This window comes from Lytechinus variegatus, chromosome 17 (assembly GCF_018143015.1).
Source record: "Lytechinus variegatus isolate NC3 chromosome 17, Lvar_3.0, whole genome shotgun sequence".
NCBI lineage: Eukaryota > Metazoa > Echinodermata > Echinoidea > Temnopleuroida > Toxopneustidae > Lytechinus > Lytechinus variegatus.
In genome coordinates this window covers 4,954,315-5,026,403 of record NC_054756.1, presented here as the reverse complement: position 1 = coordinate 5,026,403, position 72,089 = coordinate 4,954,315, and the positions used below count along the sequence as shown (strand labels likewise).

General features: G+C 36.5%; 4 protein-coding genes across 7 annotated transcripts in view; 3 read left to right on the top strand and 1 right to left on the bottom strand.

Moving 5' to 3' along the window:
* Positions 1–4,857, top strand: part of LOC121431406 (CUB and zona pellucida-like domain-containing protein 1) — a 21,862-nt gene extending 17,005 nt beyond the window's left edge. The window contains exons 5-7 of the mRNA XM_041628971.1: positions 1,131–1,227; positions 1,425–1,644; positions 1,873–4,857. Coding sequence (XP_041484905.1) covers positions 1,131–1,227; positions 1,425–1,644; positions 1,873–2,027 — 472 coding nt within the window. The 3' untranslated portion in view covers positions 2,028–4,857. The remainder of the gene's footprint in view (positions 1–1,130; positions 1,228–1,424; positions 1,645–1,872) is intronic.
* A 7,373-nt stretch (positions 4,858–12,230) lies between these two features.
* Positions 12,231–23,760, bottom strand: LOC121431178 (ZP domain-containing protein-like). Its single transcript, XM_041628688.1, has 5 exons — positions 23,692–23,760; positions 19,348–19,739; positions 17,764–17,869; positions 16,803–17,010; positions 12,231–12,579 (listed from the first exon to the last, which is right to left on the bottom strand). The coding sequence occupies exons 1-5, from the start codon at positions 23,758–23,760 to the stop codon at positions 12,440–12,442; spliced, it is 915 nt and encodes a 304-aa protein (XP_041484622.1). The 3' UTR covers positions 12,231–12,439.
* Positions 23,761–33,159: 9,399 nt separating this feature from the next.
* On the top strand, positions 33,160–62,430 carry LOC121430639 (stromal membrane-associated protein 1-like). Of its 3 annotated transcripts, XM_041627958.1 has the most exons (11): positions 33,160–33,398; positions 40,897–41,030; positions 42,920–43,005; positions 44,362–44,449; positions 44,947–45,048; positions 48,091–48,259; positions 49,509–49,751; positions 51,715–51,953; positions 53,772–53,819; positions 54,495–54,581; positions 60,681–62,430. In XM_041627958.1, the coding sequence occupies exons 1-11, from the start codon at positions 33,284–33,286 to the stop codon at positions 60,921–60,923; spliced, it is 1,554 nt and encodes a 517-aa protein (XP_041483892.1). In that variant the 5' UTR covers positions 33,160–33,283; the 3' UTR covers positions 60,924–62,430. The 3 variants fall into 3 exon arrangements, with proteins under 3 accessions (XP_041483892.1, XP_041483893.1, XP_041483894.1); XM_041627959.1 differs by lacking the exon at positions 54,495–54,581 and having other exon boundaries at positions 33,161–33,398; XM_041627960.1 differs by lacking the exons at positions 53,772–53,819; positions 54,495–54,581 and having other exon boundaries at positions 33,161–33,398.
* Positions 62,431–70,149: 7,719 nt separating this feature from the next.
* The window catches only part of LOC121431062 (probable E3 ubiquitin-protein ligase RNF144A-A), a 17,616-nt gene continuing 15,676 nt past the window's right edge, over positions 70,150–72,089 (top strand). Inside the window, exon 1 of one of the 2 annotated variants that reach the window (XM_041628532.1) lies at positions 70,150–70,253. The gene's annotated coding sequence lies outside the window, so the exon portion shown is untranslated. The remainder of the gene's footprint in view (positions 70,254–72,089) is intronic. The other variant, XM_041628531.1, reaches the window with a different exon arrangement.

Genomic DNA, 72,089 nt, shown 5'->3' with positions numbered 1-72,089 from the left:
CAACATCACCCTATTTTTTGAAGGATGGTATAAATCTGGGATAGTATTTTTGAAAGATATTCCCAGGAATGGAAATTTCCTATCTACAATGGAAATTTATTCCCTTCTTAAATCGCAGAAGAGTAAGCAAGTATTGACATTTGACTACACTTTACTACATCAGGTTATCCCTAAAACTTTAATAATTCAACACCTTGTACCAATCGCAATAATAAACCTCCATTGGAAATTCCCAAATTATATGTAGGAGCCAAACAATCATATTAAATATATTCATGATATTTCAAGTGTGGCATATGTGTGGCAGTGTATTAATACTGTTTTAAAAAATACCCGACATTGTATGGAATGCGAGTAAACTTAGAAAGGGATATTTTGATAACTTTATGGAAAACAAGAAGGGAATACGTACCTGACAAATCAAGTAATGAGAGCATGCAGTGCGAGCTGAAAATATTGATACAGAGACAATAAAACGGACATTTTACAGAGCACGTTTTGAAAATCAATTTGTAAATAAACTAAAATAATGAAAGCCCGATGTCGGAGCTAAAATATGCTTTGTATCTTGACTTCAAAACTTTACATTTAAAGCTCCTTATCAGCCGATTGAGGAAGAATCTCATCAAACATGCGATGACATGAGAGATTTTTCAATTATATTTTCCAAATCTTCCCTTCACCTTATAGTATTCACTCGTCTTTCTCCATTCTTTTCTCCACCAAGGGGTCCGGGTCACTCGGGCTCCCACTCCCACTTGGATCCGCCTATGTAAATTTGATAAGGCAAAAAAGGGTTTCGCTGCAAAATGAAGGTCGTTTTCGTGACAAAAAAATTGACAAACCAAAAAAGAACAGGGCCTCAGCACAAGATGCTGGTCATTTGTTTATACGTTTTTCCTACATGATTGTGACACACCTACCAGAATTCCAGGGGGTACTTCGAATGGGAAATAATGCACGCAGCAGCCCCTGGGAAAATCTTTGGGGTGCTTATGTGATTATGACAAGATTAATAAGGGACGTAGGATCCATTATTTCGATACAAGACATGGTTATGTTCATTTTGTGTTTGCGACAATCGTTTATATTTTGATACAATCGCATTGTTCTGAATTTTTGTCATATAGATGCCCGGTTGACGAAACAGCTTTAGTTTACTTTCTTGAACCGCATCAAGAAGGCTTTAGCGTGGACTCTTTCCGTTTCGTCGGAGACCATGAAGAGGTATAATGCAACAATTTTACACATATTTGATATTTTTCAAAATAAAATAAATTGGAACAGTTTTTTCCCTGAAAATCCAGTAAAAAATTCGAAATCTAGCATTTCGAGGAAGCTTGAAAACCAGTACTATAAATTGGATCTATTTTTTTTTAAATCTCTAATTTGATTTTATCCATTGATCACATCCCATTGGACAGGTGTACTTTCACTCTGTGGTGAAGGTATGTGGTGCCAATAAGAGCGACGAGTTGCGATCGACAATCCAAGCTACCTGTGATTCTATAAATGGGTCTCATCCGTCTACCGGAGCACCTCCTCAAGATCGCAAACGACGATCTTCAGACTTCCTTTCCACTCAGACGATCAGCAGTGGACCTTTCCTTGTCCGTAATCCAACCAGCGATATGGCCACTGATGGTATGTTTGATATTAACACCCTTCTTCAATCATGTGTTTCATCTTACGTTATCTTAACAATCCAAAACAGAAGTGAAAACGGAAGAAAAATAATTGATTTTCTAAATATGATTATGTGCGTGATATGAAAGTGATTAGGAATCAATCGTTCCTTTCTCTTGTTCACTGGATATCTTTTCGTGCAATCCATATTCAAATTTATGCATTATTTTATACTCCCTTTTTTAGATGTGTCTTCCTCCAATCCGTTTGCGATGCTCACTCTTGGTATGATCGCTGCAGTGGTTGCCATGGTTATTCTGATGGGCGTGGCCAAACTGGTCGGTCGATCAACCAACTACAACTATCAGCGTGTTTCGACCGAAACCATTGAAGGGATTTAGAGAGGCGAGAGCAACCATTGCTCATACAAAGAGGCCCTAAAGTGGATAGAATCTTCCACTGTAGAATTTGAAAATCTGTTTGCGCCTCCTCAGTCTACTTTTAGTTCTAAAATCTAAAGTGTGTAGGTGAGCAATGGAAACGAATACGGATGAAATTATTACTTCTGATACTGCAAAGAGCGATTAGTAACGATTATTTCTGTGAAAATAAACACAATGTAATCCCTTCTTCAAAATTAACTGCAATGATGTTGGTTTGGATAATTTATGATTATGATAAGGTGTCGGGCATCGTGATGATTATTGCAATAATAGTAGTGATCAAGTTGATATTAATGATGAATGTAGTGAGAAACAAATAAACTACAATTCTAATCAATAATTTGATACATATATATATATATATATATGACATATATGATTGTGGTGATGGTTATGAAAATAATGAATAAGTTTAAGTATAAACATTTAGTATTAAGACCGAGTGTGAAGTACGAGCATAAGCATTAAGCACTAAATATGAATATTAAGTATGAGTAAGAAGTAGGACTGTAGGAGAATAAACATTATAGGGGAAGTTCACCTTGTCAAAGAAGTTGATTTTAAGAGTAGCAGAAAAATCTAAACAAATATTGCCGAAGGTGTGAAAAAGTCCATGAAAGAATGAAAACGTTATTGGAACTTTAATATTTTGATTTGTAGCTTGACGTAATTATGTGAGCACTGAATAATCAATAAATTGTCATTTTCTCAGAAAATTTATAAAGGTTAATACTATACCTTCAGTATATCAGTGGACTAATCATTTCCCATTCGTTCCATAAAAAACAACAAAAATAAGTTATAACAAACCATTAAAGAATTAAATTTAGGCTTTTCATATTACCATGATATCACAGCATATGGGAAAGTTGCTAGTTTATAACGTCACAAATCCAAAAATTTAAATTTTGCCAACTTTCTTAGTCTTAAATGGATTTTCCTCAGACCTTCACAAATATATTTTATTATATTTTCTGCTTTTTGTTTACAAACAATTCTTCAGAGTGAACTTCTCCTTTGAGTGTGGATTATGAAATATGGAATTAAGCTATCGGTATTATGCCTATATTATCCTTATGTCAAGGAAATAAAATTTCCACTGGTTACATTCAAATATACGAGCATATTCATAACAAGCGAATCATTTAGTGAAACAATATGAATACAATACCTGAATATTATTTAAATTACGCTACAATATGATCACATTGATAATAACAATATTAATTATTTGAAAATTTTAGTTTTTATGAATTGGTAATTTTGATTTATTGGGACATATAATAATGACGGTGATGGTTATTTTAATGATGAATAAGGTAATATTAGTGATCACATCGATGTATACAATAATTAACGTAGTGAAAATCATAAATTTCAATTATTTCGTTTATATGATAATAATGGTGATGGGATGATAAAAACAAAAATAGTAATAATAATAATCATCACTGCTGAAGAAAGAGGTGGTCTGCCGCTATGCTGATAATAAAACCATGTCTTTTCTCATATAGATATATAAGATAGAGAAATAAATTGCCATTGGGGTAAATAAATGCATTACACGATAATAAGTTTAATGATTAATGTTTAAAATTTAATCCAGATTTTGTTAAAATCTTACTAATCTCACTAAGTGGTAAAGACTATTTGGTCTTAAGTGATATCCAATTTATATGCATGAAATTTTGATTTCTTTCATTTCAGAGAAATGGTAATCACACTATTATTCATATTCATGTGTTAAAAGATTGTTGGAGCTTTAAATTTAAGAGGTCATACGTTATGGTTCTAATTGATATCATTTTATTCAGTTTGTGAGGAAGATTCATTATCGACGATTTCATCTTTTTGAGAATGATAGTTGAACTAAAGTGAATCTTACTTTTTTAAAGGAAAAAGCACAGAGTAACTTCTTGACAATACCTAATTTTGAAGATATATAAATAACAAAATTCAGGGAAAAAACATGATAGCCTACTTAGGAGAAACCATATTTGAGTTCTCTCCTCGTTTGATGTAACTCTATACAGTATATAGGCCTCTATTGACCTTTACCTGTTATACAGTGCGTTTTAATGATAAGTTGACATTACAAAAGTATTTTAAACTGAACAATAAATCAATATGGTGATACAATATACAATGATACCAGAAAATGGTTTGCACAAACATTTGTATTTTCCTTTTTTGACGACTTTGCTACCACAAGTAAATATTTCAAACTCAGGTACACATGACTTTGGTCATTTGTGTCAGCTCGACAGAGGAAATAACATGAAACAAATCATTGTAAACAAAGTTTATTTTATACTTGTTTTTTTCTTCAAATCTTTCCCCGGGCATAACAAGGAGTATGTAAAGCGCATCATCGCATATAGTTTTAAAGGACTATTTCACAGTTTAAACCTGGTTTTAAACATACTGTATGCTGAAGAAATTATTATGTAACTGATCGTTTAGCGGCAGATCTCCTCTGGATGATGTGACTGAATAAATGAGGGTACAGCGGGATATGCTCTTGTATAGTTTTGTCATTGATCTCGACAAAGGATAGAGAAAGAGAGGGTGTATGTGAGGGTGTGTGTAGGAGGATGTTTATGAGTGTGTGTGTGTGTGTGAGAGAGAAGGGGGGAGACAGAGCGTGTGTGGGAAGATGTTTATAGGTGTGTGTGTATAATAATATCGGTATATTCACCCTTGATATCAACTTCAGTTCTGAAAACTGTTCTCCCAGCGGGCCCTGCCATTATTGTATGAGAGGTAGGGAGTGAGATGCGTGTGTGGGAGGTTGTCCATTAGTGTGTGTTTGGGAGAGAGCGTGTGTGTGGGAATGTCAGGGTGCGTGTGTGTGTGAGTGCGTGTGAGAGAGGCAGTGACAAAGTGATCTTGCGGGGGTGTGTATGGATGGGTGGGTGAGAGAGGAATAAAGATGTACAGAGAGATGTTTAAAGGGATGCTCTAGGCTTAAATATATATACACTCAGCAAAAAAGTTCTTGGACACTTATAAAAGTTAAAATATTCCATGTAGATATTTGATTAAAGGCAAATTACAACATGACCAGACAATATTCCTCTTCCAGTATGACATGGCATTTTCATGTGAACAGTCATGCATGGATGGTTAAATGCTTTAAACAATAGCAATGTCAGTAAAAGAAAATTGCAAGAAATGGATCAGTCAGTGCATGGCTGGTTACAGGCATTAAACAAGAGCAACGTCAGTAAAAGAAAATTGCAGGAAAACGATCAGTCATTCTTTCAGTTGTGAAAGTTTGTGTGGCATGAATATCCATTAAACGATAAAGACAAACTTAAAGTCAAATACCACTCTAAAAGTGAAGAGAAAGTTATCCAACTTGGATGCATCACTATTCCACTGGAATTTTAAGTCAAAGTTAGTCGATGAAAAAAAATGTCAAATTTCAGTATCTTTGCATACGCAAAATATCCTTTTCTGCAGGGGTGGTGGCCCTAGGTCACCCACTCTTAGGGCGGTCTCTAACTTTATCAGTAGCCATATACATGTACCGCTTGTTCAAATTTGACATTGTTTTTGGTGAAACTTGGAAATATCGAGCTACTTGTCTAAATATGATTACCCAGACTGCAACATTCCTATTGCTCTTGCACGCTCTTGGTTGGAAAGCTTCATCTTGAAAGTAGGTGTCCAAATGATTCATCTCATTATGCATCTCATGATGCATCCCTAAGTATTCAATTCAAATGATAACCACAGTGTCTTAAAATTGTTGAATGTATGCTTACAGGATGGCCATGATCATTAGCATTTGAATGGTCCATTTCTTACAATTTTCTTTTGGTGACATTGCTATTGTTTAAAACATTCAACCACCCGTGCATGACTGTTCACATGAAACTGTCATGTCATACTGGAAGAGGAATATTGTCTGGTCGTCATTGTGACATACAATAATTTGCCTTTAATCAAATATCGATATGGAATATTTTAACTTTTATAAGTGTCCAATAACTTTTTTTGCCGAGTGTATGTTTTGAAGAGATAAAGTAAAATGAGACAAACAAAACACTAAAAAGTGACCAAAATCGGCCAAGGACTCACACACATGACATTTTATCATGTTTATAGATTTGCCTTATTCTGGTGAAACAGTCCTCGGCATGTCTTCATGAATATTCATTCGACAAACTAATGATGTCATATCTCCACCCCTCCACTTGTTAATTGTGCTTTATATCGTAAAAATAGTTGTTCTTTTAATCCCTCCAAGAGCTAAACAATTGATTTATTGCATTAGACAGTTTTTGCTACAACTGCTACTACAATTTCATTATAATAGAGACATACCATACATACCACATGAATGCAAAAAATGAAATAATTATAATGATATTACGTACTAACATAAGCAAAAGGAAAATGGGTGTGTGACATGATTAACCACCTAATGAATATTCATGATGATTAGCATATAACGTGTTTTCACAATACATTGGTAAACTTTAAATTGCTATAACTCCTCATATTTGTTTTCAGATTTTGATGAAATATTAAGTACTTTAATAATGGAGGAAAATGAAACCTCCGTGTTTTAATGCACTGTGAATTTTACTGTTTATTTAAGTATGTTTTCAGCCTTGAGAGACAGAAAGAGACAATGACCGAGTGGGATCGTGAGGGTGCATGTGTATGTGAGAGAGACATAAAGACAAACGGTCAGAGGGTGAGATGGGGTATGTCTGTGTGTGAGACAGACATAGATAAATAAATACATAGAGAGTGCGGGGGTGTTTAATTATGTGTGAGGGAGAAGGAAATAGTTAAAGGACAAGTCCAACCCAACGAAAACTTGATTCGAATAAAAAGAGAAGTATTCAACAAGAATAACACTAAAAATTTCATCAAAATCGGATGTAAAATAAGAAATTTATGGCATTTTATAGTTTCGCTTCTTTTCACAAAACATTTATATGCACATCTCGGTCGGTATGTTAATGAGGAACTAATGGCATTACTCACTATTTCTTTTGTATTTTAGTATATGAAATATTTTTATTTTTTCGTCATTGTCATGTGAAAAGAAGTTTCATTCCTCCCTGAACACGTGGAATTCCATTATTTTAACATTTTGTGCTTCAGGCAAGGAGGTCCTAATCGTCAAATTCGTAAATATTGAAATATTGTATAATTCAAACAATGAAAAAAGAAATAGTGAGTGAGATCATGGACATCATTGGATTTAACTGGCTCGTTCATGTACTAACTTTGTTAAAAATAAGCGAAACTTGGAAATGTCATAACTTTCTTATTTTACATCCGATTTTGATAAAATTTTCAGCATTGTGCTTGTCTGATTGTTCTCCGTTGATTCAAATCAATACTTTTTTCTGAGGTGGACTTTACCTTTAAAGGGAGCGCGTGCATTTGTGAGAGACGGTGGTATGTATTGAGGATCGGTGTGGAAGGGTGTGTGTGGGTGTGTGTATGTTTATACGTGTGTTTGTGAGATTGTGTGTGTAGGGGTGAATTACAGAGGGCAAGAGAGTGAGAATGGGATAGAGGAATTTGTCATTTTTTCATCACTGCTTGTGATCAATAGGACTAAGATGTCCCACTCCATCACATTCTTCTCGCCATACTAACGGACTGTGGCATATCATAATCTAAACTGTACCATTAGAGTGATAGAAATGACCAAACTTGACACTTCACATATCCCTAATTTAATGAATCCTTAAAGGGGAATGAAACCTTTGGAACAAGATAGCTTGTGTGAAAACAGAAAAATCACAAAAGAAACACATCAACGAAAGTTTGAGAAAAATCGGACAAATAATGAGAAAGTTATGAGCATTTGAAAATTGCGATCACTAATGCTATGGTAAAACTCCTACTGGCAATGCGACAAGGATGTGTGATGTCACATGTGAACAACTTTCCCTTTGATGGACTATAAAATATACCCAAAATGTCTATTTTTGTTTTTTCTGATGATAATACAAACTCTTTATACATAATGTATTCTTAAAAAATCTGTATTACGTGCCCTCCTATAGAAAGAACACATGATCAACTGATAGATGTGATAAAAGAGGCAGTTTAAGTGAAATATATACTAAGGTAGTAATGGGGAGAGTTGTTCACAAGTGACATCACACATCTTTGTCGCATTGCCAATTTGAGGATCTCCAAAGCATTAGTGATCGCAAAATTTCATTATTTCGTTATTTGTCCGATTTATATCAAACTTTCGTTCATGTGTTTCTTTGATTTTTCTGTTTTCACAAAGCTATCTTGTTCCAAAGATTTCATTCTCCTTTAAATGAGGGATATAAGTGGGGTGTTATGAACACAAAATTATTATATGGCCTGAAAGAGTATGACCTCCAAAATAATTTGATACGATATTTATGTAGTATGTGTTAACGCTTCGATGATGAGGCGGTGTCATTTGCAGTGATGTAAATTTTGATTTGCGCCAAAGTAAGGCAAGACTGCAATGAATGAAAATCCGGATGTCAATGATATCATGATCCTACAAGGTTATGAATCCATTTCAAAATACTTTTCAATTGTTTACATTATTATTGTGTAATAAAAACTTTTTTCATATCGATTCTCAAGATAATCTTAAAAAGGGATTTGCAGATAATGCGTACCGAGTCACGTAGGATTATGACATCATTGGCATCTAGATGCATTCAATGCAGTCATGTCTTAATTTCGCGCTAGTCAAAATTTACATCACTGCAAAGAATACCTACTGCTTATCCAAGTGTGAAAACATACAACATAAATATAAGATCAAGTTATGGGGGAGAAGATGCTATTTCCATCCATATATATATATATATATATATATATATATATATATATTGATTATGCATTCATAACATATTCTTTCCTTAAATTAAGGATTTGTCAGGTGTCATTCTTTTTAACTCACATGGTATAAAATGAGATTTTCAAAAAATGGAACTATGATATCTAAAAGCTATATTTAAGATAAACGATAAAATAAAGAAGTATGGAGATTAATTTTAAAAAGGAGTAAACAATATTGTAATCAATATCTTCCTATTTGTTCGCGAACTTAAATCATGGCCTTTATGCATTTTTTTGGTGTGCATTTTTTTTACCTGACACCCCTTCTCACTCTATGATTTCCTATCTCCCCATCTTTCTCTTGCCTTTTTATTCTTCTTATCATGTCTGCTCGTTTCTATATCTCCCTCTCTAGATCAATCTGTCTGTATCTTCTGTGTCTCTATCTGTATATCCTTCTATATCTTCTTCTATCGTCCATCTCTGTTTTTCGTTATCCTTCTTTCCTTTGAAACGTCTACCAACCTGAATCACTTACCACCAGTCGTGTCTAAATGTTAATCTTGGATTTTCGTGGGCACATGGGCGGAAATCCCACGGGGAGGGGACGCGTCCCCCAACCATATGGAAGGGGGGCAGAATATCAAATCCGCCCCCTACTATTCAAGTCTTTTTAGGAAAAATGCATCGTTCAAAATCGAAATATGTAATAGAGAAAAAAAAATCTTTTTTGTTTGCTCGTCAAATTTATTTTGGACGAAATGACCATACCTTTTTGGTGATAGCCTTTCTTTTTACTTGTCAAATTTTCCGGGTGAAAAATCCTTCATCAGCGCCTGGTCCCCCCCCCCCCTACCTTGGGGGAGAGATTTCCGCCCATGCGTGGGCATATCGTCGGTGGTAGTAAAAAGCCGTATCTGAAAATGAAAGAATATTGATAGAAGATCCAAAAGGGATATATTCAAGAGTAAGAATAAATGACAAGACCTATTTTGCCTGGATGTACGGAAATTAGGAGAATGGTATTATGAGGCTGCTACATTGATTGCCATATTACTGAAATCTAGCTTTTTTTTCTAAATGACAGTTCCCCCAAATTTCAAATTGTACCTATCGAGGATTTACCTCTTTATGAGACTGTTTTCAGAGGAACACGAGCTTCCTACATTGCCATGTTGCTGAAATACAGCTTTTCTGAGAGAGTTCCCCATTAGTTTCGAATGAGAAGATGCGGGGTTCTACCATCACAACGAAGCTATTCACCTGTAGCAAGGGACGTCTACTCAGGAAAGGGGATGAGTATTATTTCAAAAGGTGATCAGTACGGGTACAAAAGAAAAAAGAGACGACGAAAAAGAAAACATGAACCTAGAAGAGAAGGCCAATAAAGAAAGATTGTTGGGTGAGTCATAATATCCATATGATTCAATTTATGCATGACGACGCGTTCAGGCCATCTTACTCCCATCGGGGGGGGGGGGGGCACTTCCATTCACGAGTGGATACCATGCGCGACCATGGGGTCTCGAAAAGCACCCTAAAGACGTATTTTCCATATTCTGAAAATGCACCCCTTAACAAGTATTGACGTGTGAAACCCTATCCTAAACAAGTATTGGAAACGACACTCTTGGTAAGTATTACACATCATTTGGTTAGTACGGCCCCACCTTCCACACCTCGCGAAAATCGGACTCTAAACACGCAGTCACAAAGGACATCCTTTATAAAAAAAAAATGTTTTATCATCCCCCCAAATTTGACCTTAAATACGTACCTTTCCTAGCGAAATAGATACCCTTTTTCATTATTTTTGGGTTTTTGACACCCTTATCACGTTACGTACGTAACGTGTCCTATATTGAAAAAGACATCTTTTTACGTGTTTCGGGGGTCGTGCATGGTATCCACTCGTTAATGTAAGTGCCCCCCGGCTCCCATCGAAATACCCCTCGCAGTCAATGCCTGTATTGTACACTAAATGGCAGTTTCTGTCATTGATTCTGACGTTTATACTAATATTCCGAAAACACAACACCTTTGTTGTTGATTTGACAGTATTTCGATACGAGTCAGGCTTGCCGGAATGTTTGTCGGCATGGAAAGAATAAAATATTGAATATTCTTGGCTGTAAAGATGTTTTTTATTGAATCATAGTTGACCCCCAAAAAACTAACAAGGAAGATTACCTGTTAATCGCCCAAATAGTTCACTTGGTCTTCAAAAAAGCTTGTCTGAAAAAGGGCTTATTCTTCTTTATACTTATAAAAAATCAAAGTTGTAAAGTTAATTTTTAAAAGAAATCAATATACACTGTACAGGTCCCGGGGGGGGGGGGCACTCAGTATATAATGCATAGTGGGTATGTGCCGCGGAGGGGACCCCCATTTTTACACTCAAATTTCCGTTCCAAGGCATAGCTATTTTGTCTTATTGAGAAAAAGAACAAAGAAAGCCGCTCCAAGGCATACCATTTTCTTCTTATCGAGAAAAAAGTAAGACAGAAATCAGCTCCAAAGCTTCGCATATTTTTCGTTACGCCGTTCCGGTCGCATTGATCTGCTGCGATTTTGGTGAAAAGCGGTCGCCGAGCGCTGTCCGACAATCGTCTCTGTGCGAACGCACCCGGCGGAGGCCGCGCTAGGGGTGCATACGCACGTACTCACTTGCTGGCGATCCGTTCCAAGGACCCCCGTTTTCACAAAATTGTAGTTCCGAAGCCCGTTCCGAGGACCCTCCTTTTTACAATAAGCCCGCTCCGGGGCCCCCGTTTTTTGTCTCGCCCGCGGCACACCCCTACCAATTTTTTGGTCGAGTGCCCCCCCCGGGGTACAGGTGTTTCTTGACAACATTTTTGTGGACTGATTTGAATTCAATTTCAGCTGGAGGAACCCCGAAATTCAAACATTGTTTCCTCTTACATGTTTGAAGCTCTTGATACGCTTCTGCATTCAATCAAGTAATAATTGTATGGGTTTATTGTTGATCAATTTGAACACGATAGTTCGATATCGCGTTTTCATATTTTGAAGATAAGGGTGTGTTTTATTTTTTCAAACTTAATAGAAACCTAAAAATATACAATTTTGGGCAACTTATTGTTCGATTTGGGGCTGACAGGTCACATATGATTGATGACCAAAAAACAACCACTTAATAATAGACTATAAAGGATACTTATTATTGCAACTCCATTTTATTCCAATACTGATGGTATCTCTAAAATAAAACATTCCAATATTATGTTTTAGATAACATAATTTGATATCATTTGTCAGCTTATACGTGATATTGTAGATATAAAGTAATCACATTACTCATTGTCATGATTATGGTTTTTCTGCGGGTGAATTATTATCACTCGGAAACAAATAAAGCTCCTCTTGATAAATCTAAAAAAATTGAAGGAATTCCCCTTGTTCGTTACTACAGATATTGATCATGCAATCACTATTACAGCGTTAAACAACCTGAACTCTTAACATGCCAGACGAGTTGTAGCTCTGATGTGTATTTTTGGAGCCAATTAGCATCACCAGCATGTTAAGAGTTAAATCCCTTAAATGGTCTCGGTCGACACACGGTGATAGTTGAAGTTGGTACCAACTAGCTTGACCACACCCATCAGAATAAGCATGGCAACCACTGCGGCGCTGATACCAAGGATGAGCATCGCAAACGGGTTGTACAAAGACACATCTGTAGAAGTTTAAAAAAGAATGAATAAGAATTGAATATGAATTACACAAACTCATACCTCGAGTTGGCAACAGGACGAGTGATAATGATTTTCTGTTTAAGCACCTAACGGTATTTTTAAAGTCCACCAAAACCAAAGGCGGCGTAAGCAGAGGGACGGGGGTCCTGCCCCCCCCCCCTAAATTTGAGGTGGGGGACTGTTGCACCCACAAATGTAATAACGCCCACAAATGTAATAACGCCCACAAATGTAATAACACTTTACCCACAAATGTAATAACGCCCACAAATGTAATAACACTTTACCCACAAATGTAATAATTTTTGATCGCCCACAAATGTAATAATGACTTTACCCACAAATGTAATAAATTTGAAGGGATTTTTGGCGAATCCGTTCTAAACTAAAATCCTATAGTAATGCGTTCATATAGCACAAAAGTGCAAAGTCTTTTTCAGACCGGGTTAATAAAACATCAAAGTCCAAAGTCTTTCTTCCAGACCCGGTTGTTTCAAAAAATATAATAAAAGTCTAAAGTCTTTTTTTCCAGACCCGGTTGTTAAAAAAATTGTGATATAAGTCCAAAGTCTTTTTTTCCAGACCCGGTTGTTGCAAAAATTATAATATAAATCCAAAGTCTTTTTTCCAGACCCGGTTGTTTCAAGAATTTTAATAAGTCCAAAGTCTTTTTCCTGACCCAGTTATTTTAAAATTTATAATATAAGTCCAAACTAAGATACGATAATGATATTTTCCTGTGGAAAAAATGGGAATCGAGCTTAGTCTTTTCTCCAGACCCAGTTAATTAAAACTGGTGGAATTAATGTATTTGTTGTTGTTTCAACTTATACGGTGTATATTGTGAATATATGCACTAAGAGTAAATTGAGAATCAAGCGTAGTCTTTTCTCCAGACCCGGTTACCTGTTATCTAAACATTATGAATAACAGTTTAAAAACAGTATAAAGACCCCATAATCTTATTAATGCTGGATATATAGCGTAGTCTTTCAGCCCGACCACTTTTTTCTTTAAAAAACGCTAATAGTAAGAATTAAAAAAAATCAAAGTTTAAGACCAAACAAACCTTCAACCTAAGAACCTGTTTTAAAAGAGGTTTAGAGTGTTGTCTTTATTCCAGACCTAAAACAGTTACGAAAAAAAATCTTTTAACATAAGACCTTATATTCTTATTCTCCTGGAATAACACGAGTTTTAAAACGTACTCTTTCCTCCAGACCCGGCTATTAAAAAAAGTAACTGAAAATCTTCGAATCTAAGACCAAATTTCCAAAGTTTCACCCAGTAAAAATATGTCTTTTTTTAAATAATACTACTATCCCTACAAAACATTGTAATAACGCGTGGGTAAAGCAGACATCCTTTTTCCAGACTTGGTTACTAATTGAAAAATAAAATAGCTTTTACAAATATTCTAAAACGAATACCCAATAATCTAATTACTGTGGAAACAACATGAAGACCGATTGTCGAAGATCGACTTTCCTCCAGACACAATTATTTCAGGAATAAAAAATCAATAAAACTCAACCCCCAACAACGAATCTAAGAACCAACAATCCTCCAAATTAAGACCATGCATGTAGAAAAGCACACGTTTAAAGTGTTGTCTTCATTCCAGACCCGGTGATTTAAAAATGATTTAAACAATCCTAAAAACAAAAGACTCATATTCTTATTCTTGTGGAATAACACGAGTATTATGCTTAGTCTTTCGTCTGGACCCGGTTATTTAAAAGATAAAGAAATATTGAAAAAATGACAGCTGAGACCAATCTTCAAAATTAAACCCCTTTAAATGCTTGGGCTTAGAGTGTTGTCTTTACCCCTCACCGACGTATATTATAACTTTTGAAACGACCGGGTCTGAAAAAAAGACTTTGGACTTGCATTATAATTTTTGAATTAACCGGGTCTGGAAAAAAGACTTTGGACGTATATTACAATTTTGAAACAACCGGGTCTGGTAAAAAGACTTTGGACGTATATTATAATTTTGAAAAACCGGGTATGGAAAAGACTTGGACTTTTACTGTAATATTTCATTAACCGGGTCTGGAAAAAAGACTTTGAACTTTTGTGCTTTATGAACGCATTACTATAGGATTTTAGTTTAGAACGAATTCGCCAAAAATCACTTCAAATTTATTACATTTGTAGGTAAAGTCATTACATTTGTGGGTAAAGTGCATTATTACATTTGTGGGTAAAGTGTTATTACATTTGTGGGCGTTATTACATTTGTGGGTAAAGTGTTATTACATTTGTGGGCGATCAAAAATTATTACATTTGTGGGTAAAGTGTTATTACATTTGTGGGCGTTATTACATTTGTGGGTAAAGTGTTATTACATTTGTGGGCGTTATTACATTTGTGGGCGATTATTACATTTGTGGGTGTAACAGGGACCCCCCTAAATTTCTTGTTGGAAACCTTTTTTTCTCTTCTTTTTTTTCCTTGTCAAAAAATGTTGGTTGATAGCTTTTGTTTTTGCTTGTCAATTTTGTTTCCTACGCCCCCCCCCCCTTTAATTCAGGTGGACACCCTAAAAGTTTGGTTTATAACTTCTTTTTTGCTTGTCAAATATTTTACCTGTGTCCATGCAAAAATTTCAGGTGGACCCCCCCCCCCCCCTCTTCCCTAAATCATTTTGCTTCCACCAACAGAAAGCTAATTTGAATAGAAAGAGAAAATTAAACAAGTATAACACTGAAAATTTTATCAAAATCAGATCTAAAGTAAGAATGTTATGACATTTTTAATTTTCGCCTAATATCACAAAGCAGTTATATGCACTTCCTGGTCGGTATGCAAATAAGGGGACGGATGACATCACCCACTCACTATTTCTTGTGTATTGTATATATAAATATATATATATATATATATTCACTCTCCATATATATTATATTATTATTTTATATTATATTATTCACTCTCCATGCATATAATATTCTCATTTTTTCCTCATTGTCATGTGAAATAAAGTTGCATTCCCCTCTGAACATGTCTACTTCAATTGTTTTAACATTGTCTAGTTCAAGCAATATGGCCCTTATTGTCAAATCTGTAAAAAATGAAATGATATATAATTCAAACAATAAAAAACAAAATAAAGAGTATCATCATCGACTCTCTCATTAGCATATCACCGTCTTAAGCATAAAACTTTTTTTTCTTTAATTAGCAAAACTTTAAAATGTCATAACTTTCTTATTTTACATCGAATTTTAATGATTTTTTCAGCCTTCATTGTTCTTTTTTTTTCCATCTATCATTATTTTTTTTTCTGAGGTGGACTTCACCTCAGACTTTGTGGATAAGTTTTAATCCACACATGTTGGCATTCACAAGGCAGGCCGCGAAATCCTACACGTATGTTCATAATTTTTTCGGTAAATTTTACGTAATTTTTCATTCATGAAAAATAACCGCTACGAAATTGAGTCCTCATTTTTAGTAACTTAAAAACTCCTTCCTAGCATGGAGCTTATAGATATATTATCCCAATGTTCCAAGAAACGTAATAATTTCGCTTGATAGTGGATAATGGCCCCCATCCACTCTTTTGATGAATATGATTGCTCTATATTCAAGGGGATCAGTACTTTTTCGTACTATGAATATATCGAAAAAATCTTCGAAAGTAGAAGCATTTACCATGGATAGTCCAACAGAAATTTGCCAGGATTTTACTTCAAATGAAACTAAAAGATATCACGCAAAAAAACGCAAGAACTATACAGCAGTTCACTTCTTTTTTTAATTCATTTTCACTTCTGGCCATATCAATTATGTGCAAATAACCATGATCACATTCACGGTTTCTTCGTGAAATTTGTAACACAAAACTTGTTTCCCATTTGAGAAATTTGAAAGTGTTAAAACACGTAAATGGAGAAAAAACGAAGCCAATTCATAGAACCAAATTTTTCAATTCAGAAAATCTCAATGTTTTTTTACAAAGCATTTGCTCTATTGTAATGAACTGTTCGGCTAGATTTAATTGGATTATGAATTTAAAATTCAAATAAACATGTTTTTTTACTGGAATTAAACAAAATGGTATCGTTTGACAATTTAACATTAATTCACACAAAGCATTTTTTTTTATAAAAAACAGTAAATGTAAATAGTGTTTCGTTACAGAGATAGGAGCGATTCCATAAAAAAAGGCTTTTGAAGGATCAATTGGTATACCATTAGTTGCCATGCCACTGGTAGGGTTACGGATACGAATCGGACCACTACTGATCGTTTGAGTGGAAAGGGATGACGTAGATCGTCGTTTGCGAACCGGTGATGAGTTCCAAAATGCAGCTTCACCGTCGTTTGAGGGGCAGCCCATGTCTCGATTCAACCGAGCCTCCTCTGCACCGCATACCATCACTAAACAGTGAACGTATACCTACCAAAAAGAAAATGACATGAGCATAAGAAATTAGGGGCACAACATGACGTATGTCATGTATGTGACAAAATTCTATGAAGAATATGTCCAAATTTTTTGAAATAATATTCAGCATTTATAATAGATTTTGACCAAAGGTGTTCTAAATTACAATTCGTTCACATTTCCCCCTTTCCAATTCTTTCATTTTGAAGTTTTTCTGTTTTTCTATCACAGTTTAGGGGGATGGTCAGGTGGCAAGCCCTCAATTTAAACAAAACAGTCCACATACATTCGTAGACCTATGACCCAGAAGGATTATTTGATTATTACTTTAAAATAGAAAAAGAACTAAGAAGAGCTGAGGAGCCATTGTATTTCGGTGAGGGACATGGTGACGTTAATGTGAGGGTTTTTATAAAACTGGTAGACTAACGAACCTCTTTTTGATTATTTATATATTCATTTAATATTCATGTTTTTACTTTCAACTATTCAAATAGGGTAGTTTAGTCAGCAAGAAACTATTCTTTTTCATTGGACCATTTAGTAAATGGTAAATATTCAGACATAACAAAGAAATGATTATACGTAAAATAAGACCAATACTAGCTACAGATAAAGTGTCACGAGAGAAAATGATTATTGATTTTCCCTTTTCTTCCTCGATTTCTTCACTCCTCATTTTGTCATTATTTTCCAAATTATAATGCCATGTGGCGTTCACCACTCTCCCCTTTTTTAGCGTAGAACCAGAATGATTAACTTTACCTGGGTGTTTTGATTGTCACCAGTGAATGCAAATGCCTGAAAGGAAAAACTTTCTCGATCCAAATCAAGGTCATTATTGATGGACGTTGTTGGATCTTCTGGGCATCTGTAGAATCAAGGAAGAAGAAATATATTCCTTTAAGGAGAACTCAGAATTGAAAGGGGTCTGGGAACGATTCTTTTCAATAGGGTGCTAGTTTTGAGGGGAAAATACGAAAAGTATATGTAAAAGTGTAGTATACTGCTTAAATCACATACATTTTTGGTTGATAACTATGAATGGTAACGGACGAATTCATTTGCCAAATGAATACCAGTGAATCTTTATACAAACATGTAACATGTTTGGGGTCCATCGATTTATTTGCAAAGGTGCTTTCACATTTGCTAGTGCGATCGTTTACGATCATTTGGTCACAATATATGTTCCACACAATCACAACTGATACCCCTTTCATACTGCCCTCTTCATTTTTCACCAGTGAACTTCGCCGGCGAAGTTCTCCGCCTCGCATTCCTCACTTCACCGGCAAAGAAAAAAAATGTACCCTTTCGCACTGACATTTCTTCCCCGGCGAAAGTCAACGAAAGTCAAAGAAAATTGTAAACATTACTTCTTACCTTTTACAAAAAGGTATAAAAAAAATAATTACAACATATTTTGAAAGTATTACGAGAAAAACAAGCAATATCACCTTGTTTTTATATTTTTGCGCATTTTATACATGTAAAAAGTGCTTTTAAATAAAAATTGTCGAGGGTATTTTCTTGGCCATAGCATTCAGTTGAGCTTGCAACTTTATCGCGCGCGGAATCTCGGTACAGGGGACTTTGGGAGAGATAAAAAATTACCTCTGACGTCATTAAACGAGGAGAAGTTCACCGGTTTGCTTTCATACTGGCCTTTTCACCGGCGAAGTTCTCCACCTAGAGGTAAAGAAGTTTGCCGGCGAACTTTACCGGTGAAGTTCTCCTGTGTACCTTTCATACTGGACACTTTCCCCTTCGCTGGCGAACTTCGCCGGTGAAAAGCGCAATATGAAAGTGGTATAAAACGGTTGTAAGCAGTCGCACCACTAATTGAGAAAGGGCTTAATCGGAGAAGAGCAGGCTTTGAATGTCCTCATGTCCCTTACCCCTCTTTTCTATTGCTGACATAAAATATGCGTGTTTAAAAGTGTTAAGTGTTTTAGGTTTATCTTCATGATGGCGGCCTTTGACATGAACTATGCAAAATAGCATGAATAAACGTAAAAATGTATAGCAATGTTGTGAGACTATGTTCTTTCCCTGTTCTTTAGTTTTGGTGATCAGAATCTAGCAGACGCTTGCATTAGAAATGGCCACATTTTAATGGGGAAATCATACCTGTTTGAACCCAGGCCCATTTACACTGATCTCAATGGGGGCAAAGTAGGTATCCATTCGGACACACGTTGGGTTCCAATGGACCGCTTTTTTTTCGAAAAGATGATTTACATCATGCACGGTTGGGATATGGTACAAAGAACCATGAAAACAATGAAAGTTGATTTTTTTAAAAGCGAAATCAATGTTTTGGTACATCTAAAATCGCCTACTCACCTTGAGGAAATCAGAGAGTGGTGTGGATTTGTCGCTGGGTCCACGGTTGCTGTAGCCCAACAGCTCTCTATGAACATACCAAGGATTTCTACCGATTTAAGACTGACTTCAAAGAAGAGTTCTTGGCCTAGCGACACCGAGCTAGAGTCAACTTCCTGAATATTCTCTGTCTTGAACCTTGCCAGATTTAGATCGAAGTTACCAGTGCTCTTGTCGCTGAAGGCAACCTTACCAAGGCGTGGTTTGAAGGACCCATCAACTGTTTCTGATTTGTTTAAACAACATTCCACCCGAAGCTGCATTTGATATTCTCGAGTGATTGCTGTATCTCCTTCAGCTTCAGGTTTTTCATAAGTGATAACATTAGAAAAAGTCATTGTAGAGACATCATCCTGTATTGATAGAGAGCAGAAACGTATTTTTAAAAATATCAAATCAAGTATTAAATAGAAAGTCTCTCTAAGTTGGTATTACATGATCATGGCACTATTGTTTAAATGATCCCTGACACACAAAGTCATGTTATGTGTACGAGTCTATACTTCACTTAATTATTACCTCTTGAGTTTAGATGTGCATCATATAAATTGAATATGTTTTATTTCATTTTTTCTTGCATTTATCTTCAGCCACGCCCGATTAAAATCCACTATATCACTTTTTGCCTATTTTGATGTCACATGAGGCAGAAATAAGCATAACAATACACAATGCTATGCAACTTGCCATAAATATGCCATTGCGAACAATCACAAATCTTCAAACAGCTCTAGGGCCTGCATATCAAACATTCAAGCTGTCATTTATACTTCGGTCATATTTGCTCTGCGGCGGGCGTACGGCGGCCGTAGTATTCGAGAGATTACTGCGGCAGCCGCAGAAAATCTGCGGTGGCCGCATGGTCGACGTACGGCGGATTCCTACTTTTTACCGGCCGGAGGGGAGGCCGTAGAATTTTAACGCGGAGTTATAACATTTTTTTTCTTTTCTACGCTCGCCGTATAAATGGGACTAGCCGTATCCATGGCGTAGAACGGTATACGCGGCCGCGGCCGTACGTCGAGCTTACGATGGCCGTGCGGCTGCCCTTGTGTTATGCTCTTGTCTTTCAAACAGAGTGACGTGGATTTGAATCCAAGCCATTGCGTGTTTTCCTTCAGCAAGAAATTTACTCACATTGTGGTGCACCCGACCCAAGTCAGGTGAATAGGTAACTTGTAGGAAGTAATTCCTCGAATGCTCGATCACGGTATAGCCGTGCTAAAGCCGGGTAATAATAACATTATCGTATTAAACAGGGCCCGCCGGGAGAATAGTTTTCAGAGCTGAAGCGGCTAAAATACTCCGTTATTAGTTTTATTATTATTATTATCATGAACATTATGTTATTATTATTATCGGGAATTAAATGCTGATTTTTTTTATTTAGGAAGTAATTCTTACTTAAGACTAAGGCGTTTATTAACATCTAAACTTTATTCATACAAACAAGTTAAGGGAGATTTATTAAAATTCAGATCAGTGTCGAACGTCTATTTGGCGGCCCTTAGTCAAACATTAAATTGGCGCCCCTAATGTAGATTATCAAATTTGGCGCCCCGCACTTTTATTATTTTACCCTCTTTCTAGCTCTTCTTCTCCCCTTTTTCCTTCTTTCTTTCTTTCTTTTCTCCCTTTTCCCTTACTCTTAATTCCCCTTCCTTTTTCTATCTCCCATTTTCTTTCTCTCTCTTTTGGCGCCCTCTTTTCGCCTAACCGGAGGCCCGGGCCCCGAAAAAACCTCCCGGCCAAAATACGCACATGATGGTCATGGTGCGACACTTTCTGAAATGAAATGTCTAATGTCTAGATGTCTAAATATCATGATGAGTGTGATAAGCAAGTCCCCCTGCGGCTGCCGTGAGGGTCTGCCGTAGCATTTGTCAAAAACCTACGGCCACCGCAGGGTTACCCTAGGGCGACCGTACGTCATGATTTCAAGGACATACGTCAGCCGCAGATTTTCTGTCTCCATAAATTAAAAAATACGCCGTGCGGCGACCCAAACATAAGTGACCGCTAGAGTACATAATATAGGATATTTATATTGCGCACATATCCACCTTGTTAGGTGCTCAAGGCGCTCCTATACATGTAAGTGGCCCTGGAAATTGTACAGCGACCGTAGAGCCACTCGCCGTAGAAATTTTAGAATCTACGGCGGCCGTAGCAAATGTGACAGGGGTATTAGTGACTGCTTTTGAGGTGGTATTGTATGAAGACTTGTTATTGAAAGCAATGGCACATAATTATGTATTGTCATGCTTATTTCTACCTCCTGTGACATCACAAGAGGCAAAAAAATGATCTAGTGAAAGTAAAGGAGACGGGGCTAGCATATTACAGACTAATGCAAGAAAAATGAAAAAAAAAAGAATGAAATTATATGATGCACCCTTAAACCCAGGAGGACATGATTTGGTTAAGTAAAGACTACTACACATGAACAGAAAGTATTCTGTATTTTCACGTCAGGGTACCTTTTAAGCTATTTATACATTCTCTACGTTATCCTTATTGTTTAATCACTATATGACTGGTTGCCAATATTCACCTGTCTCTGTCATTATCATCATCATCATTATTTGTATTATTATTTGTTTGGCGTCACCCGTGCCTGGGAGGCGATAAGCGAACTGAGTCACTTTGGCACACAGGTCTCTCCTCTCGATATAACTGATTTGGGAGATTGCAGGTGGACCACTACACAAGGGTTTATCATGTATGTGATATTTTTATGTGCAATTAACGTGGCTGGTTTCGTCATGTATATCAGCTGACAAGCAATCAAATTCATACTTCACTTCTAATTTTAAACCTTAGGAGCTTATTTCTAATGTATGACACTATAGTTTATACACAGACCTTGTCATATGTCATGGTGGTCAATGCATGATATATGATGTAGTATGTACAGTAACAGTACATTGTATACTGTATAGCCCCTATGGATAATTAACATTTTTTGATTTAATAAGATATATTTCACAAATATCCGTAAAACCCATAGTAGAGGAATAAAAGCAATATAGCTCTATGAAGCTGCTTGCTATTGTTGACCTCGTACAATCTAATATCCAAGAACTCCAGGACGACACCTACATTTGGCTGAAAAAGGGCTATAAAAATTGGAAAATTTAGGTACAATTACCTTTTAACTCTACAAATAATGGTTTAAAAGTGCTAATTATAGGAAAAACAAATTGCCTGCTCCCAAAAACTTATGAATAGACACCAAAACCAGAGAAAAAGACCACCAAATAAAAAGTTGGGCCAAAACTGTGATTTTGGGGGGTTTTGGCGGCCATTTTGGATTTTGGCTAGGCACACTTTTTTCTCGGACCCGAGACAAAAAATATTGTCATTTCATGTTGAGATAGATAAAAGGAACACAAAAAAACTGTTCCCACAGTAAAACCAAACATCACCCATTTATAGCCCACTCCTATAAGAGCTACTTTAAGAATGAGTGGTGAACCTTTCTTACGCGCTAAGCCATCGCCAATGGTGTCTACCATTTACTACAAGAAAGGATCACCAGTCGTTCTTAAAGTCGCTATTAACTTACGTGCTCCTATCCTAAAGTATTTGACAAAGGCAGAGTCACCTGCATACTTATAAAATTAATTTCTTTGGTTTTCATCTTCAATTGTTTTGTCACTTCCGTTTGCTTTCCATCCAGAACGAAGCTGCTTGCGTGTTCCATGACATCAGACCGTCCACCAAGGAGCACCTTCTTATCATCCCGAAGTCACACCACGGTAACGTCAAATCACTTGAAAAATGCAAGATACCTCTTGGTAAGAGTGCAATCTTCACTCTGCAGATCTTGTTTGTAACTTTACGTCAGTGGTGGAGATATGATTGAGCACTTGGTACAAGATGACGTCATTTTTTGGTGTTCCATATGCCTCAGGGGCCGATTGCACGAAAGGGTCTTTGCAAGGACCGTCTTTCGTGTCGCCCATCCTTTATGATGCGCCATGTGAAACGCATTTTAAACCAATCATCTGCAAACATATTCTATTCGTCCGTTAAAATAAACAAAATATTTGTTTATAAAATGATGTAATATATCATGAAATTGTATAAAATTTGATTTAAGAACAAACTAACGAAACTAGCCAATCAATCGCACACGCACCACTCGCACTCAGTCATGCACTGTCGATCCAACTCACTGCTCTCTAACGTTAGATCTGTAGCTAAAGCAGACTTACCTAATTCCACATTCGACCACACTCGCATCCATCACAATCTACATTACACTTTCTTAATAAAAATACTTCCAAAAATCACACTTACCCTCAAAATTTTTGACGGCTGACGTGACTCGAACCCCCTATCGCAAAGCAATTCCTTGGCACTTTCCATTTTGGATATCAAAAGTTTGCGTAAAACTTTTATGACAGCTGATTGGCTGTCTCAAGTCACGTGGTAAATTTATGTACACAACTGTTGTGAAACGGGTGCTTGGCGGGAATTGACGTGAAATCGTAACCTCTTATTGAAGAAAACTCTTTACGCAACCAATATTTAACGTAACTCGGGTAAGATTACGCAGGGTTGTGAAAAAAAAAATACACAACCGTTCGTACACAGCACCGATTTTACACAGCGGTCTAACAGTGTACAAAATACATGTATTTTTCCAAAGAAATTATGAGCAAATTTTGTAAGCTTGTAACCAAATTATGAAAAAAAAAAATCCTGTACATCTGTACTGTTCATTGTTTGGGGGTGTTAAAAATAAATTCTTAAATGCTGACACGCATGATCTGACCAATGCTGTCATGCATTTTATATCGCACATATTAAGTGCAACTCTAATTCATACTTGAATATTTTTTAAACGACCCCCCCCCTTCCTCCTCCCCCAGATTTATCACTTGTTGAGATTGAGATTATGGCGATGTGATTGTGATACTCAACTCATAAAGAATATGCCATTTTCAAGTATAAGAATTAAGCTTTTTTAAATATTTATCTCATAAATTTTTTTACTTTCGAGAATTACCTTTTGATATGTTTCTGTACTTATGAAATAATTTTTATTCCTAGTGTTGTTATTCTATATTGAAAGTGTAACCATGTCCCTTCTGTAACGCAGGACTGCAGACATGCCAACCGTTCCACTTTTAGAGTATTTGTTCGGGGACATCCCGATAGACCGCGGGTCCGATAGACCGCGGGTCCGATAGTCCGCGGGTCCGATAGTCCACGGGTCCGATAGACCGCGGGTCCGATAGTCCGCGGGTCCGATAGACCTCGGGTCCGTTAGACCGCGGGTCCGATAGACCGCGGGTCCGATAGTCCGCAGTGTGTGTAAAATTATGATCAGATATATCATATGTCATCGAGAGGTCCAAAGGTCAAACGACACGAGACCATGGGGTTCTATCAGGTGCGGATCCATGGGGGGGAGGGGGAACTGCCTCACCCACCCCCCCCCCCGCTCAAAAAAGGGGAGAGGGGAAAAGGAGAGAATAAAGAGAGAGGAAGATGGGAAAAGAAGATAATAGAAAAGAGAGTAAGAGGGGGAAAGGAAAGACAAAGAAAAAGGGAGAGAACAGGGGGAAAGAAGAGAAAAAAAGAGAGGAGGGAAAAGGAAGAGAAAAGAAAGCTAGGAGAAAGGAAAAGGAGGAAAAAGAAGAAGAAAAAAAGAGGAAGGAAGAGAAGAATATTTAAATAGAGAGGAAGATGGGAAGAAAGATACGAAAAAGAGAGACAGAGGAAAAGGGGAAAAGAAGAAAATAAAGAGAAAGAGAGTGGAAGGGGGAGGGAGAGAAGAAAACAAATTAAAAGAGAAAAAAGGGGAAAGGAAAGAAAAAGAAAGAGGGATAAGTAATGGGGAAAGAGAAAAAAGAGGAAGAGGGAAAAGAAAAAAAAGAAAAGAAAGGAATAGAAGAAGAAAAATAGGAAGAGAATAATATTAAAAAGAGAGAAAGATGGGAAGAAAGATAAAAAAAGGAGAGATGGAAATGAATGTCGAATGTCCCATTGGGGGATTTGAAATCTCATCTTTTTAGGTTGGAGTATCAAAAATTTTCAGTTTAATCGTTGAAATATGTATCGTCTTGATGACTAACTTTTCGACCAGTCCATAATATTTAACATTTCTGCTCGCGCTTCGCGCTCATGGTAATTATCTAGTTACATACGCATCCTGTTCAGGTTCTCAAACATTGCCAAGAGTGTTAAATTTTCAGGACAATATACATGAAATTTAATTTTTAGCTTGCATATGGCTTATGAGATTATAACACATTTACGTTGCTTATAAAGTAAATCTAGGAAATGTTAGGACATGGGCGTTTGCCCCCCCCCCCCCCAACAAAAAAAGAGAGAATCAAGGCTAAGAAAAAATAGAGAGAAAAGGAAAGGGATTAGGATGAAATATACTATTATTTTCCAAATATTATGTAAAAATCTATCACAACCTTGTATTTTTGTAATAAAAGTGTCAACATATTTGCTTGCTCGCTTCGCTCACTGCCAACTTCTTATTAATTTTATGCGATACGCCATATCGAGCCCCCTCGAAATTGTTGGCTCATTACGGCTTTTGGACAAATCAACTTTGAGCGGCCGATCGGGGAAAAGATGGGTGAAAAAAATGGCCCCTCCCCTATTGGCGGAAGCTGGGTCCGTCCTTGACTTAGGCTTTCAGGATAAAATACAGGAAAATTCTATTAAAAAAATCAGATCGCGCTTCGCGTTCTCATTATTTATTTAGGCCTTGCGAGATACCGTAATGTGTTTTTCAAGAATAAAATCTCAGATTTTCTTTAACGTCTACCCCCCCCCCCATTTAATTTATTTTTTTTATTTTGGTGCCCTCCCCCCCCCCCTGCACCCATGCTGAATAAATACGCCACTGATGAGGATATTAGTCGAGCTTGCATATTTCCTAGAGGTTATCATTGATAATTTTGAAGGGTATACTAAAACAACAGTACAGAAACTACAGCTCCCGTTCACAATATTCTAGTAGGGCCTACTCTGGTGAGAAGTTAAACCAAATTGACCCCCCCCCCCCCGAAAAAAAAATCACTCGTGCTTCGCGCTCCCATTGATATTACATCATGGGCGGAAATCCCAGGGGGGACGTGTCCCACCTACTCAAAATAGTAGGGGGACACAATATCAAATGTCCCCCTACTATTTTGGTCTTTGATAATCATAGAAATACATCATTCTAAATCGAAATAAAACATGTATTTTGGGACGAGATGACCTTACTTTGGCGATAACCTTTTTTCCCCACCCCTTGTCCCCATAGGCGGATCCAGGGGGCCGAGCTCCCCCCCCCCCTCTTGGCGGAGCAAAAAAAGAAAAAAAAGAGGAAAGAAAGAAGGAAAAAATGATGAAAAAGAGAGGAGAAAAGGAAGAGAAGGACGACGAAGGCATAAAATAAGATGAGGGGAAGACTTGGAAGATAAAAAGAATCTTTCGTGCAACTATATAAAACTTTCGCTCGCGCTTCGCGCTAACATTGCCTATTAGGTGATCTACATAAGTTGTTCAATATGGAGTTCGAATATCAAGTTTGGAAGTCAATATACAACACATATTTCACCTCGGAAATCGAACTTTCATTATTTTGTGTAATTTACAATTGGTTTTTAAAAAGTGCTCTGTAAAAATGTCAATTTTATGGTTTGAATGTTAACATTTGCTGCTTGCGCTACGCGCTCGCAAATTTTGATTTATCAGGTACCTATATTTTCGTGTAATCCATAAAGTTTTCAAAATATCCCTTTTCTGGTCTGATTGTTAAGGCGCATCAGCTAGAGCGCTGCACGCTCGCATTTTGATTGGCGAGTTATATAAATGTTTCAATATTGTTTATACAACAAACTACTTAAAATCCCCTTTTCATGACAGTTTATCAAAAATTATAGCTCGCGACTTGCGCTCGCATTAATGGTTAAAAATATATAAACTGATGCATCCTATTCATAATCACAAAAGTGAAATGTCCAGTTTTATGCCATGATATCATCAGATTTCGCGCCCTCATTAGGCATTAATAAATATGATATCAATTTAATAATTGAATTGTCCCTTTGTTTCATCTCGCGCTTATCAAGATGAATAGGAAGATAGTCATCATTTTCATGGTGGCAAAACTCAAAGTAATAATAATATCAGCTCCTTTTTAAGTGCGATCCATATCCACCTTACAATTTTTCTACATAGTGCTAGAAATATAAAGCTGAAATTGACTCCTTTTTTCAGATCGGACTATCAAAGTTTCATGATTTTCATGATTAAAGTTGTATTCAGAATGCCTAGATTCTAGGTCTAAATATGAAACACGCTCGCGCATGTTAATTCAGATACCCAACTTGTTCTCTAATTTAAATCATTATCTAGTTTCAGATCACAATATCAAAAATTTTCTGCTCGCGCTTTGTGCTCGCATTATTAATGTAGGTAGACGCCATATTACTCATCCTTTTAATGATTTACAAAACATGAACAGAGTGGCCCACTTTTAGGTCTAAATCTCGATTTTTTTTCTGCTCGCGCTTCGCGCTCGTATCAATCGTTAAATTACATAGCTATCCTGTTCACGATTACAAAAACTGATTGGAATTTTCCATTCTTTCTTAAAAAAAGTTCAAAAATGTTCAGCTCGCGCTTCGCGCTCGCATTTTTTGATTGTTGAAATATGTGACGCCTTCATGGCTAAGTGCAAGCAGTCCTTAATAGGTACCAGTTTAAAACGTATAATTTTTTTTGCTCGCGCTTTGCACTTGCATTTTTAATAATCATATTTTTTTAGGATTTTCAAATCATGAATCGAGTGTCTCGTTCAGTAAATATTATAGGACTAAATCTACAAATTTTCCGCTCGCGCTTCGCGCTTGCTTTAATTGTTTACTCATATACCTATTCTGCTTGAGTTAAAAAAAGTGCTTAGAATTTCCTTTTTTTGGGTGAAAATTTCAAAAAGATACAGCTCGCGCTTCGCGCTCGCATTTTGGATTGTTAAATGCTACTTTAACAGGTATTTTTTTCATCAGTTCATTTCCCCTCGCGCTTTGCGTTTGTAGTAATTATTAAGTTGCATACATGTCTTTTTCAGGATAACAAACATTGCCCAGAATCAGTTCAAATTTTAGGAAAAAAATACATAAAATTCCCCCAAAATTAGCTCGCGCTTCGCGCTCGCATCATATAAATGAGGATTATGATATTATGTATTAATTTATAAGAATAAAGCCAAGAAGTGACTAATGAGGACTACGCCTTCAAAGAAACAAACAAAAATTATCTTCGAGCTGCCGATCGGGGAACATATGGCTGAAACAAATTTCCGCCCCAACCCCCCCCCCCATTGGCGAAGGCTGGAACCGCTCCTGTGTCCCCCCTAGCTTTTGGTTTTTATGTATTCATGGATTTTTTTTCAAGAACACATTAAAAAGTGGTCTTTATTTTTTTTAATGTGATTATAAGATAATTTAAGTTAGCCTGGCCGGGACGGAGTGGGCGCCATTTTTCGAAAAGTACACATGGGCGCCAAACATCAGGTCAAATTTGCTCCCCCTCCCTCCCCTTGAAATCCTGGATCCGCGCTTGGGTTCTATAACAATAACCCAATTAGGGCAATCATCCCCTGACAACTACTTCAAGGAAAATATTATCCCCATATTTTTTACCGCCGGGGACTGTTACCCCCCCCCCCGGAAATTTACTCTCCAGATAATTATGAAAATAATAATTGTGAAAATGCCTTAACGTGACGACATGGCGTGGTACTTTATCTTACCATGTCTTAATTAATCATTGGCGGCCGAAGGCAAAACATTTAGGGGGATCCACCTGAAATTTTGGGATGGACACAGGTAAAAAATTGACAAGCAAATCAACCAAAATTTTAGTAGGGACCACCAAAATATTTTGACAAGGAAAAAAAAGAAGGTTATCACCAAAATTAGGGGGGGGGGGCAAAAATATTCTAGGGTGGTATACCTCAATTTAGGGGGGGACGTAGAAAAGAAATTGACGACCAAAAAAGGTTCTCAACTAAAAATTTAGGGGGACCGTCCTCCCACCTCAAATTTAGGGGGAAAGCCCCCCCCCCCGCTTCCGCCGCCTATTAAAGTAATTAATAAGTTTATTATTTCGACATAGCGATGTATTCTATCTTGTCAAGTCGATATGTCCGCATGGCGACATGTGAAGTGTACAATTCCCGGCAAGAATCCCGATATATCGCCATGTTGACATATAACAAAGTGGACTGACTTGGTAAGATAATGGATCTCGCCATGCGGACATAATAAGCTTATATAGTCGACATGGCAAGATAAAGTATCTCGCCATGTCGTCACGTCGATGGCATTTTAAAGGCTCCCTATGGCGTCTAGAGGGCAAATTTCTGGGGGGGGGGGTGTAACAGTCCCTGACGATAAAAATATGGAGATAATATTTTCCTTGAAGTAGATGTCAGGGGGCGATTTGTCCTGTGGGTCATCGTTATAGAACCCCATGGACTCGTATCAATGACCTTTTGACCTCTTGATGACATGGATTTCACTATGTTGTCCTGATCATAATTTTACACACACCGCGGACTATCGGACCTGCGGTCTAACGGACCCGCGGTCTATCGGACCCGCGGTCTATCGGACCCGCGGTCTAACGGACCCGCGGTCTATCGGACCCGCGGTCTAACGGACCCGCGGTCTATCGGACCCGCGGTCTATCGGACCCGCGGTCTATCGGGCTGTAACCATTTGTTCCTCTTATTTGCTATGAATACGCCAATACTTTTTTGTATGATTTGTTACTTTTTAAAAATTTTCAATCATGGAGTATGTATTAATTATACACAGCGCGCAACAATAGTGCCGGTCCGACAGTCCCAGACCGGTAAAAATCGCTGTCGGGCCAGTAACTTGTAGCCTGAAAAGAAATATTCCTGCCTTTGAGCACATGTTTATTTGGGGAATTATCAGGTTTTCAAGTAGAGTCTTTTCACGTTTTTTCACTGATTGTTAAAGGACAAGTCCACCCCAACAAAAACTTGATTTGAATAAGAAGAGAAAAATTCAACAAGCATAACACTGAAAATTTCATCAAAATCGGATGTAAAATAAGAAAGTTATGGCATTTTAAAGTTTCGCTTAATTTCACAAAAACAGTTATATGAACGAGCCATCTACATCCAAAAGAGAGAGTCGATGATGTCATTCACTCACTGTTTCTTTTGTTTTCATTATGAAAGATTTCTGCCTAAATGAGACAGAAAATCGTGTACAACTCTTGAACGCACACACAGGTCACGGAGTGACCCTGGGTGCAACAGCCGACTGTGTTACAACTTAGGGGTGATACATTTTCACAATAGGGGTGAGGCAAACTCACTGGAGGGACTTTAATTCACTTATAACAAAGAAATGTGTACTACAGTACTCCTGTTGAATGCTCTGATGGAAATTATATGAGTTTCACATTCATTTGAACGGGAGGACAAGATTATTGTATATATCGAGTGCATTATGCATAAATCATATACCATTGCGACCCCTGCCTAGCCGATGGTCCAGGCATGACGATCCTGAGTGACGTCACCGATAGAGACCTCAAATGCCAGGAGAGCCTATTCGATAACTGATTTCATCTAAAAAACACGTATTGAAGATAACATCCAATGGGGAAATGGCTTTCATTTTCATGAAATATACATTCCATTCTTCAATAAATCTTTAACCCTGTCGTTAACTGCCCATTCATTCTCGAGCAATGGGGGAATGAATGCAGAGTGTCTCAAAGTTTGTGTGAAAAAAGGTGCATTTTCCATAGAACTTCTGCCAAAAAGCAATGCGTAAGGGAAAGATTAGCCCCAAAACACGAATAGATGAGTTAATCAAATGGGATGAATCATAAAAATCAGTGAAATATAGTTTCTCTTGTACTCATTACTGAATACCCCGACTTGATACGATTAATTTTTCTCCCTCTCCATCAACTTTTCTCCCTCTCCATCAACTTTTAAGAAAAAAGGTGCATATTTTCATAAAAATATTATGTGTTATATCGACGGACGCCCATGCGTACGAGCAGGAGGAAGTCAAATGTCTCGTATTTTTCATAATGTATTGTTTGAAATATGAAATATTTTGATTTTCTCGTCATTGCCATGTGAAATGAAGTTTCATTCCTCCCTGAACACGTGGAATTCCATTATTTTAACATTTTGTGCTTCAGGCAAGGAGGTCCCAATCGTCAAATTCGTAAAAATTGAAATATTGTATAATTCAAACAATAAAAAACAAAAGAAATAGTGAGTGAGTGACATCATCAACTCTCTCATTTGGATGTAATTGGCTCGTTCATATAACTATTTTGTTAAAAATAAGCGAAACTTTGAAATGTCATTATTTTATTTTACATCCGATTTGGATGAAATCTTCAGCATTGTGCTTGTCTGATTTTTCTTATTGATTCAAATCAACATTTTTCTGAGGTGTACTTGACCTTTAAAGTTAAGACAACTTTTTAAAAATTCTCTTTTTTGTCAAAGAATACTTTTTTTCTCTCTTCTAAGAATACCTTTTTTTTTGGTTGTATAAGGCTGGCAGGTCTGGGACTGGACATAAACTAGTTGTGCTTCATGTGCATTTTCAGCAATATTCAGTCGTATTCTATGTGACATAGGTAAAAAGTTTACCTAAGAAAATAACCTTATTTTTACATTTTAGTAAAACCAGAGCCATATTTTTTTTCAATATCCAGTAAACGTTTTCCAGGTATAAAACAAAAAATTACTAAGAAGCATCAGGAGGGGGAAATCACCCCTTTTCTGTCAAAGTACATGCTTAAAAACACCCTTTTTCCCCCATTTTGAGTAGGTATACCCTTTTCATGCCATATGTGGAGCGGTCTTATTGACACTTATGAATATAAAATGACAATTTATCCCTAGGCTTGATCAAATTAAAGGAGAAGTTTAGCCCTCAAAAAATTGGATTTGGATTTTAGAAAATACAGCAAGCATTAAACTGAATATTTTTTTCCCAAAATTGGAGGTTCCTGTAAAATATGAAAGTCCACTAGATATTTTAAAGTTTTGCCTATTCTCAAGAAGCCCAGTCCAAGTGAGAAAGAACCAATGATGTAACCAGGCCATGTTACACTGCCATATATTTGTATTTTATTACATGAAATATATATGGAAACTAAATTTGATTCTTCCCTGATATAAATTTTTTATGGTTCCTGATGAATTAATTTTGTTTTCTATTCATGATTGGGTGTGAAATGATTTGTCTATTGATATACAAAAGGTACAGAGAAAACCATTTTCAATTTTTTGAGAAAATGACATTTCATTGACTTTTTACCATTCACTATGTAGGAATGCTGCTCGCATATGACGTCACAAATCAAATTATTGAAATTCTAATAACTTTTTAATTATTTGATGAATTTTTCTCAAACCTTCGGCAATATTTTTAATTATTTTTTCTGCTATTTTTACAATAAACTTTTTGTCAGGGTGAACTTCCCCTTTAATAGACTTGCATGGAACTAATTTCATGTATCAATTAATTTGAATCTGTAGATTCATTACTCTGTTTAGAGATCCCTAGAAGCGAGCGGGGGGGGGGGGCAGAGGGAAGCGGAGCATGACGCAGCCCCCCCCCCCCCCTAGGTAATATCTCTCCCCTCCATCTCGTCTTTCCCTTTCTCTCTCTATAACCTTTCACACATTGACACATAACACTTCCGGTTTACAATAAGTGGGTGTACAACATTTCAACGCGATGCGCTAGCCGCAGCGGTGATCGATGGTCCATGGAGTTCCGTGTGTGTAAGACGGAGAAAGAAACGCCGGCTGTATTTAATTTTTGAAGGAATTTGAAGAGAAATCGGAAGCGAAATGTCGAGATCTCAGACAGAGAAAGACAGGAAATCTCAGGAGAAATACCAGGCAGTATTGGCAAGATTACTACGAGAAGAAGACAATAAATCCTGCGTTGACTGTCTAGCAAAAGGTATCTGTAAATACGGTGAACGGGTTTGCATGTATTGTCATTTGTATCACACTGGCAATTTTCATTGATTGAGCAAAGCAGTGCCAGAGCTTTTTTTCACTGCAACGTGTTTATGTCATGTGTATTAGATTGTGATTTGAATGTCTGTGTGCTGTGTGAATATGTTAAATTTGATATATGATTAGATTCATGTATCCAATTTAACACACATGCAAAGCACATATCGCATGAAACGGTGCAGTGAAAAAAGGCTCTGGTTTTGCCCAAGAATGTTTGCCATGGATCCGACTCACAGCTATTTAATTGGCTGATTGGTGTCGAAGGAGAAGAAAAAATATTTTTCTTATTTCAAGAAAATATAGGGGCCTATATCAAATTTTCTTTGTGAATTTGAAGAGAAATGACCTTCAGGCTTCAGACTACAGAAATGTAACATTTTTTAAATTTGTTTCTTGGCTGCAAAAAAGAAGAATGAAATTAGGTCAATTTTCAGTTTCAGCATTTCTCTGCCGCCATAGCCTGTGTAGCTAGAAATGGACACACACAAATCCAAATATTTATTTTAGTTTCCAAGAGCTGTTATAAATTTATTATTAATGCCAAAATTACTTGTCCTTAAGAGTCCAATAGGATTTTTTATGCTCTTTCTGATGGTATGATTTTTATAAAGACTTGGAAACCAGACCACAATGAAAATTTGCAAAAAATGTGAAAAAAAATTGTGCAGAACAGAAATTTCATTTTCCCATAGAAAACCCATGGGGAAATGGCAATCCCAACACACACACAAATAAGGGTTTGCAATTTATCTCTTAATCCTTATTCCAAATAATCCTATAAAATTGTCCTTTCTGTCAAAAAAAGCCCCTGAATTTTCTCTTTCCATACATGCCAAACAAGTTAAACAAAATCAGATCACATTTTTCTAGCAGCCTGAATGTCCAGAAAAATGTGCAATATTTTCCCCTAAATCAGCCTGTATTATGCTGACACTTTTCAGTGTGGCTTCAGACTAGTCTTGAGGACGCAATGATGATGACTTTTGAAATCCTGGATACTTCTTCATCATTGACATCTTGAACTGGGGCGGTATTCTGAGGTCATTTTATCTTTAAAATATTTTATTTTATCTCTTAAAATGAAATTGGTATTCTGAGATGCCATATTATCTCTCAGATGAAATTTAAAATTTTATCTTGCATATCTATGATGATACGCAACAGAACAGTGGCTGCGAAGACATACCCATTGCGTATCTGGACATTGCAACGCGGGTGATGTGCTGAATTGCGCCCAAGTTACATGTACTTTGAAGAAAAAATAAAATAAACTTAAGAGGGTAAGGGCTATTTTATCTCCGCGATGTTGATTTCGTCAATATTTGTAGGTGAATGAACTCCAAATGTTGACAAGAAAATGAAGAAAAATTATATATTCATTGAGAACAACACCTTAAAGTTATCCCTCTACAATCAGGAAGTATTTCATAATAATTTTCTTGACTAATATTGTCTATGAAATGATGCGTGAAAAGATGCGAAATAACGTATTTCGCACGATCCTGTTATGAAAAGTGGATTTCCTAGGGAATCCATCTTTGTTTACTTCGTTCTCTTACATGTCTATGACAGGGTGACCAGATTTCACAAAATGAAATACGGGACAATTGACAAACGAAGATCAACAAAGAAGCCCACACAAAGTGTTACACTTGTGAAAAAAAATATAAAGAATTGGAAGGGAAGGTGAATGAAAGAATGAAGGAGAATGGAAGAATGAAGGAGAGAAAGAAAAGAGATGATTGAGAAGGAAAGAAAATATTGGAAAACAGAAAATAATAACAGAAAGTTAGAATAAAAGAAGGATGAAAGAAATAAAAGAGATAAAAAAAGGTTTCCGTCATTCTTTGAAATGAATATAGAAAGAAAGAAAAACAGAAAGAAAGAAAGAAAGAAAAGGAAGGGGAGATGAATAAATGTCTGAAAGACAAAATATAGGAGAGAATTAAAGGGGGAAAAGGTTAAGAAAAAGAAGGAGCAAAGAAATAATGAAGGAAATAAACATGTTTCCTTCATTCTTTGAAAGAAAGAATAAGGGAAAAAATAAAGAAAGGAAGAAAGAGTGGAAGGGAAGAATGAAGGGAGGAGAGAACGAAAAAAAAGAGAGAAAATAATGGAAGGCGAGAAACAACGAAAAGAAACAGGAGACGAAGAGAGAAGGAAGCCAAGGTAAGTATAAGGAAAGAGAGAATGAAGGAAATGATAAAGGATATTTGATAAAGAAGGAAAGTAAGAGAAAGAAGGAAAGAAAGAAAAATTAACAGAGAGAGAAAAGAAAATGTCTATGAAAGAAAAATAGGAAATAGATAAATGGTTTATTAAAAAAAATCAAGACATCGCGGCTAAGGCAGAAGTGCGATGTATTCATAATTAATAAAGACACAAAAATATTCAAACAATAACACAGATAATTACAAAATAAATAATGCGGATAAAGTATGGTATTGGAAATAAAGATAGATGGAACAAAAAAGGGCAAGCAGAAAGGATAGGGTATATATAAAAGAAAGAAAAAGGGAAAAGTTCAAACTTCAAGTAAACAAAAAATCTAATAAAAAATCATAATTTCCTTTGGTGTTTTTTTATGTATTTTTAAAATCTAAAAAATAAAATGTTTTAGAAATGAATAAAATTTTAAAGTGAAACATATTGTTAAACTTAAAACTACATCGCGGCATCACGTGCACACCAAGACTCAAAATGAAAGCTGAAACAACTAGATCTATAAAAACTCAAGAACTTGTTCCTCCGATTACATCTCCAAATCATTAATCTGAGAATAAGAATTTCCCGCCGATTTTGTGATAATTTTGGTGGAAAACTGTTTATCATTTGAGATTGTTTTCACCATTGAGAATTTGCTTAAATCGATCCTACATGTACATGTCTAGCTAGTAGCCTGCCACACACAGGCAGGAGGCCAGTTCGTTTGCAATGTATTTGGTTAGCAAGAAGTCACCGCAGAACTTACAAAAGTTTACAGTAAATATCGATTTAATTGTCCCTGCTTCGTCAGCTGTTGGTTATTTTATGAAAGTTCGTCACTTCCAAATGTATTAACTACATTTTGTTCAATATTCTGAAATACGGGACAAATAGGCATCCCGGGAAGGGTTTGTCGGGGCGCCGGGACACAGGAGCAAAATATGGGACAATCCCGGGAAATACGGGACGTCTGGTCACCCTGGTCTATGAAGGCCTGTTCAAGACGTCAATGATGAAGTATATGACAGGATTTCAAAAGTCATCATCATTGCGTCCTCAAGACTAGCTTCAGACACCCTATTTTTATTTCAATTTTTGTCATTTTTGTGTCGCCTGCATAGCAGAGCGAGACTGTTATTTCAACATTGAAATCTTAAGTTAAGACTTTATTAACCAAGGTTAAGTTTTTGAAATGTCAGTACCATATATGGACCTAGTTCTTGAAACTTGGACATAAAGGGTAATCAAGTATTACTGAACATCCTGCCTGAGTTTAAGGTCACATGACCAAGGTCAAAGATCATTTCGATGAACTTAGACCATGCTGGGGGAACCAATATTGAAATATTAACCAAGGTCAAGTGTTTGAAATATTGTCATCGCTTCAAAAGTATTAGTTTTCCTACCATATGATCCACTAGCGTACCTAAGGGGGGGGCAGACTCTCCCCCCCCCCCCCCCCGACGAGTCACAAGCACAAATAAAGGAAAAGAAAAGAGGAAAGAGAAAAAGGGGGAAGGGGGAAAAAAATTAAGAAAAAGGGGTAAACAAAAACTGGACTGCAGACTGTCAGAAAAAATAACTGTCAGGCACTCAGGGCTGTTCCAACCGATTTGGTTTTTTAGTTCCACCATCTTTGTTGGTAAATGTGAATTTAAAACTGTACACTTTTATCGGTAAATTGTGATTTTTACGCAATGCGACTTTTAGAGCTCTCGATCTGTACCATTAGTGAGGACGGACTGGGCTGACCAGTGACTGGAAAAAGTTAGAGAAAAACTTTTAGGTAATATAATTATAACAATAGAAATTTCGAGCGCTGTGATTGCATTTATTTTTTAGTTAGGTACCTATGATAAATGTCTAGTTTTCATGTTGAAATATCAAAAATTTTCAGCTTGCTCTTCGCGCTCGCGTCAATTGATTAGTTAGAAACCAATTTGTTCACGGTTACAAAAATTGCTTAGAATATCAAGTTCTTAGGTCGAAATGTCAAAAATTTCAGCTCGAGCTTCGCACTCGCATAAAACTTCATCCTATTCATAATTAAATGAAGTGCTCAGAATGTAAAGTTTTCAGGTCAAAATATAAAAAGAATTTAGCTCACGCTCACACCAATTAATTGTTTTTAATTACCATTTTGTTCATAGTTTGAAAAAAAAGTGCTTAGAATGTCCACTTTTCAGGGGGGAATATCTTAAATTTTCAGCTCGCTCTTCGCGCTCGCATCTATTAATTATTAAGATAGAAACCAATTTGTTCATGGTTACTAAAAGTGCTTAGAATGTCCAGTTCTTAAGTCAGAATATCAAAAGTTTTAGCTCGCACTTCGCACCGCACGACTGTTTAGAAACCCATCATGTAAAACTGCTTTAACGGCAAAATTTTAGCTCGCGCTTTGCGCTCGCATAATTTATTAAGGAAAAAACCATCCTATTCATAATTAAGTGCACAAAAAGTTTTGTTTTAGGTCTAAATTTTTAGAACAAATTCAGCTCGCGCTTCGCACTCGCAATTATTATTCTTAACTGATTTCAATGTCAAATACATGTACCTCTTTTATAGCGTCTCCAAATGAGCAGAACTGGGAATATAATTTAAACACTTGATTAGAAATATACATGTATATCCAATACATTTCATTTCTGGAATAATATACAAAAAATAATTAATTTCGACAATAATGTACAATCGCCCAATAGCGAATATCAGTAGTAGCAAGATCCCAACTCTTTTATTGGGCACCCCCTGGGTAACCTTTCTCATCTTCAGTGGCACTGCCAGACATCCAAACGTGTATTAAAGGGGGTTGGGCTGCGAAATGCAGGGTAACAAGGAGGGCAATGAGGACTGCGAGGTGCCCAAATATCCTTGTGTATTGGTAATTTTATGACCGAATGTATAATTTCTGCACGTTTCACATCATGTACATCTACATGTAAAAAAGCTAAATAATAATTGAAAAAAATGTTCACTCGCTTGAAAATTAATAACTATGAAGTTTATATTTGGGCAATGATTATAACCCCCCCCTTCAAAAAAATGTGCCTACGTGTATATACATGTACGTCCATGCCTACACCCCCCCCCCTTTCTCATCCTGTCGCTAGCACTTTTTGGGGGTATCATCAGGGATCACAATATTTACATGATGAAATAAAAAATCATGGAACATAATTTGACAGTTGTCATCATTGGTCTTTTTATTATTTAAGGGTTGGTCCGGGCTGAAAATATAAATGAAAATTCACAGAGCAAAATACTGAAAATTTTATCAAAATGCCTATTAACAGAACTGTTTCACCAGAATAATGCAAATGGTCGCATTTCGTAAGTTGGGTATGCAAAAAGGGTGGCGTATGAACAATTTTCCACACGGTGCCATGGATAAATTGTTGCTACATCACAGCATCTACATGTAAGACCAAATTTATTGAGTAATATCTCATTTTGAAGCTAGAACTATAGGCTAAATATATTACTATGAATTAGATCAGTACAATATCAGGAACAAAAACTATAGGACATTAAGTTTGAAGTAACAGGGGTGGCTGAGCCGGTGGATGCGGTGAATGATAAAATATTGATTAAACCTAATTAACAACTTACTATAATATGTAATATGACTGAATTATCCTCATATAAAGCAGGGAACAACTAAATGTCATAAAAATTTGGTAATTTTGAAAATATGCAGCAATGAAATACATGTATATATCAGCTCTGATCTGCAACCTTATCAGTAAACTGGAGAGATTTGATTAATTATCTAATTTGTAATCTTAATTTTTAGTACAAGTGTTGTGTATCATTGCAACAAACATTTCTACCCATGATGTTGTCATTTTGCAAAGCATATAAATACAGTGACAGGTATTTTGGGGGCAAAAATGTGAAATTAAATACTGTTAATTAATTAGTATAATTAATATGCATACAATAATAGATAACTAATCGATTTTTGGTACAGATTTAATTATTGATGTTTCAAGATTAAAAACTGCAAAATACTAGGGTGATCCAATGTTGCATTATCTTTTGACACCATTTTATGTGCAGCAGGTCCAATTTGAGAAAAACATATTTCAAAATTCACATTTACATTGATGTCTATGTAATAATTAGCTGTTATTTAGTCATTTTAAGGAAAAATAAAGGTATTCGAGACTTAAAACTTTTTCATTATTTAGAGAATGGTAATAGCTACATGTATAACATATAAAAAAATGAACTTTTTGACCATTTTTACCCTGTTCGCGAAATTGGACCACCTTATGACATGCAACCAAATCTTTAAAATTCAATAACTTTGTTATTATCCAATTTTGATCAAATTTTCATTATTTTGCTTTGTGAATTTTACTATATTTATAAAGATATGAATTCATATATGTATCCAGCCTGGACCATCCCTTTAACATTGTACATGTACCTTTTTTTACTCTTTAAAATGTACATGTACATGTACAGTATGCAGTGTTTCTTCTATAGAAGTCATTCATATTCATCACCCACCTGCAAAATACATGAACTTTGAATGGCAATCAGATCAATAATAATAATTTAAGATTTTCATCTGCTCCTTAAAGTTCTGTGAAGTTATATTTTTTACAGGAATGCACCCAAAGTCCTTTCCAATTCTTTCATTGTTTCATGTTTTATTTGATGGAAAATTGGTAATAAATGTTGGCAGGCATTTTATTAGATTTTATTGAGGACTGTCCCTCCGAGGCACTGCACTGTACAGTCATCTATATACACACATACGTAGACTAGTTGATACACTCTGTATTTGTAATCTGAGAAATTGAAAGGTAACTTGGCAGGCATCAACTTTAATTATTTACTTGGATTATGTGTAGGCCTAAAAGGTGATTTGGATTACTGATATTATTAGTGAATTTGTGATTCATTCATTCTTTTTTATTGCTTTTAGAATATTTTTGTTCAAAAACATAATTTCTTTTGTTCTTTCATTTTGTGTTTTATTCTGTTTTCTTTCTTTATTTCGTGATTTCTTTTTTCCTTCCTTTTCCCCCTCCCCCTCCCCCTTTCCTTCCTGTCTTCATTATTTTGTTCCTTTCTCTCTTTCTTTGTTTTTTCCTTTCTTTGTTCTCTCTCTCTCTTTCTCTCTCATTTTCCCATGCTTTTCTTTTTTTCCCCTACATGAATAATGCATTTCCCTGAAGAAAGAAAACTAATTTCACCCATGTTCAATTTTCAATCCATTATAGGGCCAAGATGGGCATCGTGGAACCTTGGCTTGTTCCTGTGCATACGATGTGCTGGCATCCATCGCAACCTTGGCGTTCACATATCCAAAGTCAAATCAGTCAATCTGGATTCTTGGACAGAGGAACAAATAATGGTAATAATAGTTAAGGAAAAGGCCACCCTAACAAAAAATCTTAATTGAAATTTCAATCAGCCTAATGTCGAATATTTCATCAAGATTGGATGCAGAAGTAGAAAGAAGTGACAAAAATATTGCTCAATATTTTTACAAACATTTATTAGTTACCAACTTTTCACACGGTAAAATAATTGTAATTTGAATGATGATTCCAATGAAAAATAAGGCTAATGACATATTTTTAGCACGGGTAGAACCAAACTAGAACATGATTAGAATCACAAAGGCTAATCAAAATCACGAATTCAAATTCTACTTCTGAGGTGAATTCCAGTTTCACTCAACTTACGGTAAAAATTTTTCATGTGAAAGGCTTGACCTCAAAGGCCTGTATTCTGAAGTCGGGTTTAACTTAAACTTAAGTTGTGGTTTAAGTATGGGAAGCCAAAAGTATCAACGTTTTTTATTAAGTTGTATGTTTCTTATGTTTACTGTGCTCTTTCCTGATTCATCGATGGTGAAGACAATCATCTCCATTACACAATTATGATGATTTGAGAGCCGAAATGAGCTGAAAGTAGGATATCTCTACTTTTAGTGATTTATGTAACAATTGGCTGTCCATACTTAAACCACAACTTCAAACCTGAGTGTAAGTTAAACCCCACTTCAGAATACGGGCCAAAGACATCTTTTGGGGCGGAGCTTACATGACCTTTCAAGCACTTCCGTAGATGATCATTGTCATGCACTCATTGTAGTTTGTATTTGCGATACAGTGCTTTGATTGACAAGTAACCAAGGACAAATTCTGCCTTCACTTGGGAATTCTAAATCGAATCAGAGAGTGAGCATATGAAAGGTCCAATGATTCTAAAGACTAATTGCAATCATCATTACAATGATGATTCAAGATTCATGTGTGAAAAGGCCCATAGTTAACGATGTCACACACTCTTTTTTTTAGCTTGTTTATAATATACATGCAGATTAATTCAATTTTAGAATTTTAACTGTAAAGAAGTGATTCAGTCGAGCGCAATACATGTACATATGTAGGCTTACAACATTAATTGTATGTTCACAAATTTGTTGCAGGATCAGACTTTAATTATAGAATTAAAAAAAGATTAGATAGATTTTGTACCAGTTAGAACAAAAAATAGTGAGTGGTAACATCATTGGTATGCATGCTGATCATCAATATCCCAGCTGTTTCCTATTCCTCTACTACAATGCATTATTATCATGTGTTTGGCATTACCTGTGCCTGGCAGGCGAAAAGCGAACTGAATCACTATGACCCGCAGGTCTCTCCTCCTGATATAACTGATTGGGAGAGTGCAGTGCAGGTGAACCACTACACCAATGGGTTCTTAATGTGCAAAGGTGGTGACTCTTCTGTACACGGGGCATCCATTTAACATTCTATCCGAGGGACAGAGTGTTTTCCATTGTAACATAGCCTGCGTCTATGAAACATGGGAGAGACGTTTAAACACAACGCACTGGCTCCAGTGATCTGCCCGGGGTGGACTCGGACCCATGATCTTTGGTTTGACGGGCAGACGCGTTACCAGCTGAGCCAACAACGCTCTCTACACATCATTCCTATGCATGAATCATTTGGTTGAAAGGTGAAAGACAAAGTATGATTTTTCTGACAATAAAATCCAGAATAGAATGGCTTAGACCCAGGAACAGTAATGTACATGCACATGTACCATCCTGTATCAAATTATTATGATATAGATGCAACATGCCTATTTCCAATCACTTTGTGGTTTACCAGATTGATTCCACATACATGTACATGCGCAAATAGACTTTGAAATAAATAAAGAAAGATATTTTTTGTTTTGGCTTTATAACCTGTTTGAATTTCTTCCTTTTTTTCTTTTCAGTACATGGAGACTATTGGAAACGCACTTGCCAGGAAATACTATGAATGCAATCTCCCTGCAGAGTTCCGAAGACCACAGACAGACTCGTATCCTTTCCTGATTATTCGTTTTAACTACATTTTAGTGATGTTTAAGAAAATATTGATCATTTTGAGTGTCATCATTTGGTGTGATCATTACTGATGTTATCATTGTTATCATTATCATTATCAATTCAAGTATCATCAGTTATCAAATTGATAAAAAAAAACATGACTATCATTATAGCATCATGATACATCAATTCATTCCTTAATTTTCTGTACCTTTATTATTATTCTTGTATCATTTTTATTATTTGTATCTTCATAGTGTCATTGTTATATCCCAGCAATTTCAGTATTGGTATGTTCATCATCATGGAGATGATCTTTGGTGTTACTATCATCCTCGTTACCTTCAATTCTTCTAGTTTATATTGAATTGCCACAAGTTGAAGCATTTTTTTTTTTTTGGTATTGTAGTTTTCATCATCCTCTATAGAGTACCAAAATGTGATGTCATCAGTTTTCACTTTTTGCATATCAGCGTTTTTTTATACCATGTTTTGGTAGAGCATGATGAAAAACCCTCACAACCCAAATTTTTGTAGGAATTGGTCCATGGGGGCCTTAGATATGAGCTCTAAATACATATTAAAGTAGCTCCATTGAAGTCGGTGTATTATTGACCTGGTTCCTAACATTTTAGAACCAGGCCAATAATACACTGACCTACATTGTAAATGGGGCTAATTATGTATTCATGAGGTCATATCTAAGGCCTTTATGGACCGATATCCACCAAATTTTGGTAGATGCTCTACCAAAATATGGTATAAACAACACTGACATATAATCTGCCTTCATGGGAATCAGTTCTAGTGGTGGCTGTAGGCAAGTGGATGCTATAGACAGGTTCTTATATTAATCTGCCTTTATGGGAATATGTTTTAGTGGTGGCTATAGGCAGGTGGATGCTATAGACAGGTTCTTATATTAATCTGCCTTTATGGGAATCTGTTATAGTGGTGGCTATAGGCAGGTGGATGCTATAGACAGGTTCTTATACCCACAATCTGCCTCCATGAGAAGTAGTTTTAGTTGTCACTATATAGGCAGGTGGATGCTATAGACAGGTTCTTATATTAATCTGCCTTTAGGGGAATCTGTTATAGTGGTGGCTATAGGCAGGTGGATGCTATAGACAGGTTCTTATACACATAATCTGCCTTCATGGGAATCAGTTTTAGTGGTCACTATGGTCTGGTAGCTCGAAAGGTGGCCACTACACTGGTTTGACTTTACATGCACAGTGTGCAATGTAATGTTATCCTGTGTCTGTGTGCTCTACAGGTGTTCTTTGATTTTATCATAGTGTGAAAGTCCTTGTTTTTCTTGACCATCTTCGCCATCTTTTGACAGCCCAGTAGAACAGTTTATCAGGAACAAGTACGAGCACAAGAAGTATGTTGACAAGACCATGCAGCCGCCAAAACCATCTACATCTCGGGTGAGTGCATGATCAAGAATGTGTCCTCTACAGTGTCACAATAGCGACACGTATATACACTGTACACATCACTGTTTGCATGATGGCCTGCCATCGCGGTTTGGAGTCATTTACATTGCTTTGACTGTACAAACTTGGCCATTTCTGAATTTTCATACAGTCATGATCATGAAAGCAAGCAGTATTATGTACATGTATGTACTTGAGGGTGATTATTAATGGAAGACACTTTTCTTGAGATGCTTTAATTTATAATACAGTAGGCAATACAGAAATACATTTCAATAGAGTGAAAGTTTTGTACTGTTCATTTAAAATCTAATACTGATTGCATACTGATTCTGGAATAGAGATTAATTCCTAGTCTTTATCAACACTACACATGCTACAAAAAAGGATTGTAAATTAACGGATTCTTTTGTAGCTCCATTTGTTTGACAAGTCCTATTCCAATACTGAATCTTTTCTGGGTTTATTCAATTCTCATTCCTCTATAGGTGAAGAAGGAAAGCAACAAAGAGAACCGAGATGGGGACAAGGAGAAAAGGAGAGCAAAGAAACAAGAGAAGAATAACATTGCCCTTCCAAGACCATCAGATGTAAGCTATACAAATGTAGCTCATTATATAATGATATAATAATAAATAATAATAAAATCATAATAAATAATAACAATAATGAAATAATACAGGATTTGTATAGCGCACGTATCCACCTTGCTAGGTGCTCAAGGCGCTCCTTTATTACCCCGGCTAAGGTAGTCTACCGATTCTGGTGCGCACAGCTTTTTGAGGAACTACCTCCTGCCGGTACCCATTTACCTCACCTGGGTCGAGTGTAGCACAGTGTGGATAAATACTGTATCTTGATGAAGGAAAAACATGCCATGGCTAGGATCGAACCCATGACCCTCTGTTTGAAAGATGGGTCAGAACCACTAGACCACGACGCACCCACATATACCCCATATAGATATTTTCCCAGTAGTCTGCTGTGCAAACCCTTCACTCAAAATATTGGTCTGAATGCGACGGCATGTGTAATGATGGCCCTCTCGCTCAGGAAAATGAGACAGCAAGTTTGATATGTGGTACTTGTTGATCAAATTTTCAATCAGGGTCTGCTCTTGTGCCTGTTATTGTCTCTGATCTCTGCCCAGCCCGTAATTAGCTGCATGCCAAAAAAAAAAAATGTTCAAGGACCACCAAGAATTATAAAACCTAGTTAGTTCGAGAAGGTTCACACAATTCTGGCCCTCGTGTAGGTTGAGGGCTTACAGTAGGGACCCGATTTACGTTGTCTAGATAAAAAAATGTTCTGTCCAAAAGCCGCTCAGATGCAGATTAGCCCACTCTTGGCCACCATTATGAAGCATATCTGTTCGCTTGCAGGAATGCAGATTCTCAAGTGCACCAAAACGCTTACATGTATGAGCACCCTTGAAAAACAGTGTTGCCCATTCAAGATTCCTGATATTGTTAGGAATATAGAATAGCAGAATGTCCAAAACGTACATCAGGGGCCCGTCTTACAAAGACTTGCTATTGATCCGATCAATCGTAACTATGTAAAGCCAGCAAAGTCAACATATGAAATGGATGTTTGCCCAAATTTTTTTCTAGATATGAATTCATATCCATAAATTCATTGATTTCTTGACAGTTTGGTGTGTTCTCCTTTGTTTACAAAGGATATTTTGCACATTTCCTGTAGAAAAAATTATGACACTGATGGATTTCTATAGAGTTAAGATTGATTGGACCAATCGTAACTCTTTGTAAGACGGGCCCAGGGGTGAATAAAACCATGGCAATGCCTAGTGATTGATTGTAAATTTGATTTCGAAAATCCATTACCCATACAGGTAAAGACGGTGATTTTCCGTTTCAAAAAAACGATCTTGTCCGTTTCTCAAAATCTATAATTCCATTTCAACTTGATCTACAAGAAATTCCGTTTTGTCACTGAAAATGTACGCAGCAAAATCCTGAATTCCGTTTAGCAAAGGTGAATTCCATGAATTTTTACATGAGAAGTATAAGAATCAAATGCATTTTCCGTTTTATTTAGCGGTAAAATGAAAAATCACTTCCCCTACCCATATTGATCAATGATTGAGGAATGAAATCAGCCCTATAATCAAATGCAAAGGTTTGCGATGAAGAGCCCAGATCAATCCAGGAAACGCATGGACAACTTTAGAGTGTTCTCTTGCTGAACTTCCTTCCCTTTTCCTGAGTAATGGTTTCAAATAAGAGGGAAAAAAGGATATATGGTTCTTTCAAGATTTAATCATTGCAACACTTGTTTTCACCATCCCAATGGGTATGTAGGCCTACATGTAAAAATAATAATATACTATTCTTGCATAGCGCATATCACATTATGAATAATGTCTCTATGCGCTTCCAAAGGACTTGGATATTATTACCCCAGCTGTAGCTTGAAAGTAATTCATGGAATGAATTCCTTGTATGGTGATTTAAGGAACGGTTCTGCTTTATGTAATAGCAGTTTGGTCATTGGAGAAAAGAATTCAACGACATTGCTTAATACAGTCCTATGTATGAAGCATGCTACACAATAGACATTTTGCGATGCAAACTGCAATCTGATACCAGGAAAATTATTCCTTGTATTGTCCTGTGGTTTTAACGGTGTAAAATGTAATACTTGCAATTATAAACACAGCATTTATTATGCGCCATCTATCTAGTGAACTATTCCGAGGTGCAGAGGGATTGGGAATTACAGATAAAATAATTTGCATATGTATGGGTGCATGAATAAATGAAATTAGCTAACAATTAGCTAACAATTACATTTAATACCTGCAAAATGAAATGCTGCAATGTATTTTGCAATTCATGTACTTGTATTTTTAGAGTAAAGTATTTTTTCATGACATCTTCTCAAGTATATACCGTGTTCAGACTAGGAATTATCCATACACTACATGTATACAGTAAGAACACTACAAGACGAATTAATGAACTACACGTACATATATATTTTGTAAATGAGAAATAAAAAAACACCAAACCTAAAAACCTGGCTATCACTCAGTAGCATACCCGGAAAATCTTGTCGGGAGGGGCAAACATTTAACATGTAATAAACAGAAAGAAGAGGTCAAAGGTCACCACCATTTATAGATCAATTAGAATGTTCCTCAATTGCCTTCCATGTCATCAGCTACATTTGTTTGATTCGTCATAGCAAGATATTGTGGGCAATGACTAAATAATTGCATTTGGCATGCTACATGTAGTACATGTAGGTTACCATTGTACCAACCTATTACCATTAGATTCTTCTCGGTTCAAAAAAGGGAATTTTTTTCCCCTGGTAAATGAAGAGGCTTTTTATAGGAGGAAATTATAATTTGTTAACAAATTTTCGGCATTACTCCTATTTGTTTAAGATCAGTATGCTCGATCTGTAATGAAAATCATAAGATCACAAGTCAGAAAAAATTGGAACCAGTGGGATTCTAACCTGCCATCTACTGCTTTCCGGGCATCGAGCATACTGATCTTATGATTTTCATTACAGATTGAGCATACTGATCTTTTTCCACCATTACTTCTTCCTTAAGAACCTCTTTAACATCCTCTTGCTTTTCTCTTTTCTTCCATCAGAATACTCCAGCAGTCAAGAAGCAACAAGCTCCACCGGCACAAACCCTCGCTGCCCAGGCAGCTACCATCACAGCAGTGCAGAGCGCCCCCACACTCTCTGCTGCCCCTACGAGTTCCACAGTAGCTCCTGCTGCCAAGTCTTCAAGTGCTGTTGATCTCTTTGGACTAGGTAAAACATGTTTTTTGTCTCCATTTTGTTGTTCTTCTGCAATAGTCTATCTTTCATATTGGAAGATCAACACACCGCAGACTGGTGTGCGTGCAGTAGATAAGGCTGAAACAGACTTTCATGTGAATAAGGTGTCATGCGGTAATAAACATGTGAAGTGCAGATAAAAAAAAGGTTGTAGATATGACTGCATGATAAACTGAAGCCTTTCCTCAACGCCTTAGCCTGTTTAAAGGGGAATTTAGCCTTGGTCATTACTGTTGCGTTGAAAAGGGGAAAAATAAAGAAAACAGAATGGTGAAAATTTGAAAAAAATCGGAAAAGAAAGATAAGAAAGTTATGGCTCCTTTAAAATTAAGATCCCTAAGACTATGTAGATTTCAAATTGGCAACGGGGTAAGTAAATTATGACAAGGGGCAAGGACAACTCGACCATAGGCTATGTACTTCATTATCAGGGATGTGTGGTTTTCTCCTAAGTACCCATTCCCCTGGCGCAGTAATCTAAATATAACCAAGGTAGTATATTATTTTATGTCCTCATGAAAGAAATATATAATTTGAAGTATAACTTTAAAGGTATCCATGGAAGGGAAGACAGCAGGATTGTTTTTCATGTCATTCCATGTTGAGAAGAAAGATGGGTATTTGTTGAAATGGGAGGGGTATTTTACAAATATTTTAAATATGATGTAGAATCACACTTTAATAACATCTCCATTGAGAATGGAACATACATGTAATTGTACCTCCCCCCATCATATCAGATAATCCTTCAACACTGATTGGTCATATGGTGATCTTCTCGGTCTTAACACACCAGAGAAATCGATCCAGAGCCGAGGGGGGAGGGGGGTTGTCATCAATAAGAATTTTCCAACAAGTTGTCATCTGACAACCTTCCCGGAATTTCATTGGTTGAGAAATACTCTTACTACGGTAACTATCAGGTAGAACAGGACTTGTCAGATGAATCATTCGACAAATTCTTTCTTGAAAAGCTCCCCCGATTTCTTCCGTACTTGATCCAAACACTCTGAAACACTCATTTGACTATCCAAACAAAGAAGTATTTCCTGAAATAATTACAGTACTGATGGGTAATGGTGATCTTCATGGTCTTCACATACCCCCAAAAGTAATCCACAGCAAGGTCTCCATGTACTCGCTGAAACGCCCAAATGCATGTCTAAACAATGAAGTAACTCCTCAAATTACTATTGTTACCTTATTCCTTCGATCATATCAGATACTCCTACAGCACCGATGGGTAACGGTGATCTTCTTGGCCTGAACACACCCGAGAAACCAATCCAGAGCCAGATCTCCCCTGCGCACAGTGCGAACGCCCCGGCACCTGAACCAGTCATTGAGGAGTCCCTCTTCGGCACAGAAGACACCTCCAAGTCAGCGTCGTCCAAGACGTCCAAAGAATCAATCCTGGCACTCTACGGGTCATCAAGTCAGAGCCAACAGAATTATGGTGTTCCAGGTAGCAAGAATTTGATTGAATATGAAGCGCTCACGGAGTGTTGCAAGAAAATATTTGCAATCAATTTCACAATTCTGGTGCAATTTTTGTCTCACCTGCATAGCAGAGTGAGACTATAGGCGCCGCTTTTCCGACGGCGGCGGCGGCGTCAACATCAAATCTTAACCTGAGGTTAAGTTTTTGAAATGACATCATAACTTAAAAAGTATATGGACCTAGTTCATGAAACTTGGCCATAAGGTTAATCAAGTATTACTGAACATCCTATTAGAGTTTCATGTCACATGACCAAGGTCAAAGGTCATTTAGGGTCAATGAACTTAGACCATGTTGGAGGAATCAACATCGAAATCTTAACCTGAGGTTAAGTTTTTGAAATGTCATCATAACTTAGAAATATATGGACCTAGTTCATGAAACTGGACATAAGGTTAATCAAGTATCACTGAACATCCTGCATGAGTTTCACATCACATGACCAAGGTCAAAGGTCATTTAGGGTCAATGAACTTTGGCCGAATTGGGGGTATCTGTTGAATTCCCATCATAACTTTGAAAGTTTATGGATCTGATTCATGAAACTTGTAAATAATAGTAACCAAGCATCACTGAACATTTTGTGCAAGTTTCAGGTCTCATGGTTAAGGTCAAAGGTCATTTAGGGTCAATGAACTTTGGCCGAATCGGGGGTATCTGTTGAATTACCATCATAACTTTGAAAGTTTATTGATCTAGTTCATTAAACTTGGACATTAAAGTAATCAAGTATCACTGAACATCCTGTGCGCGTTTCAGGTCACACGACCAAGGTCAAAGGTCAATGAACTTTGGCCGAATTGGGTTATCTGATGAATTACCATCATAACTTTGAAAGTTTATGGATCTGATTCATGAAACTTGTACATAAGAGTAATCAAGTATCACTGAACATCCTGTGCGAGTTTCAGGTCACATGATCAAGGTCAAAGGTCATGTAAGGTCAATGAACTTTGGCCATGTTGGGTGTTTTTGTTGAATAACCATCATATCTCTGTAAGTTTATTGGTCTAGTTCATAAAAAGTGGACATAAGAGTAACCATGTATCACTAAACATCTTGTGCGAGTTAGAGTAGTTTTCAAAGTCAGCACTGCTGCTATATTGAACTGAGTGATGCAGGTGAGACGGCCAGAGGCATTCCACTTGTGTGATCAATAGATCAATTTTAGCTTGCATAGTTAATTAGTTTAAACTCTGTTGAAAGAAGCAGATAGGCAATCGATTGAAAGACATGTGATTGATTTTTTGACCCCACATTGTTTGGGAAGTTTCTTGTAAAGCTCCAAGAGTGTCTCGAGCAAAATATGAAACCTCCCTGCTCAGTGCCCAAGGTTACAATTATCTCACAAAGCAAAAAAACTCCTTTGGGCTTTATACAAGGCAATTCCGTAAAAAAGTTAACCTTGTGGAGGTCTCACCCACATTTTAAATCTGCTTCATAACTTGATCAGCAAGCCATACCAGTTATTAGAGCATTACAACAGTTCTTATAAACTAAAAAATTAAGACAAATACTTTCAGGTAGGTCACACTTGAACACCTTTAAAACATAATTGCCCAAAACTCACATTTAAGAAATTGGCTGATATGTTTGCCAGCCAACACTGAAGGGATTTCCTATCATGCAAAACGAAAAATGTTCCTTGCCTTAATTGGGAAAGGAGTATTTAGAGATGTTTAATTCAAGGTTATCATTTTAGTGTTAAACTAACACAACACATACTTAGGGTTGTGATGCATTTAGGATTTTGGTTTATATGGACATTGTTTATATTATGTTGGGGGGTATATATACATCTTTGGCGTTACCTTCTCTTTTCTGTTAGAGTGACCGTCACGGGAGCAATTTTTTTGAACCTTCTTGTATTTCTGTGCAACCCTATGTCACTATGCTATGAAACCATTCCTGCCTTTTTTCACCTCAGGAGGTGTGTACATTCCATCGCAACAACCAAACCAAGTGATGAATGGTGGTATGCCAGCAACTCAGGGAGGTGTACCGCAGCAACAACCCAATGCAGGGTTCCCGCCGCAAAACAGCTACAACATGGGCATGATGGGTGGTGTACAGCCGATGCCAGGGCAGAACGTGATGGGCATGTACAACCCACAGCAAGCCCATTTACAACAGCAACACCAGCAACAAGCTATGTTTCTACAGCAAGTAAGTCTTGACTTCCATTGCCGTTTAACATATTGTCATATCACAGAGAAAGCTTTTTTTTCCCAAATGTTTATAGAATAACAAAGTGTGATGTCATGATGTCATGAGAATGAGCTGGCTGGTTCTATTCTGAGTCGCAGCTGCACATTTGTATTTGCAAATTTGGTTGTTCCCATCATTCTGAGAGTCGTAACAGGGCGCCGTTTGATAAAGCTGTTCGTATTAAGGTAAGAGCGACTTTAAGAACCACTTGTGATCCTTTCTTGTGGTAAATACATGGTGTAATGAATTAGCGAAGGTTTAGCGCCTGAGAAAGGATCACCAGTCGTTCTTAAAGTCGCTCCTAACTTATGAACGGCTTTGTGAAAAGGCACCAGGGCACCAGACCGCCTCGACATCATGGCAACTGACGACATAACTTTTGATACTCTTAATACTATTTCATGGCCATCATTAATCCATTAAATTCCGGAGAAAAATATCCACATAACTGATTATATTCAAGCATTTTTTTATTTGGATGGAGTGAAATTACGCAATTCATCAGTCATATTACTAGCCTGGATGATATGAATGGTTTTAAATGCTAACATCTTTGCTGTGCAATTAATTCTACACAATTAAAAATAAAATGAAACTGGCTTTTCTCATTGCCTGTATTGCTGTGTACTGATACTTCCTACGTCATACATGTATCATGCCCAAAGAGATATTCATCACATGGGGGCCGTTTCATAAAGCTGTTCGTAAGTTAAGAGCGACTTTAAGAACGACTGGTGAACCTTTCTTACGCACTTAACCATCGCCAATGAATAAACCATTTTCCCCAGAAAGGATCACCATTCGTTCTTAAAGTCGCTCTTAACTTATGAATAGCTTTATGAAACACCTACCTCAATCTCCCTTTTTTAAAGCCCATATATGCGACATTGATCCAGGTTTTGACCTCCATTTGAATACAATTAATTGCTTGTTCTTTTTTATTTCATATCCAAACCTAAGCAAGATTGGGATCTCATGTTTGCTTTAATGGATTTCCATGGTCCTGCAGAATTTAATTGTTTTACAGAAAAATCACCTACAAGCAACTGCGTTTTGAATTTTATGGAATCCATGTATTGGACTACAAATTTCTAAGTCACATAGCCTCATGGGGCACTTAGAGAAACTTATGTTCAATTACTGATCAAGGGTGGGTCCCAAAATTGAGTTTAGTGGGATGTTGCAAGAAAGATGAGTTGCAGTATTAAGCAAATCAACTTCAAATTTGTGCTTTAAAGGCTTATAATGCTTGATTTTGGGACTTACATATGTGTACTTGATTTTGAAATAGAATGTTAATTTCTTTCAATTCCCCATTAAAAATCATGCAGCTCAGACAATACATTTTGTTGTTATTGCAAGGCAATAAAAAAAACCCTAAATAATTGGTTTGAGTTGCTTCATTCATATCGACCCATGACATTTAATACTATAAAATCATCATAACATCATATATGAATAATTGCATGAGTAAAGACATCATAATGCAATGATTATTTTAAAAGGATTTGCCCACTTTACCTTCAGATGTTTTGTGATTAGTTGAATATCTATTGATTATTGCATGTTAGTGGTAAGATTGTTGAGACAAATATGTCTCGACCTTTCTGCAAATTAACAATGCAGGCTTTGACACATTATACCCAAAGACAGTGGTTTATTGCTGCGATATTTTTCAAATTTTATGTTTACATTGTACATGTGCCATTCACTATAACCCATGCACCATAACCCATGTTTTCACCTACAACTGAAACTTGTCACAACTCATTGCAGCAACAGCAGCAGCAACAACAACAAGCACAGGCTCAAGCTCTACAACAGGTTTGGCTGGTTTTCTAACAATTTTTCACTGTTTTTTTTTAGTATTTATTAGTATGTCTGGCTTCACAGTAAATTGTTTGTTCCTCTTTGTGTACACTATATGAGATTAGCCTTGGAATATAGTAATGCTAACTATTATTATTAGGTGTAAAACTAACAATATAATACAACAACAAATAACAAATTGAATGCTTGTTAGGTGCTCAATTCCTTATCTTTTATACATGTATATTAAAGTAAAAGCTTAATATCAAAGTGGGAACTTTCTTGCAAATTTTCCTTCAAATTTTGATAATTCAACCTCATGCAAACAGGTACATAATTATAATAAAGTCTGGTATTTAATGACGTTTGATGGATAAATGTTACAGGACTTGATCTTTTAGGACTGAAGTTATTTCAGCAAAGCTTTTCCCAATTTAGTATTTTTTATTGTTTTAATCCTGTTGTTGCTCCTTGTACAGTACTTGTGTTTTCAATATTGTTTGATTACTAACAACGCCGTATTTGTTTTATCACTGTTTTATAAACTTTTAGTTCCTTTTGTTTCTCACTTATTTGTCCGTCTAATTTGTATTTGAAATTCTATTCACAAGTAACCCAACAACACAATCTTGCTCCTTTTTCCAATCCCCAAAAATGCACCTGGTTTCCTCTGAATTACCCATAATGCAGCAGCAGCAGCAGTATCAATGGGAGCAGATGCAGCTCATGCATATGCAACAGATGCAAATGCAGCAGCAGTACGATATGATGCACCAGGTTGGCTTATGCATAATACAAGATGTTAATTTGCTTAACTCTTTCTCATGCATATTCATTTTGCAACCATGCATTTTCATGCATACAGTAATATTGGAATTCCACCCTGACATCAAGACAAAGTGTATGAAATGCAGAATGATAAAAGACATAATATTTTTTAAGGTTTATCAAAAACTTTCTCCTTGTAAGCCTGCATGCATGTAGATTATGTGATATATATATTTTTTTTAGACATTGAAAAGAATCAAATTTATACACATGAGATGGGAGAGCTGCTTGCATCGAATAGAAGAAAATTAAATCTTCAGAAATTGATAATTCTGTGATGTTGTTATATCTTTATGTCATTTATCTGCTTTTTCATAAAATCTTGCTTGACGTCCGGCAGAGTTCCAGTTCATTGCACTTTCTCTTGCATTTTTCTCTAAAATTCTTGCATAGTAAAATCAGTGATCTGTGCATTATTTCATTAACATTTACACTGTATGGCATTTAGTACCATTTATGAGCATGGTTGATTGCAAAACTTTAGTATGAGAAAACATTTCAATTCTTACATGTATCACGGTACAATCATATACCGAAGTAAAAATATTTCCAAATATATGTCACATGCCAAACTGTACATCAAATATGAATTTATAAAGTTTATATGTTTTCCATGTCGAGGAAAATTCAATTTCCTGTTAGTTATTGGCAACTTTGGAATGGTATAGTAGACTGTCAATATATTTTTTTTATGTTTGGATATACATTTTTTTTTATAGTAAAAATGCATGGACAAGTAACAATCAGCAGTGTATTCTAATAAAATGAAATTTAATGACTGCATCATGGGAATCTTCTTTCCCTGTATTCTTGTAGAAAATAATGTTTCAATATAAATCATCCAATAGAATCGCACTGTCTATGGGAGGTCCTTTCCAAGCTGATGTTAATGCATGTGCCCATGTGTGCTGGCAATTTCTAAGGTACTTGTTCTTATGGTACATGTACATGCAGGCTTGCTTCAACTACGTCAGAATACGTCACAATCTGCAATGATATGCATGCTCACTATTCACTGGAAATAAAAAAAAATCTCTCGAAATCATTGCCCATTGCGTCTACGTGTAATGTACATTAGCTTTGAATTTTGAAGAAGAAAAAAATGTAAAATATTACCCTTAGATAAAATCAAGCATGTTTGCTCAGTGAATTTGTCCGGATAATCTTTCCCATTATATTAGGAGTGGGCTATACATGGGTCAAAAATACTTTTTTTGTAATTTCAGTATGGGAACAGTTTTTTTTTATTCCTTGTAATGTATCTCAACATGAAATGACAATATTTTTTGTCTTGGGTCCGAGAAAAAAGTGTGCCGGGCCAAAATCCAAAATGGCCGCCAAAACCACCCAAAATGACAGTTTTGGCCACAACTTCTTTATTTGGTGGTCTTTTTCTTTGGTTTTGGTGTCTATTCATATGTATTTGGGGTAAGGCAATTTGTTTTTCCTATAATTAGTACTTTTAAACCATTATTTGTAGAGTTAAAAGGTAATTATACCTAAATTTTTCAATTTTTATAGCCTTTTTTCAGCCAAAAAGTAGATTTTATCATCCTGGGGTTCTTGGATATTAGATGATACGAAGTCAACAATAGCAAGCAGCTTCATAGTGCTATATGGCTTTTATTCCTCTACTATGGGTTTTTGGGTATTTTTGCAATATATCTCAAATAAAAAAAATGTTAATTATCCATAGGGGCTATTCAGTATACAATGTACTGTACATACTGCACTGCATAAATGCATTGGCCACCATGACAAGCCATGTAAAAACTATAGTGTTATACATGTAGAAATGAGCTCTTAGGTTTAGAATTAGATGCCTCAGAAATTGAAGATATTTTTTGTCTCAAAATCTGAGGACATGTTTTGTCAAATATGCTAATTCAGGGGGCGGAGAAAGGTAATTAATCCCACATCATGGCATTTACACTGTAGATATTCTGGGCCCCATTGCATAAAAATTTACCATTATGTTAACTTAATGGTAACTTACATGGAATCCTTGGTTCTGATTGGCTGTTGATCAACGTTAACATGATTATATAGTTACCTGACCCCATAAACATAGGCCAGTTTAATAGACACCACAACCAGGTAAAAAAAGCCTCCAAATGAAGAAGATATGGCTACATGTAGATATGTGATGTACGCATATGATATGTGATATTTTATGTGCAATTTACGTTGCTAGTTTCATCATGTACATCAGTTGACAAGCAATCAAATTCACAATTCACAATCTAATTTTAAACCTTAGGAGCTTACATGTATTTCTATGACACTATAGTTTATACACAGGCCTTGTCATATGTCATGGTGGTCAATGCATGGAAATATGCAGTGTAGTATGTACAGTAACAGTACATTGTATACTGCATTGCCCCTATGGATAATGAACATTTTTTTTTATTTCATAAGATATATTTCACAAATATCCGTAAAACTCATAGTAGAGGAATAAAAGCAATATAGCTCTATGAAGCTGCTTGCTATTGTTGACCTCGTACCATCTAATATCCAAGAACTCCAGGACAATAAAACCTACATTTGGCTGAAAAAAGGCTATAAAAATTGGAAAATTTAGGTATAATTACCTTTTAACTATACAAATAATGGTTTAAAAGTGCTCATTATAGGAAAAACAGATTGCCTGCCCCCTAAAACATATGAATAGACACCAAAACCAGAGAAAAAGACCACCAAATAAAGAAGTTGTGGCCAAAACTGTGATTTTGGGGGTTTTGGCGGCCATTTTGGATTTTGGCCCGGCACACTTTTTTCTCGGACCCGAGACAAAAAATATTGTCATTTCATGTTGAGATAAGGTAAAAGGAACACAAAAAAACTGTTCCAACAGCAAAACCCCAAATCACCCATTTATAGCCCACTCCTAATTATATTTCAATTAATTTTCAAGCTCCGTAGCAGTCTAGCCAGATTGACGATCAAAATATTGAACAATTAACATTCATGTACACAAGAAGGTTTTAAAAAACTAATACTTTTATTAGGTTCAGTTAAAAAACATGTTTCACATTGAATCCCCCTCCCCCCCCAAAAAAAAAGAAGGGAAAGAAAAGAAAAAAGGAGCTCTTAATATCAGCATCACTTGGTTATTTCAACCGTGGTATTAGCGCTGTCAGCAATAATACAACTCTAACACCTGAAAACTGCCAACTTACAAACTTGATCCAAATCCCATCGAAAGCTTTACGCCTATGTCCTCTTCAGACCGGCTTATTCAATTGGGGTGGTGTGCTGATTTTGAAAATCAACCTAACACCAACCCCAAAAGGTGTCAACACTGAACTTTAAAGAACCAAATGATCAGAGAACGAATAAAACTTACAGGGTGCACTGATATGTGAATCCCAGTACCATTACCAACCTTGTTTAGAGTTAAGGTGCCCCCCCCCTCACCCCCCCACACACCAGCTAGTGCTCAACACTGAAATTGATTGGAGATTTCCCTTCTGTCTATTGTTATTGTTCTGTTGATTGTTTTGATGTATTAAAATGAGCGTTATTGTTTCTTGCTCTGCATGTTTCATGTTCTTGTTCATTACAGTTTCTGCCACAGTCACTCCAATGAAACTTAAGTCCTGACTAATATTAAAAGCTATGGTGCTATTTCTAATGGCGTACCATTGTTGATTGGAGTTGTTTTTCATTGGGGTGACTTTAGTAGCACAAGCTTGTGTTTAATTGTGAGATTGGTTCCACGACATTTGCTCTGGCAACAATTACTCCATTGTAAATTCCACACACTAATAGAATGACCAACTTCAACCCAGGATTTAACACTATACCCTATCCTAAACCTAATTTAAAACCCTATTGCAACTCTAACCCTATATCTACAAAATAAAGCCCAGAGCAGTTGTTGTAGGAGCAAATGTCGTGTCACCGTGAGATTATATGACTGTGTGCTGCATGCTATGTTTTGCTTGTCGCATTTCTTGCAACTTTTTTCTTGTATTGTAGCTGAATAGTGTCAACTTTGTCCTGCTTCATGGTTGTTTGGGATGTTTTTATTTATTTTTTTTCTTTTTCTCAGTGAATAATTCTTGATTCTTTCATTCATTTTGTAATGTTTATAATTGTATAAATTGGCACATATATGTGATGTATGTATTTATATATATTTGTTTTTTGTCTGTTTTTCCTTTCAATATTTTGATATTCGATGTAGAAATTATTATGTATTTTTGTCATTGGTTTTATTATTTTTTTCTTGTACACAATTGTAAATCATCTGATGGACATGAAATCTGATAGAAATGTTTTCATATTGTTTGTATAGATAAAACATTTGAGAGTCAATATTACATTGCCCCACCCTTCTCTCCCCCTCCCTTCACACTTTAAGCATCATGGTTTACACTGTTACAGCTGTTTGATCTGCAGTTTAAGTACTGAATTTTAAGTCTTGCAAGGTGTCATGGAACCAAATGGAACCTGTTCTAGGTGCTATAATGTCAGCTTAAAAGGGATATGTCAATATAGAGTCAACAGCTTTTTGAACGAACAGCTTCATATGAAATCCATGACCACAATGCACTTGCAATTTTCATTGTACCCTCTATGACGTCTTGCAAAACAATTTCTTAAAAACAAAATTCAGTTGGTGTTCAGGAACGATCATCAAGTATTTTAGGAGATATTCATGAAGATGTTAATAATAGATGAATGAATCCACACATGTAGACTGTGCAGCCTTTTAAAAATACCATTACATATACATGTAGTATGTTTAGTTATTCGGTGACATGACATTTATTTCAGAGACAATTGCTTCTGGCTTTATTTCGTCTATATGGTTAACCGTTAGGTTTCAGGTTGCACAAGGGTTTTATGTTAGGTTTAGGCCCTAGGGTTTAGGGTAGGATAGGGTAATTGTTATAATAATAATGAAAATAATAATGATATATTTACCCAGGGTAGCCACGTCAGGTCCGAAATCTGTTCTTACAGCAGGCTCTGCTATTATCACCCAGCTAAGCTTGGCTACCTTCAGGTGCACACATCTTTTGGTATAGTGTTAAATCCAGGGTTGAAGTTGGTCATTCCACTAATGTATGGAATTTGCAGTGGAGCAATTGTCCCTGGAGCAAATGTCATAGACCCATTTCTTCATTACTGAAAATATATGTGCTTGTTGTCCATGCAATACTGTCGTGGGATTTTTGAGGCTATCCTCTGCTTCTCTTCCCCATTCTCATCATGAAGCATCTACCATTTCATGTTTTCCTTGATGTGATATTTTCATGGTGGTGGTGAAACACAAGTTTCCATAGACAGCATGGTTTTCAGGAATAGATATTCGGTAAAAAGGCATTCATAAGTGGGTGACCAGTCTGATCCTGAATCCATGGAAACCGTAATCAGGGCCTCGCAACACAATTGCTACATCGATTGCAGGCTTGACTTTCACCATTGATTGTACATTGCGGTCAATGGAATCAATCGAAAAGATATTTTTCTACGATGATTGCTGATCTTTGTGTTTGAGGGTCCCTGATTTCTTTTTAGAAAATGAGTATATTAATGATAATAATTGCAAATTGAATTGAAATAGTGTAGATTATTACTGCACACACCAATCAGATGCATTACTGGCCTTGATTGAGAAAGTACCTGTCTAAAATTTAATCTCTTTGGACCACAGAAATTTGTTGGACTTTGGCAAAATTTGACTCTACATGTATGTATATATTAAACACATGTTTGCATGTGCTAGGGGCCATTTCATAAAGTTGTTTGTAAGTTAAGAACGATTTAAAAAGCGACTGGTGATCCTTTCTTATGCTCTAGGCCATTGCCAATGAATATACCATTTACCACAATAAAGGATCACCAGTCGTTTTTAAAGTCGCTCTTATGTACAGCTTTATGGAACACCCACCGGGTCTGAAAAGACGTTTGACTTTAACAAGCAATTATTAGACCTAGGAAAAATTGACTTCAGCAGAGTTTCCTGTATTATAAGATGCTATGCCAATGTAGATCATAATTCTCTCTCTTTTCCTCTGAATTTTTCTGTAGGTCCAAGCACAAATGCAGAACATGAGGGTGGGCGGGGCTCCAGGAACAATGCCTCAGCAGCAGCAGCAGCCCGGTGGATGGGGCATGCCCAGCAATAACCCTCCCCAGCCAGCTACGGGAGGAATGCATGGTGGCTTCGCCGGTGCACAGCAACCCATGGTCGGAGCGGGCGGAGCCGGGGCTGGATGGGGCGCCACCGGCATGTCATCAGGACAGACGCTGAGCAGTAACTTATGGAAATGATGATAGCGGGTGTGCGCTTGGTCAGCGACATAGTGTGTGTATGTATGTAGGTTTTACGATAGAGCTTGGATACGCCCCCTGCTGCTCTGTTGTATGAGCATGTTGAGAGTGGAAACTCTGTCTACCATCGCCCTTGTGACCATCAAATTAACCTTGCCCTATATGGATACAGTAGGCAGCAAAGAATGAGTTAAACCGTTTACTACTTTATCCTGCATTTTTATAAGCTTTGTAGAGGGACCATCCTGTTCTGGTAGAAGACAGGTTAACCCGTTGACTACTGAGTCCTGCATTTCTTAGAACTTTCCTATAGGGACCATCGGACCAGTAGAAAACGGGTTGACCTTTTGACTACTGATTCCTACATTTCCTGTAAGCTTTGTTCAGGTACCATCTGATTCCAGTAAAAAACTACTGAATCCTGTGTTTCCTATAAGCTTTGTAAAGGAACCATCTGGTTCCAGTTGAAAACAGGTTAACCTGGTAACTACTGAATCCTGCTTTTCCTAAAAGCTTTGTACAGGAACCACCTGGTCCAGTAGAAAACAGGTTGACTTGCTGACTACTGATTCCTGCCTTTCCTATAAGCTTTGTACAGGAACCACCTGGTTCCAGTTTAAAACAGGTTAACCTGGTAACTACTGAATCCTGTGTTTCATATAAGCTTTTTACAGGAACCGTCTGGTTCCAGTAGACCATAGGTGAACATATCCTCATAGTTGCATGTTCTTGGGCAGGTTTGATTGCGATGTCGTAGAGAACACATGTTTACACATTCCTTTGATAGTAAACTACTTTGAAATACCAAATGCCATGACAAACAGCATAATTCATTTTTATTCCTACTCAGAAGTCGGTCATACGCAGCTACCCAAAGCCAATTTAATGCGCTATCATTTTACTGCATAATCCTGATTTACAGTGTAGGGTAAAAATAAATTATTGGGGTTTACCATGACCTAGCTTTTTTAATGCAGTTTACCTCGTCATGATCGGGTAAGGCGGAAAGCTTTGCATGTTTGGATGAACACCAAGACACTTTTGAGGCCATTTTACGAATATTATATGAGTACTATAACTGCTGGAAAGAACAGTGTGACACAGTGTGTTCATAAAGTGCACATAAAGATGCACATACGGCCAGAAGGCGGGTTGACGTGTTTGCATATGCTCACAATTTTTTATTGTCAGACCGGATTGAGTAAAAAATGACAGCTTGACCACTGAACTAGAAATCGGTATAATAGCAAACAATAGCTATTGCTAAACAGACAATAGAAAATGTTGATTTGAAAAGACAGGCACACGTGTCTCTTAAAAAGTTGTCATGGATAAAGAATCTCAAAACGGGTTTCAGTTTACTTCTGGTGTGTGTGTATACGCACCAAATTGCAGGCTGGAGGCCGGTGTCGGAGGCGGTTTCCAACCCAACGCATATGTATCTTGGGCCTATGTGAAGATGTGATACACATGGGGCTCGGAAACGGGGCTGCCTGCACTTTTTCCCAAAACCGAGTACAAAAAACGTTAAAATGACCATCAGGGGACAGTTTCATCATCATTTTTGTCTGACAAGATGTCAGATCTGACATCTTTCCTTGATTCTGATTGGCTGAGAGGCACTGTTACTAGAGTAACTGTCGGATAAAATGGACTTGTCGGAGAAAACGTCCTACAAGTCTTTTCATGAAACGCTCCCTTGATTATGATTATTTTTTGCGCGGTCAGCCCCTGTACTTTCGGCACAGCCCCCACCCCCCACTTTCAAAACCATTCTGTGGCCCGTGATACACACTGTGGATACGCTGTGGGACACAGTGTTCTTTCCACCAAGGACGAGACCTGACAAACGCATGCCATTGGACATTGGGTGTGCAGAAGTGTGTATCTTGTCTCTCATGTAGTAAACTGTATGTAATAGCTCTACTCAATTTTCCAAAAGTGCAAAGCCTTCCACCTCTCCCCCCCCCCAATATTCATATTATGAGAGTCTATTATATATTGTACAGCATATCTAAGACAAGTGTGTCAGATAGAGTGTGAAAGAGGAGAGAGTGTCTTTTTGTGTGTGTGCGTGAGTGGAAGAGGGCAATGTTTTTGTGCATAGAGATGTTTATACAAAAAAATAGAGTACAGAGTCAACCTGTTGAATTTTGATTGTATCTGTGGATAGGCAATATGTTACATGTATCTATTTAAAAATTTGGTTGGTTAGATTACCATGTATGTCCTTTTTTAATAATAGATTGGACATCCGATTGCAAATTATACACGTTTCTTCATAGGTGTTAACTGACAGTTTCTGTAGAAAGCAAGCTGATGTATTGAAACGAAAGCTTTTTTTAATAAATCATTAAAAGAGCTGGTGGGTTATGTAGATGAAATACAAAACAAACGCTTGTCAAGTGATTTTTATGTTCCTCAGCTACAGAGAGGCCAATTGGTCTTTCCATTTCCTCCCCCTCTATTCCGGGAAGTATTTCAGCCCTAACCCCCCCCCTCTAGAATATGATGATACAGGTGATGTACAGGCTTAATTAGATATACCCCCCCCCCCCGAATATGATGAAACGGGTGATATACAGGCCTGAATAAGACATACTCACCCCCCCCCCCTCCCCCATCTGATGTATAACAGTAATGCTTTCAATATAATGTTCAGTAACATTCCAACATACTATGTATTAAATGTACATGCATATAATATGTAGATTAGACTGAGCAGAGTTTTGAGAATTCTTTCTGTTCCACAAATGTTCGGTATAGTGGTTCAGACCATCTAGTTTTATTCAGAGATTTATTGTCCGGATATAGGATATAGTTTCACAGAGCAGCTTGTTTGTGATGTACGCCAAGAAATGTGGGCCAATCTGACAGGGTTCCACACCAACACCTTTTTCCTACTGGTCCAACCTACTCGTGTCGGACCAGTAGATACCCAGGGGCCTGTTGCATAAAACTTTTTACCCGAGAAAACTCTGGTAAATACTTAAAACTAAGGTTAGTCTGATTTCTGCCATTGACTTTAACACGGGGCAATAACTCCGGTAAAAACAACCTGAGTTTTCTCAGGTAAAAAGTTACATGCAACAGGCCCCAGATTTTCAACTTTTTACTGGTCTGAACCTAAAATTTAACTGGTCCCCCAAAATAAATAAAAACATTAGAAATTATTATGCTGTTGTTTATTGATTTTATCCCCCCCCCCACCCCCGAATACAAATAAACAGTACACACAACATAATTCATGAGCGCAATTTCTCGATTTTGGAGAACCATTTTTATAATTTACAAAAAGAGGAGAAAAGATCAATTGTATCAGTTTGATATATTTTTACAGGTCATGTCGGACCAGTAAATCTGGGTATTTCTGAAAAGGTACTGGCCCAGCAGCAATTTTTACTGGTCTGGTACCGTCGGACCAGGGATGCATGAATTTCAGTAGTTAACAATAATTGGGGAAAATCATTGGCTTTGTTGTTTCATGAAATTCCCCCTCGGACCTTGAGTTGATAGCTAATATTGGTAAGATATAGATAAATGAATGAAGGAAGTACTTGTACTTTCAGACTCACATATTTGCTTAATAGTAAAAGTTATTGAATAAAGCATGAATCGCATACATGTTTGAAAAAAACTCATAGTGGCATGTCTTCCTTCGGATAAGAAGCATGTACATAGAAAAGGCTTGGGGTCATGTCACAAACAGTCTTGTCAGTGATTTCAGTTGCTAAATTACTCTCAGCCAATCACATGCAAGAACTTTCAGTAGCTTGTAAACAGTTGTCGGTGAAAAATCAAACAAGAAATTTCTTCATAAAATGATTTTCATCTGTTGTTGTATGTGGAAATAAGTTCCTACCAAGCATTTGCTACCAATCTACTAGCAAACATCTTGAATTATCTGTTCCAGCTGTCGCACTTTGCGTTATGAACAGACCCGTTGCTTGTTCACGTATTTTGGGTTTGTGCCTTTGTTTCTAAGCATGCACCAAATTCCATTTTTAACATACATGGAATGAATCTTGTTCATTTAGCTGTTGACAAACCACAGCTCTCAATTCCTTGGGATCATATGAAGGTCACAGGTATTGCTTTACTATTGAAGTTGTTCTCAAATCCGGCAAAAGAAATCTCCTAGATACATTTTGGCAATTGCTGTTACGACTCTCAAGTCTATATTACGTACTTCGGATTGTCAAAAGAAAATCATACATTTATTTACAATGTACTCTTGTTTTATGTTATATATTTTGTTTTGTTTTATTTCAAATTTTTATTCTAGTATATTTAGAGCAAGTTAACATCATATTTAACAAGATAAAGCATCTATTCATTTTCAAGCAGGGGGATGCCAATGCTTAAGAAAATAAAACTAGATGTAAAGGACCTATTTAGATCATTGATATATTCATTTCTTGTAAATTTCCTTATGCGTTTACCAAGAAAACAATCTGTAGTTTAGTTATAGTATTTTCCTTACTTACTTTTTTTGTGTATATACGTACATGTATGCTAGAGATTTTAATATATATAATGCGATGGAATGTATCTCATCCCCTTACCCATTCTTTAAAACAGTGACGTATCCAGCAGGATTTTGCACAATACCATTTCACGGCCCAGTGCTATTTCACAGGGCGTATTTTCAACGAACAATGGCGAGTCCGACCACAGTATTGGGTGGAATTCGGCTGGATCCACCACTGCTATAATTATAAACACCACAAAACTTTTCATCCTTAAAGTCCTGTTCCTTTTGTTTTTCTTCTTTCTTTTTTTTGACTCGTTCAATTTCAACCTATGGGTAAGGCTCTTTCTTTCAAACCATGGGGGTGTTTCACAAAGATTTAAGTATGACTTAGAGTCGCACTTAAATGTCTAGTTGCGCGCAGTATAAAAGGCATGACAGCATTGGTCAGATCATGCCAAGAGGACGCGCACTACTGCGTATTGATCAATAAGATTGCGCGTTGCATATCATGTACGCGTCGACATTTAAGTGCGACCTAAGTCATACTTAAATCTTTGTGAAACACCCCCATATCACTTAAACTTGTTTTGAGTTTCAGGTATTTGGGGCTAGGCATTCACAAATGGGAGGTTGAACCAGTTTGTAGTGTGTACATGTTGCAGCAGTGTCCAAGCAACCGTATCTATTATATTTGTCTGAGGTTGATTTAAAGGTTTATTTCCATTTGGTCTAATGCCAATTTGTCCTATTACCAACTCGTCTACTTTCATTTGGTCTACCATCAGTTTTTCCACTATCCACATGGTCTCATTGCCATTTCGTCCACCCATCATTTTGTCTTATAACCAGTTGGTCCAATAGCCACTTAGTCCATATACCATGTGGATGAATGAATTAAGTGTTAATTGGGGGAAATAGAAAATGGTTGGGTATTAGACCAACTGGTTATGAGATAAATGGTCATAGATGAAGTGATTATTGAACCAAATGGTTATTTGACCAAATGGTTGTTAGACCAAATTTTATGGACGGAATGGCATTAGACTGAATGAAGTTGGACCATGTGAAGAGTTGGCAATAGACGAATCGGCAGTTAACTGATTTAAATGCCAGTATGGATATCTTGCATAAATCATGTTCCTGTGAATCATATTTTCTTTTTATGATTTAACATCTCAATGGTTGCCCTTAATGTTTCTGAAGTAGCATCTGATTAATGTCATGTGTTTTAAATGCAGTCTCTTCTGTGCCATGTGTACATTTTAACTGTTTACGTACGTGTATGTACAAAGCAATTTTCCTGACCGTATTGTGAATGGGTATAGTCATTTAGAGAGGATATCTTGTAGGATCATACTTTAGAACGAGTGGATCGTAAAGCAGCAGAATATGTACTAAATTATATAACATAAATGCCCACCAAATTGAATGTTTCATGGTCACAAATTTATGTAAAAGTAACTTATTAAAGTTGTGAGACTTTTTTTACCTGTGTTGTGGAACTTGTTAAAAGTGGTGAGAGAAATGCTTGTACTTTATTTATTCTGTACATGTAGCTGTAACAAAATCCAAAGAGTTTCATTCATTTGGGGAATCATTTGGGGAAATGAAACAAATGTAACTGCTGCAAAAATACTTTCAGATAAATTTACTTGAAAATTATTGATATCAATTGGGTGGTCCAGTTTATTGTCACGTGTGTTTCTTTTCTTCAACTAAAAACTTATTAATAAATGACAAACTTATAATCGAGTTTGCGTATGATTATTTCTTGAGATATCTTAAAGATGCTCAACTTAGGTTGTGGATTAAATCTTTGTTCGAAAGTATTTGAATTAGATTTGAATACATGAAATAGGCTTTTGCTTTTAAATCTTCGGGTAGTGTGGGGATAGAGTGGTTATGATAGTAAAAGGGCCCTTCTGTGTTCTGTTCAGAAAGAGTTGCATTTGAACGCAAGCAGAGGATTAAGCTCTTTGATTGATTTAATATCATGTCGCATTTGCTTTTTTTGAGTTCCGTTTGATTGCAACTTTTTCTGTAAAAGGGTCCAGGTGGAGCGAGTATATGTTTTAAGGAAACAAAATAAAATTAATATTGAATATGAATTTGTTTTGATGTTTTAATTGCAAAATATTGTATGTATGCAGCACTTTGAACCATCAGGAAGAGAAGTGCATGCAGGTACCTTTGGAATTTTAGCTGTAGTTTTTTTTTGGGGGGGGGTCAGGGACATAATTTGCCAAATGTTATTTACGCTAAATTCCTTCACCAAAGTCTTTCTGTTACTTTCTCTTCCACATTTTGTGGTACTGATGGATTTTAATCACCCAAGTTTTGCTTCATTAGGGATGTGGTCTGTCTGAAATTGCAACCGACAATCTCAAATCGAAACATGACCACAAACGAATATATTTATATTGACACCGCTAGGCATGGGAAACTGGGGTCACATATTACTTTGACCAAAGAATTTGTCTAGTTCGACCTTTTGCATTTTTTCCTTTACTTGATTCTTAAATGTGGTAGGTCTGCCTAGTTTACCCTTCATATAATAAGGTTGTTCCGTATGCCTGTGTATGTGCATAAAGAAACCATAAAAGGGACTTGTACTAATGTTGATATTCTATACATTTAATATTTCACCCCTCTTGGATATGTTAAGATTTCTATATTATGTTAGATTACACACTGCTAAATTAGATTTAGTTTATATATTGGAGAACTAAAGAAAATCTGATGGATAAATTGGATATTGCCATGTTAGAGACTAACTCCCTGTTTACATTATTTTAAGTCTTTAATTGGGTATATGAATATTATAATTGTGCTTCATTTAAGTTGTAAATACAACAAATGTAAAGAAAAGAACTGAGTTGTATAGTATGTGTTCTTCCTTGTATTTATGTTATGCATTTCAGTTTATTTTCAATTGGTTTATGAATGCCAATTTGTCTCCTATCATTTGTTCTGCCATCAGTTTGTCCACTATCCACATTGTTTAATTACCATTTTGCTCACCATTTTTTTTCTCATATAACCAGTTGGTCTAAGAGCCACTTAGTCCATATACCATTTCTTTTAATTGGACTAAGGGTGCTAATTGGGCGAAATGAATAAAAATGAAATGGATATTAGACCAACTGGTTATGAGACAAAATGGTCATAAATGAACTTGTGATTAGAAAAAGTGATGATTGGATGAAATGGTTATTGGACCAAATGGTTGTAGGACGAAATGTGGAATGGCTTTAGACCAAATGAAGGTAGACATTGTGATGAGTGGACAAGCTGGCAATAGACGAATTGGCGTTTTACCTGCATGTCAAGGGTAGAATCAATGTTTCATAAGTGGGGCCGGTAGGGGTCAAATAGTTGATCTTTGCTTTGCAGAGTTGCTTGAAAAAAAGAAATGGGATCTCGCAATGGTTTCCTTGGCAAAACTGATAAGCAGAAAAGCATTTAAAAAATGCCTTGGCAATATAATTTTCCTAAATGAGGACCCTCAATGAAGGAGGAAATTTAAAACATTGAAGAATATCATACCCCCATGTATCACAGTCTTGATTGTTGGGTTCTCACATAATCACTATTTCATTCACTCTTATGCTAAAAAAAATGAATTGGATAAATTGTACAAGGCTAATGGTGGCATGAACATGTCTTTATAGCTTTTTTAAGTGCTATCATAATAATTTGCATATTGTAAAACTTATTTATCCATGGCAGGATCTAGATTAAAATCATTTTGATCTGAGAAATGGTGTAAAACTGCTTTCAAATGTATTTTATTTCCAAGATTTGAGAAATATTCACCGTCTGCATTATATTTTGCATAGATGAAGCTAAATGTGACATTTTTTAAAACGGAATCTGTAAATATCATTTAAGGTCAAGTCCACTTCCGACCTCCCCCCCCCCAAAAAAAAAAAAATAATAAAATGAAATAAAAAATAAACAAAAGTTGATAAATAGTATAAGCATATATACTGAAAATTTGATCAATAGGATGTAAATAAGAAAGTTACACACCTTTTAACCATTGCTTACTTTACGCACTCGGTGATCTGCAAACAAGAGCTAGAGGTAATCACTCACTCTTTTTTCAATTGTTTTTATATACAGTATTTCAATTTTTACACATTTGTTCCAATAAAGACAAAGTGTGTTAAAAATAATTCCACATGTAAGTGGGAGGAATAAAACTTTATTTCACATGATAATGATCGCGGACAAAATCAAGATATTTCATATATTGCATATAATAGAAAAGAATTAATAGTGAGTGGGCAATTAAGGCCACCCCCTCCCCCCCCCCCCCCCCCCGCTCCATTTACATTACATGCATGCATGGTCTGAAATTGCATAATTCAAATTCAAATTTAAACAATTAACAGCCTGCAATCTGCTCAAAATGCTGAACTTTTTACAAGCAAGGCTATAGGTATAAGAAGTAGACCCTGAAAGGGCCGGAAACGAGCCTTTTTAGGGGGGACGAGGCCGCGCGGGCTCACACTCGATCAAATTTTGTTTGTTTTGTTATAACATGCTGTTGCAGTAACCATATCATATACCGGTATATATTTTGGGGGGGGGGGTCATAAAAGTATGTGATGAAGGAGAATTAAAAAGGTACACATGTAGCGCCCCCTTACCACCCCCCCCCTCCCCCCCCAAAAAAAAAATTAATAATCGTACGCAATCCGTTTTTTTGCGCGTGAGCGGCGGCGCGGCGCGGCCGCCGTCGAAAATAAACAATGACGACACTTGTACTTAGTTCAATTACATACAAGTATGCTAAGTGACTATATCGCGATATATCATCGATCTTCTTCTGGCTTCAGAATAATGTAACCGTAAGTTCAATTAACAGTTTGCATATCTATATGTTGAGTTTGTGTTGTACTTATTCATTTTATTTGGGTAACATGTCGTGTAATACGGTTCAGGTAAGATTAGACACTGCTAAAATTGGAGGTTTGTGTTTGCTTGACAACCTCGAAGACTGGAGACAATTTCGATAATTCAATGGCTTGTGCGAAATCGTTTTCATACATGTTTGTACAGGACCGACACATTTTTGTGATGTACGGTTGTAATTGTACGGGAGCCAAAACTCCCAGTTTGCCAATGGATGCGTTAGCCAGGGTGACCAGATTTCACAAAATGAAATACGGGACAATTGACAAACGAAGTGGAAGATCAACAAAGAAGCCCCACACAAAGTGTTAGACTTGTGAAAAAAATATAAAGAATTGGAAGAGAAGGTGTCGAAAGAATGAAGGAGAGAAAGAAAAGAGATGATTGAGAAGCAGGAAAGAAAATAAAGGAAAACAGAAAAAAAAAGTTAGAATAAAAGTAGGATGAAAGAAATAATAAGAGATAAAAAAAAGGTTTCCGTCATTCTTTGAAATGAATATAGAAAGATAGGAAAAAGAAGAAAGAAAGAAAGAGAAAGAAAATTAAGGGAAGATGAATAAATGTCTGAAAGACAAAAGAGAATTATAAGGGGAAAAAAGGTAAGAAAAAAAAGGAGGAAAGAAATAATGAAGGAAATAAACATGTTTCCTTCATTCTTTGAAAGGAAGAAAGCTGGAAGAAAGGAAAGAAAGAAAGAAAGAATAAGGGAAAAGAATGAGAAGGGGAAAAAATAAAGAAAAGAAGAAAGAGTGGAAGGGAAAAGGAAGCCAAGGTAATTATAAGGAAAGAAAGAATGAAGGAAATAAAAAGGATATTTAATAAAGAAGGAAAGTACATGTAAGAGAAAGAAGGAAAGAAAGAAAAATGAACAGAGAGAGAGAGAGAAAAGAAAATGTCTAGGAAAGGAATATAGGAAATAGATAAATGGTTTATTAATAAAAATCAAGACATCGCGGCTAAGGCCGAATTGCGATGTACTCACAAGGTAATAAAGTCACACAAAAATATTCAAACAATAACACAGATAATTACAAAATAAATAATACGGATAAAGTATGGTATTGGAAATAAAGATAGATGGAACAAAAAAGGGCAAGCAGAAAGGATAGGGTATACGTGTATAAATGAAAGAAAAAGGGAAAAGTTCAAATTTCAAGTAAACAAAAAAATCCAATCATCTAATACAGAGATGCCAAGTTCAAAGACCAGCTATACGTGAGATTTTTCTGTGAATCTGAGTGAGATCACAGACATTGTGTACAATGTATATGGGGATAGGCTGTGATAGTTGCATGAGACAGAGATTTGAGGGGATGAACAATAGTCCAAAATGCTTGAGTCTCATGCATAATGGGTGAGACTTGGTAGCTCTGCTAATAAAAATCATAATTTTATTTGGTGTTTTTTAAAATGTATTCTTAAAATTAAAAAAATAAAATGTTTTAGAAATGAATAAAATTTCAAAAGTGAAACATTGTCAAACTTAAAAATTAGATGAAACATCGCGGCATCGTGCACACCAAGACTCAAAACGAAAGTTGAAACAACTAGATCTATAAAAAGTCAATAACTTGTTCCTCCGATTACATATCCTATCATTAATTTGAGAATCCATAGTATAATTATAAGAATTTCCTGCCGATTTTGTGATGATTTTGGTGGAAAAACTGTTTATCATGTGAGATTGTTTTCACCATTGAGAATTTGCTTTGATCCTACATGCCTAGCTACATGTAGTAGCCTGCCACACACAGGCAGGAGGCCAGTTCGTT

What these genes read in the sequence shown, in the direction of transcription:
- LOC121430639 (XM_041627958.1), top strand. Translation starts at nt 33,284, where the DNA reads ATGTCGAGATCTCAGACAGAGAAAGACAGGAAATCTCAGGAGAAATAC. An exon ending in CGTTGACTGTCTAGCAAAAG is followed by an intron (nt 33,399 to 40,896) that starts GTATCTGTAAAT and finishes AATCCATTATAG; the next exon opens with GGCCAAGATGGGCATCGTGG. An exon ending in AGTACGATATGATGCACCAG is followed by an intron (nt 54,582 to 60,680) that starts GTTGGCTTATGC and finishes ATTTTTCTGTAG; the next exon opens with GTCCAAGCACAAATGCAGAA.
- LOC121431178 (XM_041628688.1), bottom strand. Translation starts at nt 23,760, where the DNA reads ATGGAAAGTGCCAAGGAATTGCTTTGCGATAGGGGGTTCGAGTCACGT. An exon ending in AGCCGTCAAAAATTTTGAGG is followed by an intron (nt 19,740 to 23,691) that starts GTAAGTGTGATT and finishes CTATCAATACAG; the next exon opens with GATGATGTCTCTACAATGAC. An exon ending in GTGACAATCAAAACACCCAG is followed by an intron (nt 17,011 to 17,763) that starts GTAAAGTTAATC and finishes TCTTTTTGGTAG; the next exon opens with GTATACGTTCACTGTTTAGT.